Source organism: Phaenicophaeus curvirostris, chromosome 28 (genome assembly GCF_032191515.1).
Source record: "Phaenicophaeus curvirostris isolate KB17595 chromosome 28, BPBGC_Pcur_1.0, whole genome shotgun sequence".
Classification (NCBI taxonomy): domain Eukaryota; kingdom Metazoa; phylum Chordata; class Aves; order Cuculiformes; family Cuculidae; genus Phaenicophaeus; species Phaenicophaeus curvirostris.
The window spans coordinates 1609082-1677625 of NC_091419.1; the positions used below are offsets into that span (position 1 = coordinate 1609082).

Below are 68544 nucleotides of genomic sequence, written 5' to 3' on the forward strand. Positions count from 1 at the left end.
CGCTCTCCCTGCTGGGAGTTGGCCCTGGTGCAGCTCGACTTTTAACATGCTCTCCCAGGCTCAAACACAAACACAGCCCCGGAGCACGAAGGGCCCACGGGGATCCAGGATTCCGCCCCCAAAGCAGCCCGGAGCAGGGCCCCTCAGCCCACCTGCGTCATCGACGGGCACAGCCTGCTCTGCTCGTAGTGCTTTGGTTTCATACAGGGCCTGCTCTTGTTCTGCCCCCGGGCTCGCTTCCGCTCCACGGGCTCCTTCTCCGTTGCTCCAGCAGCCTGTTGCCTTTCCTCATCCTGGCTGAGCTCTTCCAACCTCACCCGTTTGGCGGGGGGCTCGCTCTGGCACTTCTCCTCCTTCTTCTCCTCCGCATCCTCCTCCTTCTTCTCCTCTGTATCCTCCTCTGTCCCGGTGCCCACCTGGCTGCCGGGCTGCCCCCCTGCCCGCAGGAACGCATGGAATTGCTCCTTGGAGGTGAGGAACCTACGGAGCCAGAGCAACGGGTGAGTCCAGCAAGGGCAGCGAGGAGGGGGGGGCAGGGAGAAGCGGGTGCAGGAGAATGGGGGGCCAGGCACGGACCGGGGTGGGGCTACAGGGAGGATGGGCGTGGATCAGGGCTCACAGAGGTGATGAGCACGGACCGGGGCGGGGGCTGCGGAGGGGCTGGCATGGACCAGGAGGTACAGGGGGGCCCGGCATGGATCGTTTAAGGACTACAGAGGGGACTTGGATGGACGTGGGGGCTATGGTGGGAGCGGGCATGGACTGGGGGGGCACTATGGAGGGGCCAGGGACGGATCAGCCGGGCTATAGGCGGCCCAGGCGTGGATCGGGGACCGTGGGGGCGCTGGGCACGGACCGGGTGCCTATCGGAGTGCTGGGCACGGACCGGGGGTGCTACTGAGGCCCTAGGAACGGACCGGGGGGGCCACGGGGGTGCTGGGCACGGACCGGGGGACAGCAGAGGCGGATCGGAGGGGGCTACGAGGCTACCTGGCACGGACCGGGGGGGGCTACGGAGGGAGCGAGCACGGATGGGGGGAGCTCTAAGAGGAGCGGGTGCTGACCGGGGGGCCGACGGGGAGGCCAGGTACGGGCCTGGGGAGGACACGGAGGGGAGGACACGGACCGAGGGGGGACTGTGGAGCTGCCGGGCTCGGATCGGGGGCGACGGGGCGAGCCCCGGGCCTGCACTCACGGGGCGCGAACCGCAGCCACCCCGGCCCCGGCCATGCTGCGGCGCGCGGTGATGACGTACGACGGGACCACGTGACGCAGCGCAGGACCACGTGGTAGGGGAGGCCGTGCCGTCACGTGACACGGGGACGGGCACCGCGGCGGGCTGGGTGGGACCACGTGACGCTGCGCGAGACGGCGGGCGGTATAAAAGGCCGAGTGGGGGGCGGGTCCCTTAGCGCGGCGGGCGGGCGGGTTGGGGTGTGTTGGTGTGTTCGGTTGTCTTTGAACAGAGACCTGGTTTAGGTCAGGAAAGAACCTGAAGGAAGTCTCCAGACGTGGTTGGGTAACTCAAAAAAGCCCACAGCACAACATTCTTGGAGGATTTACAGGGTTCTTTGTTTAAAACTAGTAAATATACCCACTGCTGCTGCAAGGTGTTACACCTTTTGTAGAAGGGCATCCAGTTCAGTGCTGAATTGTAAAATAAAAATATTGTCTTTGCCCCAAAGACTTTGTCCTTCTCAGTGTTTTCCCAGTGAAAGATGTTTCTCGCCTGCCATTGTCTTGTGTTAAGAATGATCTGTGCTGAGCAGATGTGTCGTCTTGAATCATCTCTGATGGAATTATTCCTCCAAGCATCTAGTGCTGCTACAAAGGCTGCTTGCTTTCTGAAACTCCAAATGAGTCTTAGAGAGTTTATGTGTTGGTCTTTTTGGTATCGACCCAGGCCTTGCTCTTGGGCAGGAACAGGAAAGCCCCTCTGGGTTTTGGGTTTTGCCCTTTGTGCGGGGTTCGCTGGCTTTGGGGAGCGGGTCTGGCTCCTCTGCCTCTTCCTTGCTGCCTGCTGGAGAAGGGGCAGCTCCCTGCAGGGCACTTTGCGGCGTTTTGGTGTGTTTGAGGGCTTTGGAGCAGTAACTTTGGGCCTGGTTGCTGGGTGCTCGGCCCAAACTGAAGGGATGAGCCATCTCCTGCTGTAATTCTGCCTCGGAGCTGTTCTGTGAGCAGAATTCTGCATGTGCTCCGGCCACAGGATTTTCCATAATACCCTTGGGAGACGTTTTGAAGCTCATCCCAGGTGAGGCATGGGTTGGCTTTGTCTTCCCCGCAGTGAGTGCCCCTGAGAACTGGCCGATGCTCCTCATTACAGGCCATCGTGCCTCCCTCCTGCCATGGGCTGGGGACAGGATGGATGGAGGAGCCCAGAGACAAGGCTGCCTTGTCTGGGAGGATTCACTCTTGGCTGTGGCCACCGAGAGGGTGAGAAATAGCTGTGAAGCTCAAACGTGGAGACCTCTTCTTCATGGTCTTTGCTGTCCCCACTCGGCGCTGAATCCAAGGGCTTTACTAGGCCTCTTTATGAGGAAAAACAAATTGCCTTTATTCACATAAGCACTGAAAAGCAGACTGGAGCGGTTTTAGACCCGCTTTGTAGCACAGATACCAAGAGGTGGTAGAAAGCAACTTGTGGGTTTTGCCCTTAGGGGTTACTAGAAGCTGAGAGAGCAAGAGTGCTTGTGCCATCAGGGAATTGCTGCAGTATGAGTTTGCTCATGGGCATGCAAGAGGTGTGTGTGCGCATGGGGCGGAGGTAAGACTGCACACGGGGCTTTATTTTCATTTTTCTGCTGCTGTACTGCGCTTCTCTCCAGATGCTCCATCAGAAGCATCTTTGGGAGGAGCTGGGAGCCCCGTTGGGTGCTTTTGCCATTGCCAAGGGTGGGCAGGTTGCATGATGAAGCCAGACTGCTGTGAGAAGAGCTTTTGGGTGAATGAGTCTTAATTAGTTTTAGAGAGAAATAATGAGGAATGCAAAATACTATTCTAAGCTTCATCTTGGCTGAGGGAAGGAAGGAAATGAGGCCCTGGAGGCTAATGAAATGATTTCACTGATGTTGTTGTGGGGCAATAAGGCTGAAGTCAGAGTGCTTTTGACTCGTACTCAGCTGAGGTCACAGGCTTCGGCATCTAATCCCTTCTTGGGGCACTGGCTCGGAGGCTTTACGAGGCTGAGCCTCGGGCGAGCTTCCCACCAGCCCCTGGGAAAGGGTGTGAGAGCGGAGCACGAAGGCCCCGGGGGTTGCCAGCTCTCTGCCCTTGGCAGAGATGGCGCCCGCTGAGCTCTGCCCGTCCTCGCTAACTGCCACGGCTTCCCCTTGAGTTTGGAACACTCGTTACAGCCTCAAAGGGTTTAGAGGGGAGGTGGTATGGGGAGTGACTGCAGTTACTTGGTCTCCTCAGCCTGGACACGAGGAGACTGAGGGGAGATTATCACACTCTGCAGGTGCTTCAGCTGGACAGGGCTGCTTCCCCAGGGAAAGGGGAGCCCTCTCCTGCCCCCACCTGCTCTGCTGGGGATGGGGCTTGGCTCTGGGAGGGCTCTGTTCCCTTTGGGGCTTGTGGGCTTGGATTTGGGGCTCCATGGGGTTTGCTTTTGCCCTTCTTGGGCGCTGTTTTCATGTGCCCCCTGTGCCCCCTCCCTCTCCCACACAGACAGGGAGCAGTTGTGGAGAAACAAGTTTTAATGGGAAAAACAAAGAGAAACAGTCCTATCAAAGCTACTTGAACCTCCCCTCCCTCAAAACTCAACCTGCTGTCCTCCCCAGCCCTACTCCCCTTCTCCATCTCACCCCTGCCCTTTCTGTAATCCCACGCTTCCACCCCTTCCCCCTCTCCCAGTGCCCTGCGCTTGCTGGGTGGTGATGGCGAGGGGCTCTTCTCTCTCTTTGCCCCCCGCCGCCTAAGTGCAGGACGCTGGGGTGGCAGAAAGACCACCTCGGCCTCCTGCCATGGGTCTTGGGGCCCCAAACTCCTGACAAATTCCTCCAGGCCCAGGATGGCATCTGCAGTCTCTGGGACGCTGTAGTCTGGGGAGAGCAGCTCCTCAGGCAGTGCCAGGGAGGAGAAGGGGCACGGGGGGAAGGCGACAGCAGTGCCCCCAGGTTGTTCTTCGGTGGGGCTGCTGCTGGCCACGGTCTTGATCTCCTCCACCTCCTCCACAAAACAGTCGAAATACGTCAGGGCCTCTTCGAGGGGCACCTCCTCAGGCAGCTGAGGGGGGCTGGAGGTGACATCGCTGCCTGGGGAGATGCCATTCTCCAAAGAGGCCTCTGCGCTGGAGCTGGCTGCACTGCTGGGGTTGATGGCCTGGAGCTGCTCTTTGATGTTCTTCTGGCCACAGCTGGAGACTACAGATGCTGCTGGTGGGGCCTGGGCCACCACCGTCTTCGTCATCATCGATGTCATCATCATCGATGTCATCGTCATCTTCAGACATGCCATCATAATCATCGTCGTCTTTGTCATCGTCGTCTTCGTCATCGTCGTCTTCGTCATCTTCCTCGTCATCTTCCGAGATGTTGTCACTGGAGGTGGGATGGTGATGGGCTGCTGGCTGCTCTGGAGATGGGCGTCCAAAGAGCAGCCAGCTGGAGCGACCTGCGGCCCTGTGGGGGTGAGAGGGAGTCATGCTAGGCTGGGGGAACCTCCAGAGGTACCCACCGTGCTCATCCCCATCACCCACGTCCTCCAGCTCTGCACCAGGCACGTGGGGAGTTTGTGGTGGGGCCTTCCCTGCAGGGTGAGCTCCGTTGCTGGAGGCAGTGGGGTTGCAAATCGGGGAGTGGATTGGCTTCCAGGAGGTGACACGGGAGAGATGACCCCGAGGAACTGGGATTCTCTGGCCCTGGGATTTCCTGGGCACGCGTCACGTGGGCGAGGGCAGGGATGCGGGTCATGGGCTGCCACCTCTGCTGTGGAAGCCAAGGAGCTGTGGAGCCCTCATTGCAGCTGCCTGAGCTGGACAGTTTTCATGATCTGTCCCACTAGGACCTCCTTTCTGGGGCAGCCTTGGATGCAAGTGCTCTCTTCCCCTGCAGAAGCAAGTGCAGGACCAGTATGGAGAGAGACCCAGGCAGCTCCTGGTGGACACCAGCCTCCTCTTCCCTGTGCACCTGCCCTTCGCTGCCTCCCCCCTGCACCTGGATGAGCTGCGCATCCCCGATACCCTCGATCTGCCCTTCCTTGTCGGCCTCTGAGCCAAAGTCCAGGCCTGGGCCACAGCCAGTGCCCGACGGAGGGATGTCTGAACCTTCTGAGGTGGGAGAAGGCCATGAAGGTGGGGATGCAGCGCTCGGTGTGTGCTGTACTGCTGAGAGGTTCGCTTGTGGAATGAACCCGAGATGCCTCGGCTGTGGCACAGCCGGGCCCGTGGCAGCCCTGAGCTGGGGCTTTAGCCACTTTTTAATGATTTTGCAGTTAATAAAAGCCTTTGCAGATAACTTGAGAGTTGAGGGCTCTCTGGGGTGGGTGTGCTGTTTGCAAGGTGGGTGAGGGAGCTCAAGGACCATCACTGGGATGTTCCTTGGGGCTTTTGCTAGTCCGGGGCTGCTTCCCCGGGGACAGGGGAACCCCCTCCTGCCCCTGCTTGCTCTGCTGGGGATGGGGCTCGGCCCTGGGGAGGCTGCGTTCCCTTCAGCTTGTGGGGTGGGATTTGGGGCTCCGTGGGGTTTGGTTTTGCACTTCTTGGGCACTGTTTCCATGTGTCCCCTCCCTCTCCCACACAGACAGGGAGCAGTTGTTGAGAAACAACTTTTAATAGCGAAAACAATGACAAAAAAAAAAATCAAAACCAAAAGTCCCCGCAAAGTGCCTTGAAACTCCCCCCAAGCTAATTAAACCACCCTCTTCCTTCCAAGCTCTCTCCCCAGTCTCCCCAACCCTGCTCCCCTTCTCCATCCCACCCTTCCACCCCTTCCCCCTCTCCCAGTGCCCTGCGCTTGCTGGGTGGTGATGGCGAGGGGCTCTTCTCTCTCTTTGCCCCCCGCCGCTCAAGCGCGGGACACTGGGACGGCACAAAGTCCATCTCAACGTCCTGCCATGGGTCTTGGGGCCCCAAACTCCTGGCGAACTCCTCCAGGCCCAGGATGGCATCTGCAGTCTCTGGGATGCTGTAGTCTGGGGAGAGCAGCTCCTCAGGCAGTGCCAGGGAGGAGAAGAGGCACGGGGGGAAGGCGACAGCAGTGCCCCCAGGTTGTTCTTCGGTGGGGCTGCTGCTGGCCACGTCCCCCACCTCCTCCACAAAACAATCAAAGTATTTCAGGGCCTCTTCAGGGGCACCTCCTCAGGCAGTTGAGAGGGGCTGGAGGTGACATCGCTGCCTGGGGAGATGCCTTTCTCCAAAGAGGCCTCTGCGCTGGAGCTGGCTGCACTGCTAGTGTTGATGGCCTGGGGCTGCTCTCCGATGTTCTTCTGGGTATGGCTGGAGACTACAGATGCCGCTGGTGGGGCCTGGGCCACCACCATCTTCATCTTGTTCTTCTTCTGTGGCTTCGCCTTGGTGTATGTCAGGAGTTTGGGGTCTTGGCAGGAGCATGTCCCTGGGGCTGGGATGGTCAGGGTGGTCTTACTGCCCCAGGGAACCAAGAGGACCGTGCACCGTGGAGCCATCCCGGGCCCTCCAAGAGATGTTATCACTGGAGTTGGGATGGTGATGGGCTGCTGGCTGCTCTGGAGATGGGCGTCCAAAGAGCAGCCAGCTGGAGCGACCTGCGGCCCTGTGGGGGTGAGAGGGAGTCATGCTAGGCTGGGGGAACCTCCAGAGGTACCCACCGTGCTCGTCCCCATCACCCACGACCTCCAGCTCTGCACCAGGCACGTGGAGAGTTTGTGGTGGGGCCTTCCCTGCAGGGTGAGCTCCGTTGCTGGACGGAGGGGGGTTGCAAATCGGGGAGGGGACTGGCTTCCAGGAGGTGACACGGGAGAGATGACCCCGAGGAACTGGGATTCTCTGGCCCTGGGATTTCCTGGGCACACGTCACGCGGGCGAGGGCAGGGACACTTGGCCCAGCTCGCTGCCCCCTGTGCCATCGCTGCTTGGGGACAGGGCTGGTGGGGACGCTGCAGGTGTGGAAGGTGCTGGGGGCCAGAGCAGACAGGGGAGCTCTACCTGCTGGTGGGGCCTGCAGGTCCTGGGCTGCCACCTCTGCTGGGGGAGCCAAGGAGCTGTGGTGCTGGCGTTACAGCTGCCTGAGCTGGACAGCTTTCAGGGTCTGTCCCACAAGGACCTGCTTTCTGGGGCAGCCTTGGATGGGAGTCCCGGGGTTGTTTAGCCTGCAGAAGAGGAGGCTGAGGGGAGACCTTATTGCTCTCTACAACTACCTGAGAGGAGGTTGTGGGGAGGAGGGAGCTGGGCTCTTCTCCCAAGTGACAGGGGACAGAACAACGGGGAATGTCCTCAAGCTCTGCCAGGGGGGGTTCAGGCTGGACTTCAGCAGAAAATATTTCACAGGAAGGGTCTTTAGGCACTTGAACAAGCAGCCCAGGGAGGTGGTTGAGTCACCTTCCCTGGAGGTGTTTAAAAGATGGGTGGATGAGGCGCTGAGGGACATGGTTTAGTGATTGATAGGAATGGTTGGACTTGATGATTCAGTCGGTCCTTTCCAGCCTAGTGTTTTTGATACAATGATCACTGTCAGTGCCCATATCCCCATGAAAGATGATGCCCTCCCAGCCTGGGACATCTATCTGAGCATCACTGTCCCCTTGGAAGTGGACACCCTGCCAGCCTGGGACACCTCCATCAGCACAGTGGCCACATGGAAGAGGATGCCCTGCAAGCTGTTGACATCTCCGTCAGCCCCAGGACAACAGCCTCCCAGCCTTTCCCATCCATTTGCCAGGGACAGAGGCAGCCCCTCCCAACACGGCTGTGCCCATGGAGGTGACACAATCCCAGCCGGGGACATCTCAGTCACCACGGATGTCCCGATGCAAGAAGACCCCCTTGCAGCCCTGGACAACTCTGTGGACACTGATGTGCCCACAGAATAGGACACGCTCCCAGACATTAACGTCCCTCTGGGCACTGATGTCCCCGTGGATGAGGGCAGCCTCCCAGACTGGGGCTGGGGCCGGGACCCAGTGGATTTGTGGTGGCGGTATTTGTTTGGGGTTGGGCTTGAGTGTTGAGGAGGGAGTACTTTCAGCAAGTGTTTTGTTCTTAAGTTTTCATTAAATACATTTTCCAGATCCTTTCTGTGTCTGCATGGGGTGGGCAGGGAGTGCAGGGGCACCAGGACACACCTCACCAGAGGGACAAAAGCCTCGCCCAGCCCCACATCGCATCCCCCAAACCCCGAAGGGCACAGAGCCGCCCCCAGGGCTCAGCCACCAGGGGCTCAGCCTGTCCCCTGGGCTCAGCAGCATCACAGCACCAGCTCAAACATGGAGCAGTCGTCAGGTGTGAGCGGAGCCAGCCAGCGCCTGCTCTAAGGGAGAAGAAAGTCCCTGTTCCCTGGAAAAGTCCAGGGGGAAGAACGGGGCAGGTGGACAAGGTCTCTTGGCTGGAAGTGGAAGCAAACAGGTGAACAGCAGCCAGCCCCTGCCATTTCCAGGGGAATAAAACTTTTGTGTCCAAGGCAACAGAGGTGAAGAAACAGCATTAAAACCCCCTGGAGGCAAGAACCATGGAGAAACTGCTACCGCCTTTTCAAGGGGTGGCCCTGTGCTCCTGCCACTGCCCAAGGAGTCCCACAGCCCAAGACCTGTCTCCAAGGGGAGCATCAGTAGCTTCGGTGGTGTGTGCTGATGAATGGACTTGATGATCTTGCAGGTCTTTTCCACTCTTAATGATTCTATGACTCCATAGCTCTACCATCTTCCTGTTATTCCAGCGTAACGACCCAGATCTGGGAGCTCATCTCCCGTTCAGTCGCCTCTGTGGTGAGCAGGAGGGAGCCCACGCCAGTCCCATCGTGTCACCTCATGGCGAAGATCCCTGTTACAAGAACAGGAAAACACCCGGTCACGGACAGTCCTTTGGGTAACCCAAGGTCTGAGCCCAGTGGGAGCAAAGCAGAGGAAAACAACCCCCAGCAGGAGATGAGCATCTCGGGGTGCTCAGTGTCCTCGGCTGCAGAGGAAGGACAGAGAGCAGCACAGCACGACCAACAGAAGGCAGCAGCTTCTCAGACTGGGCTGAGCAACTGGCGCTGCACCCAGCAAGAGCCCTGACACCCACCTGGGAGGGAGGAAGGGAAGGGGAGAGATCTGCTGCTCCAGGGCAGACCGAAACCCCAACCCCGGGGCTGACCAGCAGCAGAACCGCTGGGAAAAGCTGTTCCCAGAGGGGAAAGCTCTGGAGGCCAGAGCTGTGGGGCAAGAGGGATTTCTCCCTTTTGCACACAGTGTGCATGGGGTGCGAGAAACTCACCCTGGAGGGAAATGAGCCTGTGTGTCTCTTGTCAGGCATCACCTGCTCCCTGGATCCATTCTCAAGGCTCAAGATGTCAGATCTGCTTTTGCTTTGGGGAGGCCCCACACGGCAACAGAACCCACAGCTCCCAGGACGCTCAGGAGCGCTGGAGAGGAGAGCAAACAAGCAGAGATCCACTCAGTGCGCCGGCTCTGGACACCAGGACCGGGCGCTGCCACTCACCAGCATCAGCAAACAGCGAGAGATCAGCAGCTTCCCTCATGGACAAGGGACACAGGCAGGAGAGAGTTAGTGCCAGGTTGCACAGAATGGCCTTTCCAAGGGCACAGGGCGTCCAAGGCAGAGGAAAGAATGAGCTGTGGGCTAAGGCCTCCCCCAGCCCGGCAAAATCGGCCTCTGACCCAGCTCTGTAATGAACTCCAGCAGGACCCTCAATTTATAGCCCCAGCCAGGACTGACCCCACGAGCAGCGCTCCCAGTCTCGCCTGCAATGATCACGATCCACGTGCGGCCTTGACTCCTCGAAGGCGCAGAGCCCGCGGGCACAGACGTGGCTGAGGCCTCTGGGAGGAAAGAGCAACAATTCCATCAGGCTCCCAGCTCACCTCGTGGACGGCGTTCAAAGCAGTCTCCAACCCCAACCTGGCCCAGTTCCCACTTCACCTCAAGAGCACCAAGAGGCCTCTCTCGCTGGATCAAGATACTCAAAGCCCCGTCCGACCTGGCCTTGGACCCCTCCAGGGATGGGGCTTCTGCCACCGCTCTGGGCAACCTGGGCCAGAGTCTCCCCACCCTCAGCAGAAAGGAATTCTTCCTCAGAGCTCATCTGAATCTCCCCTCTTTCAGCTGAAAAACGTCGCCCCTTTTCCTGTCACTACAGGCCCCGCTGTCTGTCACTGGGGAAGAGATTAAACCATACTGGTCCCAGTGGTTCCATACTGGGACACCACTCCATAGGGGTTTCCATGGTGCCCTGAGGGGGACTCGGAACTCTGGTGGGAACCATTGGTCACCGACCAGAGCTGTCGTTGGGTGCAGAACCCTGGGAGCCCCAACATTGGTCCTGGGCGAAGCTCAAACTGAAACGGCCAGTGCAGCAACTGCCAAAACAGTCGGGGCTCGGCGAAGCAGCAGAGCACAGCCGATCCCCGTCCTGCCAGCCCTGGGCACCCACGTTGTGGTCCCAGGGCAGAACGAGACTGTCCATCGTGCCTGGACCTGTTCCTGTGCCCTTCTACATTCTCCGTGTGAGGCAAGGACTGACCCCGACCCCACACCCAGGGACACCCTGGGGCAAATGCACAGCCCTTCCTCCCCTGCCCCTCTCCCTCCTCCTCCTCAGCCCCCTTGCGTGCCCTCCTGCCCCAGATCGGGGTGGCAGCGCCAGCGCTCGCTCATGGCTCTTTCAGGATCAGCCAAGGCCCTCAACACATGGGCAGAAGAGGCACCTTTCCCGGCCCCCTGGGCACCCCCGGCACGGGGGGCACCGCAGGACCCCTGGGCACCCCCAGCAGGTACGGCATCCCCGGCTGCCCTGGCCCCTCGGCACTCCCGCCCCAGGGATGCTCCCTGCCGCAGGCTCCCCACTGCCCCGCAGCACAGCAGGGGCACGGCCGGGCTGGGGCGCAGCTCGCCGGGGGCCCCACCAGACTCCCCGCAGCCCCCAGCCCAGCACCGCTCTCTCTCTCCCCTCCAGATCAGAAGCCGGCTGCCGCCTGCGCCCTGCAATCCTCCGCCTTCCCCAGGAGAAGAGGACCAGAGCCCTGACCAGCCCAGACACCATCGCCATGGGCCACCGCCTCGCTGCTCCCCCAGGCGCTGCCCTCTGGGCCACCCCCTAGCTGCTCCCCCAGGCCGCGGCAAACCCAGGGGCCCCCCATGGGCAACCGCTGCTCCGGGGGCCCTGGTACCGCCAGGCCAAGGCCTTGGGGGCACCCAGGGGCAGTGGCGGTGCCCAGGACACGTCTGTGCCCATGGAGGTGGATCCTCCCTCCATCTTGGACATCTCCGTCACCACCGATGTCCAGATGGAGGGAGATGACACCCCACTCTTGGACATCTCCGTGGGCACAGACGTCCACATGGAAGATGTCACCGTCCTGGACATCAGCGTCGCCACTGCTGTGGCCATGGAGTAGGACACCAACCCAGAAAATTCCATCTCTCTGGGCTCTGGTGTCCCCATGGACGAGGGCAGCGTCTGGGGCCACAACATCCCCTGCCACCGGGATGTCAGGAGCAGCGCAGGGCTCTGGCAGGCGGAGCTGGGGAGGGAGGGGGATTGGAGCTGGGGCAGGCATCTGCTTCTCTGGGGGGTGGGAGAGGGTATTTGTATATAATGTTGTTGTTTTTTGGGTGTTGTTCTTTAACATGTTCCTGTAGTTTAGAGTATTGCTGTTTTTTCAAGTGTTGTTGTTTATAAAGTTGTTGTTGTTTGGGGGGGTTCTTGTTGTTTGGGGAGTTGTGGTTGTTTGGGGAGGGTGGGTGGTGGGTGGGTGTTGAGGAGGGAGTACTTGAAGTACTTTCAGAAGCTGTTTTGTTCTTGTTATTTCATTAAAAGCCGTTGTTTCTCCAGACCCTGTTCTAGACCCGTTCTGTGTCTGCATGGGGTGGGCAGGGGAGGGGAGGCGGGGGGGCTGTGTGTGTTGGGGAGGGGTTTGGTTGGACACAGCTCGATGGCTGCGATGCTGAGGTCGAGCGCTTATGGGTGAGGATGAGGGTGAAGGCCAACGAGACACGCGTCCTCCTGGGAGTCAGCGGCGGCAGCCTCCCACCTCGAGTCCTGTGTTCAGTTCTGAGCCCTTTGCCACAAGAAGGATGTTGAGGCTCTGGAGTGAGTCCAGAGAAGAGCAACGAAGCTGGTGAGGGGGCTGGAGAACAAGAGGAGCGGCTGAGAGAGCTGGGGGTGTTTAGCCTGGAGACGAGGAGGCTGAGGGGAGACCTCATTGCTCTCTATAACTCCCTGAAAGGAGGTTGTGGAGAGGAGGGAGCTGGGCTCTTCTCCCAAGGGACAGGGGACAGGATGAGAGGGAATGGCCTCAAGCTCCACCAGGGGAGGTTTAGGCTGGACATTAGGAAAAAATTTTTCATGGAAAGGGTCATTGGGCACTGGAACAGGGAGGTGGTTGAGTCCCCATCCCTGGAGGGGTTTAAAGGACGGGTGGATGAGGTGCTGAGGGACATGGTTTAGTGATTGATAGGAACGGTTGGACTCGATGATCCTGTGGGTCTTTTCAACCTGGTGATTCTATGATTCTACACGGGGTCAGTGGGAGCTCTATAGGGGTCTTATAGGGACTATAGGTACCATATATGGGGACTGTAGAGGCTCTGTGTGTCCTCTAGGGCTATAGGGGTCTGTAGGAACCCTATAGTGGCCCTGTATGTCTTATGCGGGGTCTGTAGGGGATCCTATAGAGGGTCTGTAGAGGCTGTATGTGTCATAAAGGGGGTTTAGGAGAGCTCTATGGGTCCTATAGGAACCCGATAGGAGGTCGGGTGGGGTCCTATGGAGTTTCTATGGGTCCTGTGGTGGGTATCTTCAGGGGTCTTATAGGGGGCCTGTAGGGCTCCTATAGGGACTACATGGACCCCATGGGGGTTCTGTAGGGACTCTGTGGGTTGTATAGGGGTCCTAGGTGCCCTGTGGGACATCTGAATGGGTCCTATAGGGACTATGTGGTCCCTGAAGGGGCTCTGTGAGTTACGTAAGGGTCCTGGGAGCCCTGTGGGGTGTCTGAATGGATCCTATAGGGGCTATATGAGTAAATTTGTTCTCATGTTTTCATAAAAAGACATTTTCCAGACGTATTCCGTGTCTTCATGGGGTGGGCAGGGAGTGCAGGGGCACCAGGACACAGCTCACCAGAGGGGCAAAAGCCTCGCCCAGCCCCACATCGCATCCCCCAAGCCCCGAAGGGCACAGAGCCGCCCCCAGGGCTCAGCCACCCCCAGCCGGGCAGGCAATCCTGGGGGGACGGGGACTCCCCTGGCCTCTGCCCCACGTCCAGCAGCCCTTTGGTGGGGGAGCCAGGACACACACGGCCCTGCAGGACTCACAGACACGGCCCCACGCCCAAACCACCGCTGACCGCGACACCCTGGTCACCGTCCTCCCACCTCCTTGGAAAGCAGAGCTGGGGATTTTGAGGCCCATCCAGCTCCAAAGCCCCTGCTGAGGGCAGGGCACCTTCCTCCAGAGCGGGTTGCTCAGAGCCCTGTCCTGTGGCCTATTAAGGAGATGGAAATGACAGAAATGAGGGACCAGATGCAGCAGCAGCTTACGGAGTACCAGGAGTTGCTGGATGTTAAATTAGCACTGGACATGGAGATCAGTGCTTACCGAAAACTCCTAGAGGGAGAAGAGGAAAGATGCGTACAGATTCCACGTTCTTTTTGTGGGACTAACAGGTGTTATTTTCATTTCGTATGCTTGTTTTTTTACCATTTGATGTCAGATTTTCTTTCACTGAAGTCATACTGGCTTCACACCACAGTGTATTGTACAGGAGATTTGCAAGTGTTCTCATCTGAACACCACGTTTATGTTATTTTGGTTTTCGTAATGGTCTCGGTGTGTTCAGTGGCAGATACACTGGAGGGGAGGGTTAAGTGATCTGTGGTGCTCTCTTAGCACCGCATTCCATGTTCCATCTCCCAGGATAGCCCCCCACTTCTGTCCCGTGCAGTCCTGACACACAGTGAGACTGCTTTTGGCCGTGGGGGTATGACAGTGGTTACAGAGAGTCCTGTAGTGTTACTGCTTTGTGTGTAGTTCCCTTTTGAGTTCATTAAAATGCTTGCTTGCTTGTGTTAGGTTGAAGCTCTCTCCAAGTCCCTCCTCCCGTGTCACAGTCTCTCGGGCTACCTCCAGCAGCAGCAGTAGCAGCACTTCCCTTGTTCGCTCTTCCCGGGGCAAGAGAAAACGTCTTGAAACAGAGGAGCTTTCAGGCAGTGGAACAAGCGGAATTGGCACTGCAAGTGTTAGCGGCAGCAGCAGTAGCAGCAGCTTCCAGATGTCCCAGCAAGCTCCGGCTACAGGAAGTATCAGCATAGAAGAGACAGACCTGGAGGGCAAATACGTTCAACTGAAGAACAACTCGGAGAAGGTGAATGTCAGTAGAATTGCTGGAGAACCAGCAGGAGGAGCTGAATTGGAAGGTTACAAGGGCTCTGTGTAGCATGAGTGGGTGGAGTCGCTTGGAGAGCAGGAGCAATGTGCTGCAGTAATGAACAGGACCATTTGAAAGTAGAGCAGTGCAGTGTGCCAGCAGGGGTGTAACATTTGCTGCAGAGGAAGAGAACATAGCTTGTGTCCCAGACATCTACGTGTGTGCTGGTACCTTGCTTGTGTCAACGGCCTTGCCAGCAGAACTGTTCTGCAGGAGACCTGTATCTCTTCAAAGTTTGCTGAATCCTTATGGTATTTACACTTCAGACCGTTAGTGGGTGTAGAATACTTTCAAGTTAGAATGCAGGTGTCTAACAACCATGTCGCTTAATTTATATTTGGATTGTTTTAGCAACAAAGAGACCTAGAGAAGGCCCTGATGCCTGTTTGCTCTGCTGTGCTCACCCTAAATAACTTTTTGACTGTGTCCATCAGGATCAGTCCTTGGGTAACTGGAGACTGAAGAGACAACTTGGAGATGGAGAAGAAATTGCTTACAAATTTACTCCGAAATATGTCCTCAGAGCTGGGCAGACTGTAACGGTAAGTCACACTCGCATCACGCCAACAACGTGTTGGCAAATTCTGTCGATGCTGGGTTGTTGTATATCTGATATTCGTACAGCCTGATTCTATCTATAATTTCTTGGTTCATGGATCTTGCTTTACAGGAGGGGGGTTTCAGTTATAAAAATGCAGAACAGAAATTAAATTTCTACTTTAGCACTTCAGTCTTTGAAACCATTTCATGCACAGAGAAAAAAGAGGGGACAGGTCAAGGGCTGTTTGTTTTCAACTACCATTGCCCAGGTTTGAAACTCTGATCCTGATCAACCTCTGAATGAAACAGGAACATTTCAGAGCGTTTAGTCATAGAACCGTAGGATAACCTGAGTCGAAAGGGACCCACAAGGGTCATCGAGTCCAACTCCTCTTCAGTGTAGGAGGCTTTGGTTCAGTTTGAGACTTGAACATTCTCAGCCATAGTGGAACAGCTGTTTTCCTAGAATTTCCTGTGTTATTTTCAGTCTGCAGCAGATGTTCTTTCAGAAGAAAAGATGCTTTTCTTTTGATTAGCTCCAGCTATTTCTACTGAAGTATCAATTGGTGAGGCGCATCAAAGATTAAATCCGATATCCTACAAGCTGTATTTTATGTCCTGGCTCCCTACAGCCTAGTCGTTGAGACAGCACTACCAGAAATTTGTATATTCAGAAAAGAATTGATGACTGAAATATTGGAGAATTTTCTCTTTCTCTCACTCATGGAATGGTTTAGGTCGGAAGGGACCTCAAAGCCCATCCAGTTCCACCCCCTGCCATGGGCAGGGACACCTCCCACTGGATCAGGCTGCTCCAAGGCCCATCCAACCTGGCCTTGAACACCTCCAGGGATGGGGCAGCCGCGACTTACATGGGCCAGGACCTCCCCACCTCACTGTGAAGAACTTTTTCTGGATATCTAGTCTAAATCTGCCCCTCTCCAATGTAAAGCCGTTCCCCTTCATCCTATCACTCCAGGCCCTTGTAAAAAGCCCCTCCCCAGCTTTCCTGGAGCCCCTTTCCGCACTGGAAACTGCTCTAAGGTCTCCTTGGAGTGTTTTCTTCACCAGGCTGAACAACCCCAACCTTCTCCGCTTGTCCTCATGGCAGAGGTGCTGCAACCCTCGGATCATCTGGACTCATCGCAACAGTTCCATATCCTTATGTTGGGGATATAATATCTTACTAAATATACTCTTTGCATTACTTGCACAAGTAATGGTTTAGGTCAAGGTGGGGTAAAAATGCCCTTTGAATTCAGAAACGAAACTGGTATGTAGAGAGAAGCAGGAGAATTAGGGGTTTCTGTATATTTAAAAATAAAACATGCCTAAATAGCTAATTACAGAATGTCTTTCTCCCTAGATTTGGGGTGCAGATGCAGGTGTATCTCACAGCCCCCCCTCTGTTCTTGTGTGGAAGAATCAAGGCAGCTGGGGCACTGGAGCAAATATCCGCACATACCTCGTAAACTCCGAAGGAGAGGTAGGCTGTTTGCACCGAACAGAGCTGAGGGCTGGGTTACCTCCCAAACTCTGTATTTTGGGGGTGGGACACACAGCGATGGCAAAATCTTCAGTTTAAGATCCCCCTTCTCAAGTAAGACAGTTCATAACACTGCATGTATCGCTGAGATTTTGGGGAAACTGGAATACTGTGACCATCATGCTTACATCCATTGACATTTTTTTCCCCTATTTTAGAAAAACACTCTGCTAGTAGAGAATTTGTTTAATATTTTGTATTTTAGAAGTACGTGTTTTCAGAAGAGACAAAGAAAATAAGTATTGCTGGTAATTCAAAGCTGCACTATATCAGACCTGCAGTATTCTGGGGTGCGGTGTAGAGGTTACTGTAGGCAGACAGCCATCCTTTTGGTGCTGGAAATCTATCAGAGGTTTTCATTGGGCCCGTGTTCCTGTGTTCTCTGTGTTGTCCTACATCTGCCCACAGCTGATTTTTAACCCCATCCCTGCAGAGGCCTCCTGCAAGGCAGAATCGTGGCTGTTATCCATAAATGTGCTGCTGTCCCAGCGAACTGATAGAAATAGGAAAGAGAAACAGAACACAGTTGTGTCAGTTTTCCTGCTGCCTTCCTTGCTGGCAGTTCTGTGGAGCACTTTGTGCCGGAACTAGCACAGGACGAGGTAGGAGGCAGAGTTGTTTGTAGCAATAGAAAGCCAACTGGCTCTCTGTTCCGATAGAAGTGGTTAAAATCCTATCCAAATCAGCTTGAGATCCGTGTCTCTTCCCACTGGGGCTGCCCTTAGCATCTCTGCTTGGAAAGGTGTGTTTTGGGCAACTTCTTCAACAAGTAGAAGTTTGCCCCCCTGATTTCAAGGGTGCGAGCGTACAGAAGAATTTGTTACTACTAAGAAGTGTTTAAAATAATTCAGTAATAAAGAAAGCTTCCTGGCCTTTTAGAATTCCTTTCAGTGCCTGGTTTGGAAGATCATCCTGATAATTGATATATGGAATTGATACTGAATATTGAGTAGAAATTAGGAATATTCTTAATGCTATGTAATCGTACTGCAAAACTTCACTTTCTGCCACTGTGGTGCCTCAGAATGGCTCCTGGCTGGGTCTGCTGTGAGCTTATATAAAATTGATTAATAGCCACCTGTAGCATGGCTGCTTCCTCTCACATCCCTAGGTAATGATCAAAAATTCCTGGCACTTATTGGAAATTACATTTCCATGCCTTTTAGTGGATAGAAATAAGAATGTTGTTGTGGTTTGCAGGATATTACCAGTATTTGCTTGCATAGGTAGTGTTAAATCACAGGCAAGTTGCTTTAAACCCTCCAAAATTTAGTAGGGTTGTAATATTTAGTAGAGCAAAACCTAAAGACAGAGATATAAACTACTGGCCATCTCCTTATCTGTCTGTCATTTTGTGTAGGAAGTCGCAGTGAGAAGCGTCACTAAATCAGTAGTGATGCGAGAGAACGAAGACGAAGAAGATGAAGCAGAGTTTGGAGAAGATGACCTTTTCAACCAACAGGTAATAAGATGCAGCCCCACGTTTAATTTGTGCCTCGTTGGTTGGATTAATGAGGCACGAGATTCATGGGCAAACCAGCATTTGCGAGCTCTGAGCTTCCTAGTCCATTTTTCCAGTGGTTGCTTGCAGAGCGCGATCTCAGAATGGCTTGCAGCCCTGCAGTGTTGCTACCATGCTCAGATAGAGTTTCATGGGAACGATTCTTGTGGGAATGACTGCTTGAATCAGGAATGAATTGAAGATGAATCAGGAATCGGCTCAAGCAGTGGCTGCGGTCAGGTCAGGGTGCCAGGCATCTGTGGAAGTCCATGGCAGATCGCAGCATTGCAACGGCACAAGTTGGTTTTAGGGTTGGTAAATTAGTTTTAGCAGTTTTAGCATTTCTCCCATGCCAGTGTTTGTTTCTCTATAAACAATAGTTTGTGTTGTTCTTGCTGTAAGCAGAAGGTGACCATAGGAAAATACAACCCCTAAAAACCGGGAGCTGGCGGGGGTGGGATGCTGCGGTTGCTGCAAGCTTCAGCTTATTGGTTTATTTTCTGGTAGTATCTACCTGCTGCATCTGAAATCAACCTGTTTTCTGTAATAATGCCACCTGCATGTTCTCATAACCCTTAGTTAAGTACTGTGGAGTAACTGTCCAGCAGTCAGCTGAGTGAAAAGGATAAAGACACTTGATACAAGGGTATCAGAAAATATTGTACATTTATTCCAAGCTCAAGCGGTCTGTCCTCCTGAGCAGCGCCCATCAGGAGCTCTTCTTACACAGAACTCACGCTGTGCAGGGTTGAAGTGGAGTTCTGAAGGCTTTCTTAGTCTTTCGGAAACTGAGTAGCGCAGTTGTAGTATGTATAGTGTAGAGAGAGAGTTGTTGGTTTACAGTGGCTAAACATGAGCCAGCAGCGGCCCAGGTGGCCAAGAAGGCCAGTGGCACCTTGGCCTGTTTCAGAAACAGTCTGGCCAGCAGGTCCAGGGAAGCGATTGTGCCCCTGTGTTCGGCACTGGTGAGGCCGCACCTCGAATCCTGGGTTCAGTTTTGGGCCCCTCAGTACAAGAAGAACACTGAGGGGCTGGAGTGTGTCTAGAGAAGGGGCTGGAGCACAGGGGTTATGAGAGGTGGCTGAGGGAGCTGGGGGTGTTTATCCTGGAGAAAAGGCAGCTGCCTCATCACTCTCTGCAGCTGCTTGAAAGGAGTTTGTGGTGAGGGGGGTGCTGGGCTCTTCTCCCAAGTGACAGCAATAGGGAAGGTTCAGATTGGGCATCAGGGAAAGTTACTTCACAGAAAGGGTTCTTGGGCACTGGTAGAGGCTCCCAGGGCAGTGGTGGAGCCCCCATCCCTGGAGGGATTTTAAAGACAGGCAGATGAGGTGCTCAGGGATTTAGAGACGGCTGGACTCAATCTCAAAGCTCTTCTCCAACCAAGAGATTCTATGATTCTATAAAGCACCTGAAACAGAAACCTTATTTTACCCAAAGAAGAGGCTGTGCAGCCCAGATCTCTCTCAGATGGAAACATGATTTGCGATAATGCAGGGAACTTCCTGCTCTAAAGCAATGACACCACGAATTTGATTTATCCTCTGTATCAGTGTAAAAAGTAGTGTAAAAGAGAGTATCCACTCACTCCAGCGCGGAACACCACAGCCAGAGCAGCAGTGCCTTTGTCCTGGCTGCAGCTGGGACCTCTGCTGGACTCTCTTGCTAGTCGTGGTTTTCCCTGAATATCCCTAAATGACAAAAAAAATCACTTTGAACCACTGCGATGGGCACCAGGCTTACAGTGTAAGAACCAAGCTCAGCTGTGTGTGTCTTATTTCAGGGCGATCCCAGAACGACCTCTAGAGGATGCTCAGTGATGTGAAGAAAGAAAAAAAGAAACCATTATTTGCTATTTTTCTTCATTTATCTCCTTTTATTTTTGCTATTTTTTTCCCTCCACTGAAAACTATTTTTATATGCATCATCTGATTTCTTTGAAGTTTACTCCTTGGTACATTTTTTATAAAAAAATTAAAAAAAACCTTTACTGAACAAAACTGCCAGGATTTTTAACAGATCGCTTTACTTTTCCCTCTCTTTTGAAACACTATATTGGAATACAACAGTTTTCCCCATACAGAGTTTAAAGTCTTATGTACAACCCTGCAGCAGAAAGAAAATATTTAGCTAAAATGGGATGAGACTCCTGAGTGTTTGGTAAATCAGTAATTGTGTTAAAAAAACCCAGGATAACGCAAAAAAAGAAAAAAAAAAGTGAAGAAAGTATGTTCACCTGCAGGAGATGCACAGGGGTGTTTCCTTCATGCCGTACTTTAAGAAATAGTGGTGTCTGGTGTCCTCAGCTTAGGGAGAGCAGAGCCTGCTTTGTTACAAATGCTGCGCAGCAGAGGTGACAGAGGGAAGCGGCGTCGCAGATGTTCTTGGCCCAGGACTGCGACGTCTTGTCCTGCTCCAGGGTTTGTCGGCCTAGTGGTAAAAACTGAGTCTCTCAGCACCTCGGCTGCACATCCTGACTGTAAAAAGTGGAGGAGGGTGGGCTCTCCACGCCCTCTTAAGGTACGGCACTGTCACACCCAGCCTTTAATTGCCTGATTTTCAAGGGATTTTGACATTTTTACAAGTGAGACCTTGTTAAATCATGGGCGTAAGTGGTGATAAACAGCGTTTATGATGTTAAGCATCATGACTTAATGCTTTTGACGCTCAGCATTGAACAGAATGATTATGATTTTAGATGTTAAGAATATTTTTACTTCCGGCGATGATAAATATTGGGGATTTTAAATGTTATCCTGTGTAAATGTTGACATTTTAATCAGTACTAGATGCAGCTTGTTCACACTTCTGTTCAAAGGGACGCTGTCAGATATCCTAAGGAGCTGCATTTGCAAAATAGGACAGAAATAGTTTAATGGCTTTTAAAAGAGTTAAAAGGAATGGCTGTGGGGCAGGACGGGCTTTGCTTTGTGGCATTCAGCTGCTCGAGGTAAAATCTAACAGTGAGGGGGGGATAAAGCTTTGTATAAAAAATGCTCTGTAGGAGCAGCAGGTGATTTGCATTTGTCTGATGCCTTTTGTGTCTGACAGCGTCCCTTTGGTCCCTTCTTTCTTCTCCTTAATGCCCACCCCCTCTAAAGGCCCTTTAACTGCAACCTGAGCAGGGGTTGGTTAGGAGAGGCTTGTGGAAGCCCTCTGTGCGCCCCAGAATGTGTTTGTGTGCACCAGACAGACTTTGACGCTGCGTGAAAACACGCGTGCTGTGTGTCCTGTGTCTCTCATGGCCACTTCTCTCCCTCACCCTTAAACTATTCTCTCTCTGCCTTCCTCCCTCTAAAACCATTCTGTCTCTTCTGTCTGTTTCTTCTTTTGAAAGTCTTAACAAAGGTGTATCCGTAGGCGATACTGGATTTCATTGCCACTGTTGGGTCCAAATCCCGTGCGAGCAGGAAACAAAGCCTTGTTGTAAACCAGTGAGTGGAAGGTGAGATAATGATTGCATTTTTTCAAAAGATTGTTTTAGCTGAATTCCAAGACAAATTATATCGGAGAGTTTCTTTTCTCACTTAAAATGGCCTGGGAAACAGAATTTTTATTTGCCCTTCAATATGCTTAGCTTTAAACCAGTTTAAAATAACTTCAAAGTGGTTTTTTTTATACAAACCCATATTTACATGCAATTATTATTTGTAAACGTAATGCCTTTCTTGAAATGCTAAGGTCTAGAGAGTGAAAAGGATGCTTGATATGGAAAGACTCCGTTCAGGATAGCACAAGCAGTGAATTGACTTGGACTTCAGGAAAATAACGTGTTTTATTGAACGTCCAATTTTTCTAGTTAGCTTTTAATGAAGCGACAATTCAGTGTTGGCAAGGTGGATGTTATTGTGTATTCCAGCTACCCAGATCATCATTACACTAAAATTTACAAGCAATAAGCTCTTTTAAACAAATTTAAGCCAAAATGCTTTCCATTTGGGCACACTAGTACCTTCTCAGTTGAACTCTTGACATAACAGTGATGCCTTGTGACTTGAATGGTGATTTTTTTCGTTGTTGTTGTTTTAACAATTGATACTTCGGTAGCTCTGGCTCGGGGTCACCGCTCGGTTTCACCAATCCCTTGCTCAGCTGCTGCCGCGTCTTGAAGGTTTAAGTTTTTAAAATAAGGAATTGTGAAAAAGGTTTCAAATTGAATGACAGAGACAAAAATGATGAAAACCTTCACGTGGAACTTAAGAAAACTACATAATGATCTAGACTTTACCATTTCAAAGTGGTTTTTTTTTCTTTTTAGAATATGCATGCCAAATGTCTTGTCTTTTTCAATGATTTGTAATATACATTTTATGACTGGAAACTTTTTGTACAACACACTCAAATAAATGTTTTGCATTTTATTAGTTTCCTTCTTTCGTTTGAGCAACGCAGAGGCCACAAGGTGATGTTTCATAGCAGGGAACTTCTGTAGAGGGTGGACAATGAGCCATCCACGCTCCTAAAGGAGATCAGACAAGTCGTGTAGCACCTCAGGAGCAAAGGAACGTTTTCCTTTAACCTGTACGCAGAGGCAGAGCTCACAGACACTTCAGGGGCTCAAGAGCAAGTCTTAGGAGGAACAGCTGAGGGAGCTGGGGTTGTTGAGCCTGGAGGAGGCTGAGGGGAGACCTCATTTCTCTCTACAACTACCTGAGAGGAGGTTGTGGTGAGGTGGATGTTTGTCTCTTCTCCCAGCTGACAGGTGATAGGACAACAGGGCATGGCCTCGAGTTGTGTCAAGGGAAGTTTAGATTGGACATCAGGAAAAACGTCTTCACTGAAAGGGTTCTCAGGCACAGGCAGAGGCTCCCAGGGAGGTGGAGTCCCCATCCCTGCTTTACTTCAAGGCGGGTAGATGAGGTGCTCAGGGATGGTTTAGTAGTGGACGGGTATGGTTGAAGTTGATGAACTCGGAGGTCTTTTCCAACCTTATGATTCTATGACGGCGCTGTCCTCTCCAACCAACAGCGCCGCTCCCAACAATTGCAGAGGGGAGAGCCGAGCAGCTGGAGCGGGCAGACATCCCCGTCCTCCCTGCTGTCCTCTGCAGCCCCTAACATCCAATCTAAACCTCCCTGGTGCAACTGCATTCGCTCTCTGGGCTCGGCCATCCAGGCAGTTTTCACCCAGTGGAAAGCATGCCTGTCCCAGCCATGGGCCACCAGCTTCTCTAGGAAGCTCTTTGGTGTCCAAAGCTTTACTGACGTACAGGCAGGAAACATCCACAGCCTTTCCTTCGCCCACCAGGTGGATCACCTGGTCATAGATGGAGATCAAGTTGGTCAAGCAGGACCAGCCCTTCATGAACCCGTGCCGGCTCGGTGTCAGCCCTGGTTGTCCTGCAACTCACCTGGAGAGCGTCCTCAAGGTGAACCGTTCCACAAGAACCTAAGATGCTGTGGGTGTTTGCAGAAGCAAATAGGAGACAACAAAGCTATGGAGCTTTATTTCCCAGAGCCGCTGTGATGTACAGAAAGGCCACTTATCTCTGTGAGCTGAGGAACTGTGCCTGGCAGCAGAGCTACAGCCAGAACTGCACCTTGCGCATCGCTGTCAGCTGGCAGCAAGGACGGGCTGGGAGCCTGGGGCTGAGATTTATAATGAGAAGGGAGAGCTAATCACCACATACCAGTACAGAAAGGGTATCTGCCTAGAGGACGCAGACCGTTGTTATGTGGAGTCACATGGAAAAGACAAGGGGTGATGGGGATTCATAGAATTCATAGAATCACTAGGTTGGAAAGGACCCACTGGATCATCAACTCCAACCATTCATATCAGTCACTAAACCATGCTCCTCAGTGCCTCATTCACCCGTCCCTTAAAAACCTCCAGGGAAAGTGACTCAACCCCCTCCCTTGTTTCGCAGAATCAAACTCTGTAACTCCATTAAGGGTTATAAAGTATGCATGGGTTTATTCACCAAGGGGTGCGAGGGTGTAATCCTCCTAACTCGCACACCATATGGTCTAACTTCTTCCTCTATATCATATGACCACACATCACTATAAGGTTTCCCAGGGCCTTCTCTGCTCCAGGGACCTTGCCCTCGTCCTTCCTCAACCACACGATGTTCCCTTGCCTGAAGGTCCCTCTGGATCGCGTCCCCTCCCCAGGTGAATCCGATGCACCACTCAGCTCGCTGGCACCCACAAACTGGCTGAGGGCGCACTCGATCCACCGTACCCACCCGTGATGAGGCCATTAAACAGCTCTGCTCCCACAACAGAGCCCTGAGGGACACCACTCGCGTCACAACACTTCTAAGGAGACACCATGAACTGGGAGCCGCTTCCCTAACGCCGAGTTCATTCCTGGGGTGGAAAGAGATCCTCGCCGGCAGGGAGTTGCCCCGCAGCTGCCTGCCCTGCGCTGACCCAGCGTGGCCGCAGCAAGGCCGGGGCACACGGGAAGCTTCTCAACTCCCAGCCCTGGGGCTGAGCTGCCGCTATAAGCCTCCTGTCCCCGGGCTGAGCAGCATCACAGCACCAGCACAACCGTGGAGCAGTCGTCAGGTGTGAGCGGAGCCAGCGAGCGCCTGCTCTGAGGGAGGAGAAAGTCCCTGTTCCCTGGCAAAGTCCAGGGGGAAGAACGGGGCAGGTGGACAAGGTCCCTTGCCTGGAATTGGGAGCAAACAGGTGAACAGCAGCCAGCCCCTGCCATTTCCAGGGGAATAAAACCTTTGTGTCTAAGGCCACCCTGGTGAGAAATCAGCATTAACAGCCCCTGGAGGCAAAAATAATGGAGAAAGTTGAAGAATCGCGGTTCCTCCAGGCCCCGGCAGGCACGGCAGCACTTGCTTTCCCTGCTGTCTGCCCAGCCCAGCCACTCGCACTCCTCCTGCCCACGACGGGATAAGTCAAAGAGGGTGCAGCAAGACGCTGCAGAACTCCAACAACAGCAAAACCAAGCAATGATCAGGCGGTTCCAGGTCTGTTTTCTCCTCTCTCCCTCGCCAAGACCTCAGCCCTGGGGGCTCTTGCCCAGCCGCCTCTTCCCCTTGAAGGCACCAGAGCAGCAGCCAAGGCAGCAGCTTCCACCCTGGAGGCACTGAGGGACCAAGCAGGCAAGGAGAACGTGGCCAACACTCAACTCCAGGCCCTGCTCACTCGTCTCCTGCCCCACTGCCAGCTCTTCTGGGAAGGGGACGGCGCTGCTGGGAAAGAGCTCCCCGTGCCCCCCGCACAGACAGGCTTTGGCCCAGGACAGGAGCTGCTGCAAGCTGAAAGAAAACCAGAGACACGGCGGCTGAGCCCCGTGCCGGCCAGGCTGCAGTGCAGGCTGTGAGCTCTTCCGAAGGGATCGGCAGGGAAGGGGAGCCGGGGGGGCTGTGTGTGTTGGGGAGGGGTTTGGTTGGACACAGCTCGATGGCTGCGATGCGGAGGTCGAGCGCTTATGGGTGAGGATGAGGGTGAAGGCCACCCTTCCATCCTCCCTAAATCTACTCCCCTTCTCCATCCCACCCCTTCCCTCTCTCTAATCCCATTCTTCCACCTCTTCCCACTCTTCCACCTCTTCCCACTCTCCCACTTCTTTCCCCTCTCCCAGTGCCCTGCGCTTGCTGGGTGGTGATGGTGAGAGGCTCTTCCCTCTCTTTTGCCCCCGCCGCTCAAACACCGAGCACTGGGATGGATCAAGGTCCATTTCTGCCTCCTTGATGGCTGTGTGCAAGGTAGGTTGAGGGAGCTCAAGGACCATCACTGGGCTGTTCCTTGGGGCTTTTGCTAGTCCGGGGCTGCTTCCCTGGGGACAGGGGAGCCCCCTCCTGCCCCTGCCTGCTCTGCTGGGGATGGGGCTCGACCCTGGGGTGGCTCCATTCGCTTGGATCTTGTGGGGTGGGATTTGGGGCTCCGTGGGGTTTGGTTTTGCACCTCTTGGGCACTGTTTTCATGTGTCCCCTCCCTCTCCCACACAGACAGGGAGCAGTTGTTGAGAAACAAGTTTTAATAGCGAAAACAATGACAAAAAAAACCAAGAACAAAAGTCCCTTCAAAGTGACATGAACCTCCCCCCCAAGCTAATTAAACCACCCCCTTCCCTCCAAGCTCTCTCCCCATCCTCCCCAACCCTGCTCCCCTTCTCCATCCCACCCTTCCACCCCTTCCCCCTCTCCCAGTGCCCTGCGCTTGCTGGGTGGTGATGGCGAGGGGCTCTTCTCTCTCTTTGCCCCCCGCCGCTCAAGCGCGGGACACTGGGACGGCCCAAAGTCCATCTCAACGTCCTGCCATGGGTCTTGGGGCCCCAAACTCCTGGCAAACTCCTCCAGGCCCAGGATGGCATCTGCAGTCTCTGGGACGCTGTAGTCCGGCGAGAGCAGCTCCTCAGGCAGTGCCAGGGAGGAGAAGGGGCACGGGGGGAAGGCGACAGCAGTGCCCCCAGGTTGTTCTTCGGTGGGGCTGCTGCTGGCCACGTCCCCCACCTCCTCCACAAAACAATCAAAGTATTTCAGGGCCTCTTTGAGGGGCACCTCCTCAGGCAGTTGAGAGGGGCTGGAGGTGACATCGCTGCCTGGGGAGATGCCATTCTCCAAAGAGGCCTCTGTGCTGGAGCGCGCTGCACTGCTGGTGTTAATGGCCTGGGGCTGCTCTCCGATGTTATTCTGGCCACGGCTGGAGACTACAGATGCCGCTGGTGGGGCCTGGGCCACCACCATCTTCATCTTGTTGTTCTTCTGTGGCTTCTCCTTGGTGGATGTCAGGAGTTTGGGGTCTTGGCAGGAGCATGTCCCTGGGGCTGGGATGGTCAGGGTGGTCTTACTGCCCCAGGGAACCAAGAGGACCGTGCACCATGGAGCCATCCTGGGCCCTCCAAGAGATGTTGTCACTGGAGGTGGGAAGGTGATGGGCTGCTGGCTGCTCTGGAGATGGATGTCCAAAGAGCAGCCAGCTGGAGCGACCTGCGGCCCTGTGGGGGTGAGAGGGAGTCATGCTAGGCTGGGGGAACCTCCAGAGGTACCCACCGTGCTAGTCCCCATCACCCACGACCTCCAGCTCTGCACCAGGCACGTGGGGAGTTTGTGGTGGGGCCTTCCCTGCAGGGTGAGCTCCGTTGCTGGAGGGAGTGGGGTTGCAAATCAGGGAGGAGACTGGCTTCCAGGAGGTGACACGGGAGAGATGACCCCGAGGAACTGGGATTCTCTGGCCCTGGGATTTCCTGGGCCCGCGTCACGCGGGCGAGGGCAGGGACGCTCGGCCCAGCTCGCTGCCCTCTGTGCCATCGTTGCTTGGGGACAGGGCTGGTGGGGACGCTGCAGGTGTGGAAGGTGCTGGGGGCCAGAGCAGACAGGGGAGCTCTACCTGCTGGTGGGGCCTGCAGGTCCTGGGCTGCCACCTCTTCCGAGGGAGCCAAGGCCATGGGCAGGGGCTGCTGCTGCCCAGGCTGCTGTGGCAGGAGGGCTGAGCCTGGAAGAGAGACAGGAGCCGGGGTCGGCGTCACCTCTGCTCTTGTCCCCCAAGAGCAAAATCGGGCTGCAGAGCTCGGGGTGAGTCCCTACCTCCCGCGCAGAAAGCTTTGGACGCGATAACTGGCTCAACGCGCCGGCGTTTGGCCGAGGCCTGAGCACCAGGCAGTGGGAGCTGCTGTCTCCTCTGGGCCATGGTGCCTTCTAACTGTCGGTCACCAAGGACTCTCTGGGGTGTCCCAGGACACAAGGTGGGGGGCTCTGCATCCTCTTTGTGACACACGGCAACCGCCTTTGTGCCCTTTGCCTGCGCTTCTGCCCCTGCACTGGCTGGAGTGATGGAGGGATTGGTGGAAGGAGCTCGAGGGGGCAAGGGAAGCTGATGCTGGCACGTTTTCCCCCTGCCCTTGCTGAAATATCCCCATCACAACTTTTCGTCTCCTGAAGGGGAAGAGAGCAGCTCTCTCTCCTCCTGGCAGGGCCATGCTGTCCCTGGTTGTGGCAGGGACCAGCGCTGGGGGCAAGAAGGCAACTGAGCTTCTAAAAACATCAAATTTTATTTCATCCTGGCAAACAGCTGAGCACCTTGATGCTTCAGCAAAGAGCCTCCTCTCAGCCCTATCTGTAGGAATTTGCCTTGTGTTTCGGCAGGAAGGTGAAGCTGGTCGGTACAGGTCCCAGAAGCAGCTCACTGGTGGAAAGAAAGAAAAGAAGAAAGATAAACCAAAAGGCAAGGAGCGGTTTGTGCTCAGCACAACAGAGGCACTGGACCCAGTGGCTGCGTAGCCCTGTGGCTCGGCTGCGATGCTGACTGCACTCAGATGAGTTCAAGAAGCCTTTACCCTCCTGAAGATAGAAGGTTCCTGCACAAAACCATCTCAGGTGCTGAGCTTTAACCCTGACCCACAGCCCCCAAGAGCCTCCAGCTGTGGGCAGTGCCCTTCTTGCTGGGGAGTCACTGAGAATCGAAGGCAAAATGGGGCCCTAAGGTTGGTGAGCTGAACCCCAGCCTCCCTGCTGCCAAGGTCGTGCCTAAAGCCAACACCAGCCTTAGGGAAGTTCCTCCCCAGCTCTCCCTGTGCGTGTGCAAAGCCACAACCCTGTTCAGGCCAAAAAGGACTCAGGTCAGAGCCTAAAATGCTCTCAGCCAGTTCTAGCGCCATCACATTTATCCCAGCTTCAGGCTTCAACTGTTTCTTAGCACGTTGGAACTCACACCGTATTTTCAGTGCAGGATCATCTTCTTTGCAGGCAAGGGGGATGCTGGTTCCATACAGCATCACTACACCTTTCCCTAAGCCATGTCAGAAAGAGAGAGAGGATCCCAGCAGGGCACAGAACTGCAAAGCAAGAGCCTCAATCTACAGCACAAAGAGCACTCTCAGAGATCTCTACTTCTGGCAGCATCTCCTTTCAACAGGCTTTAATCAATAAACCCAAACTGCTTTATGATCTTGTGCCTATCAATGTCTGTCTTGTGACACAGGGAAAACCACGGGTTACAAAGTTTTGTGCAGCCTAAAGTCAGCCTTGAAAAAGGGCATTTCAAAATGCTGATCCAAACTTGATGGCCTTGGATCACGGTTTTAAGCAGTTGATGACAGTGCTAAGAAAAGGGCTGAGGATCAGCACGCCCAGAGCAGGCTCTAGCCACGCTCCCTCTTTGCTGCTCTCTCTTTTGAGGGGAAGACAGCAGCTGCCTGCTCCAGCTCGCATTTCAGCTGCCTTGAAGCTTGTGAAATCATTTCAAGCTGCTGCTTGAGGACTTGTAGGTGTGCGGAAGAACAGTTTCCTACACGTTGTTGCATCAACTCAGAAACTGGATCATGAAAACTGGGCTCAGTATCTGCATGGGGGTGGCAGGATGGGACTGGCGGGGCAGAGCACGGAGGGAGCCGGTGCTGAAAGCCCAAGATGTCCCAGCGTTGTGCTTTCCTCTCTCCTGGGATGAACAGCGTGTCAGGAAAGAGGGCAGCCAATTGTGGATTGGCAGCAGGTACCGGATCCCTTGCTGAAGCAGATCCTGGGATTGAGAGAGCTCTTGAGGGCAGCTTCAAGCTCAATTAAAACTTCAAAGGGAAGCACTGGTGAACCCTGGCTGGGTCCTTACAAGCCCTTAAACGGAAAGAGTCGTCATTCACTCTTTGGAGGATGCCTGCAAGGCACAGTGACTCTGTGGGGCTCTGCAATGTCTCTTCCTAGCAACTTAAATGAAATACAGTGTTTCATTACCTTATTTTAATCCAATCATCCACGTTCTGGCTCGCCATCAGCGTCTCCATGTAGTCTCTCCCCAGATAGTAAGGCGGCCGCTCGTTAATTTTCTGAGGTAGGTGTTCTAATAAGCCAACTGGAATATACCTGCAATGACATGGGATAGCATGCGTGCTTTTGTCAAACGGGACAGGTTTGCGAGGTTAAAGCTGCTCTCAGCTGGGGAGAACTACCTGCACAGAAATGAGAGCCATTCCAGCAGGAACTTCCTGGTCTTCTCCACCCCCTGAGTATCCGACCCCCAGTGCTCAAGGCCGTAGTTGGAGAAGTCTTTGAGGATATCAAATCTCTCGCTGGAGGAGATATCCCAGTGTCTCTGGTCCTTAATTTCAGTGAAAAGCCACGGTTTGATGAGTGCCCCTCTGCAGCCAAGGAAAACGCGCATTGTTATGCCCACAACTGATGCTTCTCACTACACCAACCCATTCCAGACACTTCCTAGTGCTCCATTTGCCAGCCCAGGCTGGTTTAATTGTTTGTTCTGCTCTCCACAGGAAGCTGCTTTAAGCTCCTACAGCTGCAAACTGATTTTAGGAAGTTAAAGAGGAAAGTTTTCCTGCTTTGGGCTTGTTTAAGTATTTTATTCCTTTTTTAACCTTGCTCCAAGAAAGCAAAGGGGAAACACAGGCACTTGCCTTGCAATCATAACTCCCGAAACGCCCGTCTGCATGGCTCGCTGAGCATCTTCGTAAGACAGAATATCCCCGTTCCCTGTCCAGAGGAAGGGAGAAGCCAGAGGTCAAAGCGATACCTGAGGGCAAGTCAAAAGGAGATAATTCGGGTGTGGGATTAATTCACAGTGGCCACAGGGCCCAAGAGCCAGACTGCCCCAAGAGGCTCTGGGGCTCATGAGCGCAGACTCCCACGGAGGCTGCTGATTAATGTTCTTCTCACAAGGAAAGGCAGAGCCTTCTCCTCCCTCCTTCCCCACTCCCAACTCCCACCCTGAAGGTTTTGCTGGGACTCCCTGTGCTGGTGCCCAAGGGAGAAAACCCCTGCTGGAAACAAAGTGCTTTGTATCCTGCGGGTCCCTTCGCCTCCCGCTCCGCTCAGTGCTCATCACGCCTGGCCCCGAGCACACAGGCAGAGCTGGGCTGCACAAGAGCTGCTGGGAACTTGCTCCATCGTGGCACCAGCAGCAGGAGGGATACTCCAACCTTTCCCCCACGCCAAGTATCCTCGGAAGCCCGGATCTTTGCTTTACTAAAGACATCTCAAATCAATCGTGTGGCACTTTCAGTTCACAGGACAAAAGAACACAAACACCTACCAAAAAGAGGCATGGGGGTTGCTATTTTAGCACATTCTGCTATGTAGTCCCAGTCCGCGCTCCTCGTGTACCGCTGTTCCCTGGATCGGCCGTGGAGCTGGGGAAGAAGGTGGCTGTGAGACCTCAGCAAATGCCCCTGGAGCACTGGAAGAATGTGCAAAGGCAAAGACTCCAGTTGGGGTAAAGGAGCCCTCTGGACGTACAATCCAGGCAGTTGTTAACAGCCCAGGCTGGGGAACTGGTTAGCAGAGCCAAGAAAGGGCTGGATGCTTCCCCAGGAATATTTCAGCTATTTGCAAGCCAGAGCAAGAGGTGACTGCTCACACAGAAAGGGAATGTTTACTCTTTGCTCATTCCCAGGCAAATGAGATAGAATCATACAATCATAGAATAACCAGGTTGGAAGAGACCCACTGGATCATCGAGTCCAACCATTCCTATCAAACACTAAACCACGTCCCTCAGCACCTCGTCCACCCGTGCCTTAAACCCCTCCAGGGAAGGGGACTCAACCACCTCCCTGGGCAGCCTCTGCCAGGGACCAATGACCCTTGCCATGAAACACTTTTTCCTAATGTCCAGCCTAAATCTCCCCTGGTGGAGCTTGAGGCCATTCCCTCTTGTCCTGTCCCCTGTCACTTGGGAGAAAAGCCCAGCACCCTCCTCTCTACAACCTCCGTTCAGGTAGTTATAGAGAGCAATAAGGTCTCCCCTCAGCCTCCTCTTCTCCAAGCTAAACACCCCCAGCTCTCTCAGACGCTCCTCATAAGGCCTGTTCTCCAGCCCCTTCACCAACTTCGTTGCTCTTCTCTGGACTCGCTCCAGAGCCTCAACATCCTTCTTGTGGTGAGGGGCCCAGAACTGAACACAGGATTCGAGGAGCAGTCTCACCAGTGCCGAGTACAGAGGGAGAAGAACCTCCCTGGACCTGCTGGCCACACTGTTTCTGATCCAAGCCAAGATGCCATTGGCCTTCTTGGCCACCTGGGCCACTGCTGGCTCATGTTCACTCACTGTCAACCAACACCCCCAGGTCCCTCTCCTCCAGGCAGCTTTCCAGCCAGACTTCTCCTAGTCTGTATCTGCACAGGGTTGTTGTGCCCCAAGTGCAGGACCCGGCATTTGGCCTTGTCAAACCTCATCCCATTGGTCTCAGCCCAGCGGTCCAGCCTGTTCAGATCCCTTTGGAGCCTCCCGACCCTCCAGCAGATCCACACTTCCACCCAGCTTAGTGTCGTCTGCAAACTTGCTAAGGGTGCACTCGATGCCTTCATCCAGGTCACTGATAAAGACACTGAACAGGGCTGGACCCAGCACCAAGCCCTGGGGAACCCCACTTGTCACGGGCCTCCAGCTGGAGTTAACTCCATTTCCCACCACTCTCTGGGCCCGGCCAGCCAACCAGTTTTCCACCCAGCAGAGTGTGCGCCTGTCCAGGCCAGAGGTGACAGTTTCTCAAGCAGAATGCTGTGAGAAACTGTGTCAAAGGCTTTACTGAAGTCCAGGAAGATACATCCACAGCCTTTCCCTCATCCAGCAGCCGAGCCACTTTGTCATAGAAGGCTATCAGGTTAGTCTGGCAAGACCTGCCTTTTGTGAACCCATGTTGACTGGGCCTGATCACCCGGTTCTCTTGCATGTGCTTCATGATAGCACTCAAGATCACCTGCTCCATGACTTTCCCTGGCCCTGAGGTCAGACTGACAGGCCTGGAGTTCCCTGGGTCCTCCCTGCGACCCTTCTTGTAGATGGGCACAACATCAGCCTCCAGTCCAGTGGGACTTCCCCAGTCTTCCAGGACTGTTGGAAGATGATGGAAAGGGGTTTGGCCAGCACACCCATCAGCTCCTTCAATACCCTTGGGTGAATCCCATCCGGCCCCATAGACTTGTGGGTGTCTAGCTGGGCTAGCAAGGCCCTGACCACCTCCTCTTGGATCATGGGAGCCTCATTTGGCTCCTCTAGCTCCTGGGTTTGTACACAGACTGAACGACTTTCTTTACAAATAAAGACTGAGGCAAAGAAGGCATTAAGTACCTCAGCCTTTTCCTCACCCCCTGTCGCTGTTGTTCCTTCTGCGTCCAATAGGGACTGTATGGTCTCCCTAGTCCTCCTTTTATTATTTATATATTTATAGAAGGATTTTTTGTTATCTTTCACAGACTTTGACAATCTGATTTCTAGCTGAGCCTTAGCCTTTCTGATTTTTTCTCTACACAATCTCACTTCCCTCCTGTAGTCCACCCAAGAGGCCTGCCCCTCTTCCAGAGCCCATAAACATTTCTCTTCTTCTTGATATCACTCAAGATCTCTCTGTTCAACCAAGCTGGCTTTCTCCCCTACCGGCTTTTTTTCCGGAACACGGGGATGGCTTTCTCCTGAGCTGCTAGGATTTCCTTTTTGAAGAGCTCCCAGCCCTCATGGGCTCCCTTGCCCTTAAGTACTGTCTCCCATGAGACTTTGCCAACCAGCCTTCTGAAGAGTTCAAAGTCTGCCCTCTGGAAATTTAATGCTAATGTCCTGCTAACCACCCTCTTCACTTCACCTAGAACAGAAAACCCCATCATCTCATGATCGCTTTGTCCTAGGCGTCCACCTACTGCCACATCCCCCACAAGGCCTTCTCTGTTCACACACAGCAGGCCCAGGAGGGCACCCTCCCTTGTTGGTTCATTCACCAGCTGTGCAAGGAAGTTGTCTTCCACGCACTCCAGGAACCTCCTAGACTGCTTCCTTTCTGCTCTATTGTACTTCCAGCAGATATCAGGAAGATTGAAGTCTCCCACAAGAACAAGAGGCATTGATCTAGAGATTAACCCCAGCTGTTTATAGAAGAGCTCATCAGCTGCTTCTCCTTGGCTGGGTGGTCTGTAACAGACTCCCATCACAACATCTACCTTCTGGTGGGCTCCTCTCATTTTAACCCACAGGCACTCAATCTCCTCATCGCCACAATGCAGCTCAACGGTGTCCAAGTCCTCCCTCACAAAGAGGGCTACCCCGCCTCCTCTCCTGCCCTTCCTGTCCCGCCTGAAGAGTTTGTACCCCACCATAGTTGTACTACAGTTATATGAGTCGTCTCACCATGTTTCCGTGAGGGCAACGACATCATAGGCTCCTTGCCCTACGACAGCTTCCAGCTCTTCCTTCTTATTCCCCAGGCTGCGTGCATTGGTGTAAATGCCCTTCAGCTGAGCTGCTGAGCCTTCAGCCCTCTTAGAGGGAACAGAGCTCGTTCCCAACTGCCTGGTAACTGGAGTAGCTAGCTCCAGAGTGCCCCTATCTCCCTTAGCACCCCCAGGTGTGTTCTCCCCCACTTTCTGGGTGGTGAGGTACTGGTGGTCCTCACCAGCACACCCTCTCTGATTCTCCATTGCCCCACGTCCAAGCTCGTTCCTGTCTAACCTGGGCTCAACCCCCTCCCCCTTCACATCTAGTTTAAAGCTCGATTTATGAGCTTAGCTAGGCTTCTAGCAAGGGCTTTATTCCCCCTAGGAGACACACGTGTCCCATCCTTAGCAGCAAAGCCTGGGGGTGCGTGAGCCACCCCATGATCAAAGAAGCCAAAGCCCCTCTCCTCACACCAGGCTCGGAGCCAGGCATTAATCAAATTCTTCTTCCTGACTTCCTGCTCCTCTCTATTTAGCCTTGGGATGGAGCAGAGTACTATTTGTGCCCCAGAGCCCTCCATCATTTTCCCAATGGCCCTGAAGTCTTTCTTGATGGTTCTGGTCTTTCTGTTTACTAGACCATCATTACCAGTTTGGACTATCAGAGGATAGTAGTCTGTCTCGTGGACCAGGGAAGGAAGTTTTCTAGCTCCCTCCTTCACTGATACCCCCGGTAAGCACCAGACCTCTCTGTGGAGAGATGGTTCCATTGCTTCCCCAGCTCTGCTAGAACGAGGCTGATGCCTCTGCTCCACAGCGCTGCAGGAACCACCTCTCTTTGTAACGGATCTGAGGCTCAGGAGCACCTCAGAAAATGCTCTGAGCATTGGAATTTGCCTCTGTTCTTAGCAGAAAACACTGAAAGGTCAAAGGGGTTTGAAAGAGCTGCTCAGTTGTGGGGAAGGGGAAAGTCACCGTGCCCCAGGCTGATAGGCCAGCAGAGTTCCCCAAGCACCAGCCCACAATCTCACACCACAGCAAGTATCCCTGTACCGTGACCATGGATGCTCCCCACTCCCGGAGCTTGGGGATGAGTTTATGAGCCACGTTAATCTTTTCTTGCACCCCTGTCCGTATCTTCACAGTCAGTGGGACATCCAGCACCTGCAGAGAGGGGAGAGGGAGGCCCGGCTGAGGCAGGAGTTGGCTCCATCCGCTCACCTCCCGCTGCCGGCCGGTGCTCTGACTCACCGAGTTCATCCCTCGGACGATCTGTTCAAACTTGTTGGACCGAGTCATCAGAGCGCAGCCTCCTCCCTGGGGGACAAGAAGTGGAACAGTCAACACTTTCTGCCTCCTTGCATAGCGAGGAGCCTTCTCGGAGCTGCTCCCCAGCAGCCTCTGCTCGGGGGATGCGGGGAACACTTGGAGCATCTCAAGGCTTGGAGAAAGGGGACTCCTCAACATAAAAAAAAAAAAACAAACATGGCCCTTTTCTATCCCAACTTCTGCCTGCAGACAGCGAGAGACAGCAAACCCTTCCCTGCTCTTTGAACAGCTCTTTTGCCTTCCTGCTGGAGTCCAGCCTACGTAAATGAACTGGGAGCTCTGGATCAGACCGGCAGGAGAGATCAGGGAACAGGAGATGAGGCAAGAAACCAGCATCTCTTGAAGGAAGCAAAACGCAGTGCAGAACATCTTCTTACCTTCTTGTAGACCAGGTCAATGGGACACCCAACATTGATGTCTACAAAGTCCACTTCAATGCTCTGGTTCAGGAGCTCTGCACATTTGGTCATCGTGTCTGGAAAAGCTCCCTCCAGCTGCCAAAGAGAAATGGAGGGTACGAGTTCAAGAAGCTGCTTTTCTCCTCAGAAGCGAGTTCGTATTTCTTTGGTTATCGAGACGATAGCACTCACCTGCACCCCAAAAATATCTTCTGTGTGATGCCGTTTGAGGAGAGCCCACTCGGAGGACTGGCCCTGAAGCAGGTGTGTACACACAGCCATCTCTCCACAGGTGACATCTGCCCCAAAACGCTTGCAGATCCTTCGGAAAGGGAGGTTACCACACTGAGAGAGAGAGAGCAGGCAGACAGGTCTGTCAGGAGATTTGCTCCATTCTAAGTGTCCCAATGGCAAATTTTGACAGGAGAGAATTCTCTACCTACTGTGGTCAGTGGAGCCAAGTAGAGCTTGCCTTGGATCTTCAACTAGAAAACAATAAGGATGGAGGAACACGTTAGCAGAGCTGAACCAGAAGAGATTAAAGAGGGAGAGAGATTCCAGTTAGCAATTTTATCACTTGCCTTGGGTAAAACTCGGTGGGAAACCCAGGCAACCAGTGGTTTTGTTTGAGAACCTCAACTGTTCCCTGAGAACAGATCGTTTGGATTAAAGAACCAAAACTTCAAACTGCTCAATATTTTTTTTTTATCAGCCTGGAGAAAACTCAAAGCAGTCACTGATACAGAGGGATGGAAGCAACAAGGACAGGAAGGAGGCAACACTCTCTGCCAGGAAAGGGCCGTGCAGTACAGACAAACCAAGCAGCCCCAGCCTTGCTGCTCCTTACAGATCACTTCATAGAATCATAGAATCACCAGGTTGGAAAAGACCCACCAGATCATCATGTCCAACCATTCCTGTCACTAAACCATGCCCCTCAGCACCTCATCCACCTGTCCCTGAAACCCCTCCAGGGAAGGTGACTCAGCCCCCTCCCTGGGCAGCCTCTGCCAGTGCCCAATGACCCTTTCCGTGAAAATTTTTTTCCTAATGTCCAGCCTGAACCTCCCCTGGCGGAGTTTGAGGCCATTCCCTCTCGTCCTCTCCCCTGTCACTTGGGAGATGAGCCCAGCTCCCTCCTCTCCACAACCTCCTCTCAGGGAGTTGGAGAGAGCAATGAGGTCTCCCCTCAGCCTCCTCTTCTCCAGGCTAAACACCCCCAGCTCTCTCAGCCGCTCTTCTTCTTCTCCAGCCCCCTCACCAGCTTCGTTGCTCTTCCCTGGACTCACTCCAGAGCCTCACTGACAGCTCAGCCCCAACCCCCCTGCACACGCACAGGGCTGCAGATTCTCTTGGTTCTCACCCCTCCGAGGCCAACACCACAGCCCCAAGACCTCACCCTCCTGCCTCCTGCCCCTCACTACAGAGCGCGGGCCCCAAGCAGCCCTGTCCTCTGCCTGCCTCCCGCCCAGCGGAGAGGTCTCTCTCTTCCCAAGCACCATCCCAACCACTGGCCAGGTACACGAGAGACAGCAGCCCTCGACCCAGCTCTCACCTGCTTCTTCTCACACGGCCGCAGCTTTATCACATCTTCATCTGTCACCGGGCCCACGGTTTTGATGGAGGAAGCCTCCTCACCACCCGCAGGACTGGGCCTCTGCAAGGCCTCTGCTTTGGCACCTTCTCCCTGCTCCAGTGGGGCAGGACATTCCAGGCTGTCTCCCAGGCCCTCTGGGGGTGCTGTGCAGCTGGACACTCCTTGCTCCTCTGCAGAGCACTCTCTGGTTTTGCCTCCCTTCCCACCGTTGCCGTGGGCCTTGGCCAGCCCACGCAGGTACTCGTCAGCCTTCTGGAAGCTGAACTTCCTCTTGCGCAGCCGGTGCTGGAGATCCTTGGAGAGGTTGTTCCTCACCAGTGACTTCCCTTCCCATTGCTTGGCCAGCTCGGCGTTGACGATGTTCTGGTAGCCGTCACCGAGGTGGGCTTGGGCAAAGCGGCACGTGACGCCGTAAACGCACTTGCCGAAGGTTTCAAAGAGCACACAGCTGCGCCCCAGGTCGGCTGGCTTCGTGGCCATGTACTCGCCGATGTCGTGCAGGAAGCGGCACCGCGAGCCGAAGCAGCACTTCTCTGCACACCCCTTGAAAGAAGGAAGAGGGAGTCTTGAATCCTGTGTTCAGTTCTGGGGCCCTCACCACAAGAACGATGTTGAGGCTCTGGAGCGAGTCCAGAGAAGAGCAACGAAGCTGGTGAGGGGGCTGGAGAACAAGAGGAGTGGCTGAGAGAGCTGGGGGTGTTTATCCTGGAGAAGAGGAGGCTGAGGGGAGACCTCATTGCTCTCTCCAACTCCCTGAAAGGAGGTTGTGGAGAGGAGGGAGCTGGGCTCTTCTCCCAAGGGACAGGGAACAGGACGAGAGGGAATGGCCTCAAGCTCCACCAGGGGAGGTTCAGGCTGGACATTAGGAAAAAATTTTCCATGGAAAGGGTCATCGGGCACTGGCAGAGGCTGCCCAGGGAGGGGGTTGAGTCACTTTCCCTGGAGGTGTTTAAGGGACAGGTGGATGAGGTGCTGAGGGACATGGTTTAGTGATGGATGGGAATGGTTGGACTCAATGATCCTGTGGGTCCTTTCCAAACTAGTGATTCTGTGATTCTACGAAAACCTCTCTCCTCCACTTGCCTGCCCAGGGTGTGCCGGTCACACAGGGGGAGCCTGGGGCTGTGCTGGACCAGAGAGGCCGCAGGACTGTTCAGAGCACTCATCGCTCCCCGAGTGACACTGGGCATTTGATGAAAAGCTCCCAGGAAGCTGGAATGTGCTGCAGCTGGGCAGCGACGTACCCACTCAAGGGGACATTTTAGTGCTACCACTTCAGCAAAGACGACACTTAACTTGTCCTACCCCACTTGTCCCGCTCTATCCTCTCCCAGCCAGCCAGCAGAGGTGGTTTTCCAGCACAGGCCCCTGCTACGCTCTCCCTGCTGGGAGTTGGCCCTGGTGCAGCTCGACTTTTAACATGCTCTCCCAGGCTCAAACACAAACACAGCCCCGGAGCAGGAAGGGCCCACGGGGATCCAGGATTCCGCCCCCAAAGCAGCCTGGAGCAGGGCCCCTCAGCCCACCTGCGTCATCGACGGGCACAGCCTGCTCTCCTCGTAGTGCTTTGGTTTCATACAGGGCCTGCTCTTGTTCTGCCCCCGGGCTCGCTTCCGCTCCACGGGCTCCTTCTCCGTTGCTCCAGCAGCCTGTTGCCTTTCCTCATCCTGGCTGAGCTCTTCCAACCTCACCCGTTTGGCGGGGGGCTCGCTCTGGCACTTCTCCTCCTTCTTCTCCTCCGCATCCTCCTCCTTCTTCTCCTCTGTATCCTCCTCTGTCCCGGTGCCCACCTGGCTGCCGGGCTGCCCCCCTGCCCGCAGGAACGCATGGAATTGCTCCTTGGAGGTGAGGAACCTACGGAGCCAGAGCAACGGGTGAGTCCAGCAAGGGCAGCGAGGAGGCGGGGGCAGGGAGAAGCGGGTGCAGGAGAATGGGGGGCCAGGCACGGACCGGGGTGGGGCTACAGGGAGGATGGGCGTGGATCAGGGCTCACAGAGGTGATGAGCACGGACCGGGGCGGGGGCTGCGGAGGGGCTGGCATGGACCAGGAGGTACAGGGGGGCCCGGCATGGATCGTGGAAGGACTACAGAGGGGACTTGGATGGACGTGGGGGCTATGGTGGGAGCGGGCATGGACTGGGGGGGCACTATGGAGGGGCCAGGGACGGATCAGCCGGGCTATAGGCGGCCCAGGCGTGGATCGGGGACCGTGGGGGCGCTGGGCACGGACCGGGTGCCTATCGGAGTGCTGGGCACGGACCGGGGGTGCTACTGAGGCCCTAGGAACGGACCGGGGGGGCCACGGGGGTGCTGGGCACGGACCGGGGGACCGCAGAGGCGGATCGGAGCGGGCTACGAGGCTACCTGGCACGGACCGGGGGGGGCTACGGAGGGAGCGAGCACGGATGGGGGAGCTCTAAAAGGAGCGGGTGCTGACCGGGGGGCCTACGGGGAGGCCAGGTACGGGCCTGGGGAGGCTACGGAGGGGAGGACACGGACCGAGGGGGGACTGTGGAGCTGCCGGGCCCGGATCGGGGGCGACGGGGCGAGCCCCGGGCCTGCACTCACGGGGCGCGAACCGCAGCCACCCCGGCCCCGGCCATGCTGCGGCGCGCGGTGATGACGTACGACGGGACCACGTGACGCGGCGCAGGACCACGTGGTAGGGGAGGCAGTCCCGTCACGTGACACGGGGACGGGCACCGCGGCGGGCTGGGTGGGACCACGTGACGCTGCGCGAGACGGCGGGCGGTATAAAAGGCCGAGTGGCGGGGCGGGTCCCTCAGCGCGGCGGGCGGGCGGGCTGGGGTGTGTTGTTGTGTTCGGTTGTCTTGGAACAGAGACCTGGTTTAGGTCAGGAAAGAGCCTGAAGGCAGTCTCCAGACGTGGTTGGGTAACTCAAAAAAGCCCACAGCACAACATTCTTGGAGGATTTACAGGCTTCTTTGTTTAAAACTAGTAAATATACCCACTGCTGCTGCAAGGTGTTACGCCTTTTGTAGGAGGGCATCCAGTTCAGTGCTGAATTGTAAAATAAAAATATTGTCTTTGCCTCAAAGACTTTGTCCTTCTCAGTGTTTTCCCAGTGAAAGATGTTTCTCACCTGCCAATGTCTTGTGTTAAGAATGATCTGTGCTGAGCAAATGTGTCGTCTTGAATCATCTCTGATGGAATTATTCCTCCAAGCATCTAGTGCTGCTACAAAGGCTGCTTGCTTTCTGAAACTCCAAATGAGTCTTAGAGAGTTTATGTGTTGGTCTTTTTGGTATCGACCCAGGCCTTGCTCTTGGGCAGGAACAGGAAAGCCCCTCTGGGTTTTGGGTTTTGCCCTTTGTGCGGGGTTCGCTGGCTTTGGGGAGCGGGTCTGGCTCCTCTGCCTCTTCCTTGCTGCCTGCTGGAGAAGGGGCAGCTCCCTGCAGGGCACTTTGCGGCGTTTTGGTGTGTTTGAGGGCTTTGGAGCAGTAACTTTGGGCCTGGTTGCTGGGTGCTTGGCCCAAACTGAAAGGATGAGCCATCTCCTGCTGTAATTCTGCCTCGGAGCTGTTCTGTGAGCAGAATTCTGCCTGTGCTCCGGCCACAGGATTTTCCATAATACCCTTGGGGAACGTTTTGAAGCTCATCCCAGGTGAGGCATGGGTTGGCTTTGTCTCCCCCTCAGTGAGTGCCCCTGAGAACTGGCCGATGCTCCTCATTACAGGCCATCGTGCCTCCCTCCTGCCATGGGCTGGGGACAGGATGGATGGAGGAGCCCAGAGACAAGGCTGCCTTGTCTGGGAGGATTCACTCTTGGCTGTGGCCACCGAGAGGGTGAGAAATAGCTGTGAAGCTCAAACGTGGAGACCTCTTCTTCATCGTCTTTGCTGTCCCCACTCGGCGCTGAATCCAAGGGCTTTACTAGTCCTCTTTATGAGGAAAACAAATTGCCTTTATTCACATAAGCACTGAAAAGCAGACTGGAGCGGTTTTAGACCCGCTTTGTAGCACAGATACCAAGAGGTGGCAGAAAGCAACTTGTGGGTTTTGCCCTTAGGGGTTACTAGAAGCTGAGAGAGCAAGAGTGCTTGTGCCATCAGGGAATTGCTGCAGTATGAGTTTGCTCATGGGCGTGCAAGAGATGTGTGTGCGCATGGGGGGGAGGTAAGACTGCACACGGGGCTTTATTTTCATTTTTCTGCTGCTGTACTGCACTTCTCTCCAGATGCTCCATCAGAAGCATCTTTGGGAGGAGCTGGGAGCCCCGTTGGGTGCTTTTGCCATTGCCAAGGGTGGGCAGGTTGCATGATGAAGCCAGACTGCTGTGAGAAGAGCTTTTGGGTGAATGAGTCTTAATTAGTTTTAGAGAGAAATAATGAGGAATGCAAAATACTATTCTAAGCTTCATCTTGGCTGAGGGAAGGAAGGAAATGAGGCCCTGGAGGCTAATGAAATGATTTCACTGATGTTGTTGTGGGGCAATAAGGCTGAAGTCAGAGTGCTTTTGACTCGTACTCAGCTGAGGTCACAGGCTTCGGCATCTAATCCCTTCTTGGGGCACTGGCTCGGAGGCTTTACGAGGCTGAGCCTCGGGCGAGCTTCCCACCAGCCCCTGGGAAAGGGTGTGAGAGCGGAGCACAAAGGCCCCGGGGGTTGCCAGCTCTCTGCCCTTGGCAGAGATGGCACCCGCTGAGCTCTGCCCGTCCTCGCTAACTGCCACGGCTTCCCCTTGAGTTTGGAACACTCGTTACAGCCTCAAAGGGTTTAGAGGGGAGGTGGTATGGGGAGTGACTGCAGTTACTTGGTCTCCTCAGCCTGGACACGAGGAGACTGAGGGGAGATTATCACACTCTGCAGGTGCTTCAGCTGGACAGGGCTGCTTCCCCAGGGAAAGGGGAGCCCTCTCCTGCCCCCGCCTGCTCTGCTGGGGCTGGGGCTTGGCTCTGGGAGGGCTCTGTTCCCTTTGGGGCTTGTGGGCTTGGATTTGGGGCTCCATGGGGTTTGGTTTTGCCCTTCTTGGGCGCTGTTTTCATGTGCCCCCTGTGCCCCCTCTCTCTCCCACACAGACAGGGAGCAGTTGTGGAGAAACAAGTTTTAATGGGAAAAACAAAGAGAAACAGTCCTATCAAGGCTACTTGAACCTCCTCCTCCCTCAAAACTCAACCTGCTGTCCTCCCCAACCCTACTCCCCTTCTCCATCTCACCCCTGCCCTTTCTCTAATCCCACCCTTCCACCCCTTCCCCCTCTCCCAGTGCCCTGCGCTTGCTGGGTGGTGATGGCGAGGGGCTCTTCTCTCTCTTTGCCCCCTGCCGCTCAAGCGCAGGACGCTGGGGTGGCACAAAGATCATCTCGGCCTCCTGCCATGGGTCTTGGGGCCCCAAACCCCTGACAAATTCCTCCAGGCCCAGGATGGCATCTGCAGTCTCTGGGACGCTGTAGTCCGGGGAGAGCAGCTCCTCAGGCAGTGCCAGGGAGGAGAAGGGGCACGGGGGGAAGGCGACAGCAGTGCCCCCAGGTTGTTCTTTGGTGGGGCTGCTGCTGGCCACGGTCTTGATCTCCCCCACCTCCTCCACAAAACAGTCAAAATACTTGAGGGCCTCTTCGAGGGGCACCTCCTCAGGCAGTTGAGAGGGGCTGGAGGTGACATCGCTGCCTGGTGAGATTCCATTCTCCAAAGAGGCCTCTGTGCTGGAGCTGGCTGCGCTGCTGGGGTTGATGGCCTGGGGCTGCTCTCTGATGTTCTTGTGGCCAGGTATGGAGGCTGTTGATGATAGTGGTGGGGCCTGGGCCACCACCGCCATCTTCTTGTTCTTTTTCTTTGGTATCTTCTTCTAGCTGGAGCGCAGGAGTTTTGGGGCTTGGCGTGGAGATATCCCTGGGGCTGGAATGGCCGGGGAGCACAAGGACCATCACTGGAATGTTCTTTGGGGTTTCTGCTAGAATGGGGCTGCTTCCCTTTGGAGTGTGGGCTCTGAGAGCTTTTAGGGCTGGGATTTGGAACTCAGTGGGGTTTGATTTTGCCCTTCTTGGGCACTGTTTTCCAGTGCCCACTTTGCTCCCTCCCTCTCCCACACCAACACGGAGTAGTTGGGGAGAAACAACTTCAAATGGGAAAAACAATGAGGAAAAAGACCTATTAAAGCTACTTGAACTTCACCCCCAACTCCCTCAAAACTCACCCTCCCATCCTCCCCAACCCTACTCCCCTTCCCCATCCCACCCCTTCCCTCTCTCTAATCCCATTCTTCCACCTCTTCTCACTTTTCCACCTCTTCCCACTCTTCCACTTCTTCCCCCTCTCCCAGTGCCCTGCGCTTGCTGGGTGGTGATGACGAGGGGCTCTTCCCTCTCTTTTGCCCCCGCCGCTCAAACACCCAGCACTGGGATGGATCAAGGTCCATCTCTGCCTCCTCCCATGGGTCGTGGGGTCCAAACTCCTGACATATTCCGTGAGGCTCCAGACAGCAGCTGCGGTTTCGGGGTCGCTGTCATCTGGATTGAGCGGCTCCTCAGGTTGTGCGAGTGAGGAGGAGGTGCACGGGGGGAAGGCTACACCAGTGCCTCCACGTTCTTCATCCATAGGGCTGCTGGTGGGCACGTCCTTGATGTTCACTGCCTCATCCATGAAACAGTTGAAAACCGTTAGGGTGTCTTTAAGAGGCACCTGCTCAGGCAGTTTGAGAACATCTGACAGGTCCCCAAAGTCATGTTTTTTGAGAGCGGAAAGGGGCTGGAGGGGACATCACTGCCTGGGGAGATGTAATTCCCCAAGGAGGCCTCTGCGGTGTCTTTGCTGGCAGTGTTGACCTCCTTGGACTGCCCCTTGATGCTCTGGCAGGCAGGTGTGGAGGTTATGGATGGCACTGGTGGGGCCTGGGCCACCACCACCTTCTCCTTCTTCATGATCTTTTCATACTTCTTCATTATCTTCTTGTTCTTCTTGATCTTCTTGGTGGAAAGGAGGTTTTGGGCTTGGCGCTGAGATATCCCTGGGGCTGGGATGTCCAGGGAGGTCCTACTGCCCCAGGGAACCAACAGGACCATGCGCTGTGAAGCCATCCCGGGCCCTCCAAGAGATGTTGTCACTGGAGGCGGGATGGTGATGGGCTGCTGGCTGCTCTGGAGATGGGTGTCCAAAGAGCAGCCAGCTGGAGCGACCTGCGGCCCTGTGGGGGTGAGAGGGAGTCATGCTAGGCTGGGGGAACCTCCAGAGGTACCCACCGTGCTCGTCCCCATCACCCACGCACTCCAGCTCTGCACCAGGCACGTGGGGAGTTTGTGGTGGGGCCTTCCCTGCAGGGTGAGCTCCGTTGCTGGAGGCAGTGGGGTTGCAAATCGGGGAGGATACTGGCTTCCAGGAGGTGACACGGGAGAGATGACCCCGAGGAACTGGGATTCTCTGGCCCTGGGATTTCCTGGGCACACGTCACGCTGGCGAGGGCAGGGACGCTCGGCCCAGCTCGCTGCCCCCTGTGCCATCGCTGCTTGGGGACAGGGCTGGTGGGGACGCTGCAGGTGTGGAAGGTGCTGGGGGCCAGAGCAGACAGGGGAGCTCTACCTGCTGGTGGGGCCTGCAGGTCCTGGGCTGCCACCTCTGCTGGGGGAGTCAAGGAGCTGTGGCGCTGGCATTACAGCTGCCTGAGCTCGACAGCTTTCAGGGGTGAGGACAGGGCTTGGATGGCCAGAGCTTTCACTTCACCTCTTTCAGCAGTGCTAAGGCAGCTTTGAAAAAAACCAATATCCAAGAACTCACTGGGAAAGGCTAAGGAAGGGAAAAAAGGAAAGGTTGCTTAGTGAGATCTATATACCAGGAGAGCTAAGTCAGAAAAAGTTCAGCTACTCTGGCGTCCAAGTTAAACAAGACACACGTAGTAATGAATGTGCCCCTTCCCGGGGCTCCTGCACAACAGTCGGATGTGTCAAGCCTCTGGTTCTGGCTACTACACCCAGGCGTTAGCTGACAAATGAGGTTCTGTAGCAGCCCCAAGAGGTCACCTCCACAGCTGCAGCAGGGTGAGAGTGGGGATAGAAGTCCGGGCTGGTTGTTTTTGTTTGATCGCCTTTCCCAGCAGCACAGGAACTTTGTGACCACCTTTGCTGTTTAATGGTATAAATGGTAAATGTGGCAGAAGGCAGAGACTGGCTGCTGATGTATGGGCAGCACGTGAACCATCGGGTCCCATCCATCTTCTGGGCAAAGCAAAATCCATTCTTCTTTTCTATTCGCTACTCTTTAAACGGGTCTTGCTTTTAAAGCTGTGTGCAACAGCGCTTCCAGCCTTCTGCAAAGGAGACTTTTCCCATTGCTCATAAATCTACTATCAGGAAGCCATTTCCAGGATTAAAGCCTAAATGTTTCCCCTCTCTAGTTTCATGCCCCAGCTCCCAATTCCCTCCCTGCCGTAATCACCGGGTCTCAGTCTCCTCCCAGCAGCTGGGGTCCATGCAGACACACGCTGGGGTCTCTGTACCCCACACCAAGACCACAAAAGCCATTGTGTGAAGTCTGCCCCAAGAAAGCCTGTGGTGGGACACTTTGGGAATGGGCTGTGCTCCTCAAACACTTGTAAAAGGCTGAGCCAGGCTTTGGGCAGGCAATGGTGTAATAGTGTGTAGAAAAGTATCTCGTGCTGTAGGTCCCTCTTGGCCAGTTTAAGAGCTGCTCGGTGCACTGACTTAGTGTTTGGCCCATGGATGGAGTAATTAAAGTTCATTATCATTATCTGGGCAAGGCTTGTGTGGGTTTGGGACAAACCATCAGTGCACTGGAGGTGGATTGGGGTTCGGGGTCTGTTGTGGATATCGTACCACCTATGGCATAAGCGATCGTACCTAAAGCTGTGGGAATAAACCATACTGGTGAGTCCTTGGATCAGTAAAATCTACGTGGTGTGTGAGCAGGGATTTCTGACAGAGGAAGGAGGAAGAAAGACGCAGGATGCCTGGGCTGACGTGGGAACGAAGGAGCAGTGTGGGATCTCGAGTCTCTTGGCTGTGGCACTCAGCCCTTCATTAGTAATGCTTGGAGGAGACCCCAAGTCTTTTCGTCAGACCCTAAAATAAGGCAAAGCCAAGGCATCAGTCATGGGAGAGGCTGATTTCTTGGCAGAGGTTGCTGTGCACGATGGAGGAGCAGGACGTGGCTGTCCCTAGGGCCTCTGGGCACGAGAGCTGGGGAGGGCTTCGTTTCTCCCATTCTGGGGGCCCTTTCACACCAGGTTTTGCTGTCCTTCCCAGCCTCCACTGCCCTCAGCCCTGCTGTTTTGGGGCTGTTCTGGGGCAGCTCCTAGGGATGGCAAGGGGAGAGGCTCCTGAGAGCAACCTTTCTCTCCTGACCAACCCTGTGCGCTGTCATTTCGTGCAGGCTGGCTGTTCCCCCCCCAGCCCCATCCTCTGTTTTGACTTCAGAGGATTTGAGGATCTGGACAGGAAAGGTGCTTGCCTTTAACTGGCTTCTTCTAATGCCCTGTGCCACTGGGTAAAGTCTTCTGTGTGCTTTTAATTTTTATTTTTACATGAAAAAGCAACAGTGAGATTTCCTCCTGACATTTAATGCTGTTAGTAAGCGACAAACCGAATAAACATTCCAATTTCGCTGGGACAAAGGCTCCAAGATCCTGCTGCGATGAAACGCCTCACCATTTCCGACGTGAAATGTTTCAGTTAGAAGAAATAAAAAAACAAGTATTTAAAATTACATCCTTCAATGTTTTTCTAATTACTTTCTCCATGTTGGCTGAAGCCAAATTTGGCCCCATTTCCCAAATAGTTTTGGAAGCTTCCAAAACTTCTATTTTGGTGACTTTTCCCATCATTGGTGAATAATAGGTTGACCTCTGCCCTGCTCGCCCGCGCAGCCCATGTTCCTGTCCATCTCGAGGTGCTTTCCTTCCAGGCTGGCTGCTAGGACCTGCTTTGGCACCCCAGCCTGCTGACTCCCCGCCTGGTTTCCTTTCTTCTTCCCTGTAAACTGAGGCTTCCTCTATCCTTTCCCACACTGGATGTGTTGGAATGCACACGCATGTGTGTGTTAGGTGTGTTGTGTGCTCTGCCTTAAGACTGTTGCTCATCTGTGTCTCTCTCTTCCGTGCATGGTGATGGCACAGGATCATTTTCAGAAGGCCAATCCCATGCTATCCTAGTGGTTGCATTCTGTGACCTAGCTGGGCTGATCCTCCACGACAAGTTCCTCCCAGTCACTGGGAAAAACGTGCTTGTGGATTCCAGGTGAGCAACATTTTTCGCTCCAAAAATCTGGCTGCTATGAGCACGTCGCCTCTGCAGCTCAGCAGCAGTCCTGGAAGTGAGCTGGGGAGCTTGCAAACCGAGGAACGTTGAAGAAGCTGGGATCATGGCTGTTGCCTCTGTTTGTCCTCATGCCTGCTCTGCTTGCATGAGTCAGAGGAACAACATCTGTTGATTTTTAGGGTCACAGATGGCTTTGTTTAGCTTGTTAATCATGATAGTGTGGCCTGTGACTGACACATGGCTGCTTTCAGCTTGGAAGGCTGAAGCACATTCTTCTGGGAGTTTTGGACGTTAGCTTGTGTCCACCATGGTTCACTCCAGGCAGCGGCCTGGGGAACTTGCCCTGCTCAGGGATGGATGTTGCCTCATATTGAGTGGAGAAGTGGTGGAGCCCTGTTCCTCTCCTCACTCTTGTGCACTGCTCAGCCTCAGGAGGACGACTCTGCAGCACCGTCTAAAAGCACAGGACTTTTCAGAGCTTCTTTGTGTTGAATTTTGAAGCCAGCAGTTTCTTTCATCCTTTTGTTCATATTTCTTCCTGAGGCACCTGAATGAAGAGACTGTTTTTTCCTGATCCCTCTATGTTTGAGACAGTCAGTGAGCCTCTAACTTCAGGACAGGCAGATAGTGCTAAAGATAAGCAGGGTGGGTCACTTGTGCCATTTCTTTCACTCAGTCCTCTTTGGCATCCTACTGAAAATACAGATTTACAAGAAAAAGCCCCACAATTTCATTTATTTTTGGAAAAATAAAACCTTGGTGCTAGCTTTATCCCAAGCCTTCCTAGCATCTCATTTTTTTGCAGACTAGGGTAGATGTATTTTTAATCCCTTCTCCTGAACAGAAGGTAGAGAAGGCCAAAGCAATGTCATCTGAACTTGGCACAGCCTGTGCTGCAGCAGCTGATGAGGTTCTGCAAAATGATAACCATGCCCAGTTTGCCGCTGTCTCTCGCTGTGATGATGTGCTGGGCTTTCCTCCTGCCTTTGTTCTGGAGGACTCACCATATGCCTTAAGATGAGTATTGGTGGTGGTTGCCCTTGCCTGCCATGAGTGAGGGATCCTCCTGCGTGGGTCGAGGACCCAGCTGATCCCTTTATCCAGAGGGATTTGTAGCGGGATGGTTTCATTTCTGTGCCCTGCATAGCTGTGCTGCTCCCGGCTGCTCAGAGGTGCCTGGTGGGGACGCAGTGACTGCAGCGTTCCTGCTCCGGGCACTTATGTGCAGCTCAGCTGCAGAGCATGCGCTTGGCCAGTATCACTGTGACTTAAAGGCTCGCTCAGCCCTTCCGCTGAAAAGCAGCAGCCTTCCCTATATCATGGATCTGATCCCATGCAAATGAGTGAGAGAAGAGGTAAGGGAACAGGCTGTATTGTCCCCAGAAAACTTTATTGCTTTCGAGATGGAAAGATGCCACTTCACTCTTTCTTCCCACAGCAGAAGGGGAGAGCGAGTGAACCAGCTTTGGTTTAGCAGTCCTAATAAATATCGTATGTGAGCTTTAGGGTGCTTGTACAGCACAAACCATCCCTCCTGACTCAAACAGCTGCTGGCAGCCCCGCTCATGCAGTTGGAGGGTGAAGGAATAGCAGCACTGAGAACAGCCATTAGCTTTTTCCAAGTAGACTTTGGCAATCCCTGGGATGTGAAAAGTCCAGAAGAATGCAAATGGCCTTTGGCTGGGGTCTTGGAGCCTGAACGTGAGCTGCACTTACCAGAACTCGCTGTACTGGTAGGGCTGTGAGGAGACTGCAGTGTTTGCCATGAGCCTTGACGCTCCCCTTCCTGAACTGGAAAGCTTCCTGCCCATTTGTTTCTCCTCCCCTGCCCCCGGATCCCATCTCAGCAGGGTCTTGTACACTTGCTTTCTAGGCTGGCTTAATACTGGCAGGAGATTGCATCTCTGTGGGTTGGTGTGCGTGCTGCTTCCCCCCTGCTAACGCCAGTTGGATCCCTTGGCCAATTTCAGCAGCATTTGGGAGAGAGGAGATGTCTCAAAAGCTCTTGAGTTGCTGTGAGTGTCATAGATGTGGGTGGTTTGGGTTGGTGCTCGACTTTGTGCTCCCTCTAAGAGAGGTTTTGGACTGTGCTCGGGTATGTTTGGAAGGGCTTACACACGTGTGAGGCCTGGCATTGCTGGAGCACAGGGCCTATAACAGGTAGAGGAAGGAGCTCTGGTTATTGATGTGTGAGGAACACATTGCTAGGAGCTAGAGGACATCAGCCCAGAAGGGCTTCTCACCTTCCCAGTACAACCCCTGCTCAGCCAAGCAGAAGAGGACATGTGCCATGTTAAAAGGTGCAAATGACTCCGAGGAAACACTCAGAATATGACCTTGCTTTAAATAAACAAGTAAGCTGGTGAAGGGTTTAGAGCACAAGCCTTATGAACAGCAGCTGAAGGAGCTGGGGCTGGTTAGTCTGGAGAAAAAGAGACTGAGGGGAGACCTCATTGCTCTCTACAGCTGCCTGAAAGGAGGTCATGGTGAGGTGGGAATTGGTCTCTTCTCCCTGGTAGCCAGTAAAAGGACAAGGGGAAATGGCCTCAAGATGCTCCAGGGGAGATTTAGGCTGGATATTGGGAGGAATTTCTTTACTGAAAGGGTTGTCAAGTATTGGAAGAGGCTGCCGGGGAGGGGGTTGAGTCACCATCCTTGGAGGGGTTTGGAAGATGAGTAGATGTCATATTTAGGGACATGGTCTGGTGGTGGACTTAGCAGGGCTGGATCAATGGTTGGACTTGATGATCTTAAAGGTCTTTTCCAGCCAAAACCATTCTGTGATTCTGATTCTAAATCCCCCAAGCCCCCCTAAAGCAAGTAAGGGACAGGTAGCCAGAGGCTTCTGGTGCTAGTTTTGACCTACAAGGCAGGATTGCTAACACAAGCGCTCAAAAAAGCAAGTCTGCCCAGCTTTTAAACTATTATTCCGCAGAGTCATTCAGTAACAAGAACAGATGAAGACTTTCCTGAAACTTTAATTTAAGGAACGGGATGCTCTTTCCTGGTTAAAGTTAGAATTATGGTCCTCGAAGTGCTCAATCAGTTTCTTCCCACGAAGGCTCTGCGTTTCCCCCTCCTTTCTCAGCCCCAGGAGGTGTTCCTCACTTGGCTCCGGAGAGTCTGTCTCCCTGCAGCTGCTTTTTCTGCTGCATCTCTGCAAATCATCAATATTCATGTGCTTCATCGGCATGTGCTTCATCCTCTAAAGGGCTCTGGAAATCCAGAGCGAGATCCAGGACTGGAAAAGTCTTTCCTGTGTGGGGTCGAGGAGCAGCTGGCTGTGTGTTTGCCACAAGAGGGGGTTACGAGCCTGCGAGAGACCCGGAGGAGTGGGTGCTGAGGGTGCTATGGCTCAGGGCTGGGAGCACTGGAAGGTCCTGGCTGGAATAGGCATCACCCTCCACCTGCACCGAGCAGCTTTGTTGTGTGCTTCATCCTGCTGGGGCCACCCCAGCGTGAGGTCTTGCCGTGGGAATGTGTTGCCAAAGGTGCCTTTATCTCACTCTGCAGGCTTTGCTACAGCTTCATCCTATTTTCTCTGTGAAGGATGGGATGACAGTGGATTAAGATGCGATAAGGCCTCTTCAGTGCTGATGGATGGTTAAGTGCGTTGGCGTTTAGCTCGAGTTGTGGCACCTGCCGCAAGGCAAGCGCTGAGCCAGAAGCTCGTTTGGCAGGGAGGAGCTCAGTTCTTACTTGCCTGCAGGGTCTTGCTCCCAGATGACCCAGTGTGGCTGAAGCAGAAGGTGACTTTGACTGGATAAGGAATGCTGCCCAGGGAGGGGGTTGAGTCACCTTCCCTGGAGGTGTTTAAAAGACAGGTGGATGAGGTGCTGAGGGACGTGGTTTAGCGATTGATGGGAATGGTTGGACTCAACGATCCAGTGGGTCTTTTCCAACCTGGTGATTCTATGATTCTACTAAGTGTTTGGAGGCTACCTGGTGACATGGATTGGTTCCGAAGAAAACTGAATCTGTCTCAGACAGTGATTGACAGTCCCACCCGTGCCCAGCCTTGGTCACCATGCAGCATCACTGGCAGTCGGACTGAGCAGGGAGCACAGGCCTGAGACGCTCCATCAGATGTGAAGAACTTGTAGGGGCTGTTTAAGCCTGGACAGCAGAATAGGGATTGGGTATCCTTGATTTTATTCAAAGATCTGTTTTCTCCCTCCTCTGTGCTGCAGCCTCTCTGTTCTTTCAGCTCCTGTGTTTAATTTGCTTGTGCTCTGGAGCCCAAGTTACTTCCAGCAGTGTCTTACCCTGTGGCCCTGCAGGTCCTGCTGCAGCAAGGTCCTGCTCCCAGTTTGGATTGTGAGACACTGACTTGATATTTGCCTTCGCTTCTCCATGGCTTTTTGGTCAGGCTTTGAAGCCTTGGGAATGGAAGAGGTTTTGGGTCTGTGGAGTCAGGCCAGGTACACTCTGTGCAGTTGCAGCCTTTGCAGTTGAATTCTTCTGTGAAAGATCCTTTATCGTCCATCTGCTGCACAGAGGTAAGTAATAGTCTCCAGTCCCCATCCATCAAGCATAATTAAGTGCATTTCCTAACAAGCCCTTGCATTGCTCAAGCTGAGAAGAAGAGAGAGCTCCTTGTCAATGGGCATCTCTTCCAGGAAAAAGAAGATCCAACAGCCTCTTCTGCAGTGCTGGAGCTGGCTCCAGGTTGCAAAATCCCAGTTGCTGGGCCAGAAAACATCAGGAAGCCCAATTATTCCTCAAAAAGAAAAGCTCCAGGTGATGAAAACTGTAGGGATCAGGATGGAATCAGGTACTCCCTAGTGCTTTGTGGTCTTCTGCACCAGCGTGCTCCATGTTGTAGTCCTGACCAGTGGCCTGGATACCTGCTTCTCCAAAACTGTGGGGTATCCTGAGCAAATCATAGAATCATAGAACTGTTTGGTTGGAAAAGTGCTTTGAGATCATAGTGTCCAAGGGTACCTGTCCACTACTAAACCAGATCCCTGAGCACCTCATCTACCTGTCTTTTAAACCCTTCCAGGGAAGGTGACATCTTATAATGGTTTCTCTTGAAGTGGTTTATTTTTCCTGAGGAAGGATTTGGTTTCTAGAGGATATCAATTAAAACAGAATCTGAAGCTGTTCCAGAGAGGGTGCTGGGTGGATGAGTGTCTTGATTTGTTTATTTTATTAGTTTTTGCTGGTTTTTACGTTGTTGACACATTTATTAGGCTGCATGCCAAGGAAAATGTGGAGAGGAGGGGTTAGGCTAAAGCAACTGTGTCATTTGAAATATCCATTAATCTCCATTTATACAAGGAAATCCTTTTTCCAAAGGCCACAATTAAAACGCGTTCCAGTTGACCTGGTAAGTTTTCTTAGTCTCTGATTTAATACCTTGAAAAAGTGTCCTGAATTTGTCTTCTTCTGTGGTTTGGGGCCTGGTAAGTTGGTTTGGGTTTTTTGCATTGGAGATCTTAAAAAAAACTCACAGGGTGACCATTGTGTCCCCTCAGGAGGACAGGACATGCGGTAGCTCAGTGCTGTGAGGATCTCTGCACCTTCTCAACGTGGATTTGGAGTCCTGTGCAGGCCTTTCAGCTCTTGTTCATTGCCATCCTCTCCTGGCCAAGGCCCGTACCCTGTGTGCATACAGAGTTACCAGTGAGCAGGTCTGTACAGGCTCTGTGGAATGTCATAGAACCATAGAATGGTTTGGGTTGGAAGAGACCTTAAAGCCATCCAGTTCCACCCCCTGCCATGTGCAGGGCTCCAAGCCCCATCCAACCTGGCCTTGAACACCTCCAGGGATGGGGCAGCCACCACCACTCTGGGCAGCCTGGGCCAGGGCCTCCCCACCCTCATCGTAAACAATATCTTCCTAATGTCTCATCTGAATCTTCCCATTTCCAATTTGAAGCTGTTCCCCCTCATCCTATTGTAGAATCACAGAATCACAGAATCACCAGGTTGGAAAAGACCCACCGGATCATCGAGTCCAACCATTCGCATCAATCACTAAACCACGTCCCTCAGCACCTCATCCACCCATCCTTTAAACACCTCCACGGAAGGTGACTCAACCCCTTCCCTGGGCAGCCTCTGCCACTGCCCAGTGACACTTTCCATGAAATATTTTTCCTGATGTCAAGCCTGAACCTCCCCTGGTGGATCTTGAGGCCATTCCCTCTTGTCCTGTCCCCTGTCACTTGGGAGAAGAGCTCAGCTCCCTCCTCTCCACAACCTCCTTTCACTCCATGCCTTTGTAAAAAGTCCCTCCCTAGAGGGACTTTATACCCTTTTGGGAATAAAGTTTTTGCTGAGCTTCATGGAAGCCCAAGTGAATTGTGTTTTTGCCAGCTCTGCTTGCTGAAATGGCTGGGCGCAGGGTGTGGTGAGTGCGTGGGCTGGGGAGGACGTCCAGCCATCAGGGTGGGGCTGGGACAGCCAGCCAGTTGCACTGGTTTAGGCTTCCATGGAATCGATGCTGTATCTGCTCAGGTATGAGCAACCTGCTTTGACCGACCTCTATGCCCGAACAAGTGGCACAGGAGCCAGAGAGTCCTGGTGTCCTCCAAGAGCTGCTTTTTTCTTAGGATGAGTTACTAGTAAGCTTGACTTTCTTCTTTGGCTCTGCTGTCCTGGGGCTCTGGCTGGCAAGCATAATTAACAAGGACCAGGGTTTGTAATTCCTGGCACAGAAGCAGCATTAATGGATTTGTTCAGTTCCCTTTTATCAGCCTTTCCAGCCTGTCTCTTATCTCATTACTTTGGGGAGGGCTGAGATGGGATTAAAAGAATGTGAAGGCCTGATAAATGGAGATGGAAACCTAAGAGCTGGGGTGGATCAATACAGGTCTATCATGAAGACTTGTGGAGAGCTTGCAGGGCTGACTAATTGAACGGACCCAAAGCCTGGGGGAACGAGGCTGCCATGGGATGGTGTTGGAGTTCAAGGACCCTGGAGGAATGTGTCACAGCAGCCATGAAACCTGTTGGGCTGGGTGAAAGTGGAGCATATCTGAAGGCATCTGGCCCCTTGCTTGCCGCAAATCCATCCTGTGCTGCTGTTTTCCTGACTCTGCAGTTTGCTGTGGAGCTGATTAGCATCTTGGCTGGACAAAACTTTCCCAGGCTTCGCAGCACGGTGAAGAGTTCCTGGTGCCTCCTGCATCTAAAGAAGGCACTTTATGTTATTTTTGTTCTTCTCCCCACAGAGGTGAACTGTGATACGTGGCATGCATTAGTCTCTGTCTGCACAGGGCTCTGGAGCTGAAAGAAAGAGGCGTGTGTTTGGTGTGAGGATAAGGATGCAGAGTCTGGAAACTTCTCCAAACCATCCAACACACCTGAGGTTGCCAAGGGAGTGGGGAACAGATCTTGTGGGAGCAAGTTTATCTGCACTCAGAGCAGCAATGTGAGAGTGACCTTTCTCCTGAATGCTGATGCCTTCTCATGCATCCTTCTCCTTTTTCATCCTTGTAGGCTGAAAGGGAGTATGTGCTTATGGTGGGGGTTGTAGGCTTGTTGGTGTCTTCTTGTTCAGGTGGAGGCAAGGAGAAAGTCTCCCTGTTCAGCACAGAGCCAGCATGTGTTGTGGTCTTGGAAAGTTTGCTTCAGCACCCTGGTTCTAGCATGGCCACAGACACAAAACCTGGCTTGTCCTCTACCAGCTGGAGAGGGCTGTAGGATCCTTCCCTGCAGGACTACTTTCTATCTTGCTTTGACTGGGTTCACGAGGATCCTAGACTGTAGGAAGGCGGGGAAGGGGCTGTTCTGTCCTTCTTCATTGCCCACTGGGATCAGGCTGATGAGGATTTAGTGGGCATTGAGTAATTTCATGTGACAGTACCGCATTCCAGCTGACCTTTGACACCAACCTAGCAGGAGTCGAGACCCAGCGTCTGAAACTGGCTCCTGGAACATAACCCTCGTCCCTGTCTTCCTTCAGAGCAGTTCTTTCACTTTCTTTTCTTGGAAGCTCTGAAAAACATCCCAAGACTATCCTGGGGGCCCCTCTTTTTGATGCCAGCTCTGCCTTTCCTCACTCATTTCTTCACCCAGTTTCACAGGCTTCTGGTCCCTAAGAATCTGGGAAGAGCTTTCTCTTCACCTGGCACTGGTGGCAGATCTCTGTTTAGTCCCCTCCTCCTCCTCGCTGTCTTTCCCTTCCCCTGATTCCCTCCTTTAATTTGCCTTTGCTTATTTTGAATACAAAGCTCCTCCATCACAGTGTTTACAGTTCATAAAGCCTTGGGCCCATTGCTTATTCTCCTTCTTATATCCCTACTTAACTGCCTTGGCTCTCTGTGCCCTTTCTCTGCTTCCAGAGCATCCAGGATGAATCACAGTGCCTGTCCCCAGCTGTCTGCTGCATAGTTCCCATATCCCAGGAACCCGTTTCCCAGACACTGCGGCAGTTCAGTCACAAAGCCTTCCTCTTTCTCATCCCTTCAAAATCGCTTTCTCTGCAGTCAGCAGCAGACGTCTTTGCCTCTCTCATGAGCCTCCTGAGCTAGAAGGAGCCTGGAACAAGCTCTCTCTCATGCACACGATGCCCAGGACATACCCGGGGTCTGGGCTGGAGGAGCGATGCGAGCATCCCCTCAGCTCAGCCAGTGCTCAGAGCTTCCCCACCTGCTTTGGAAGCTGCTGAGTTGGTGCGGGCTGGCACGTGCTGGCAGTGGGCTTATCTCCCTGCCACCAAGTAAATGTCATCAGCTTGCTTCATATCCACTTTTCCATATCAGCTTTTGTCATAGTTTCCCTTCGTCTTCCCAAAATAAGCTGGTTTGCTCAAAAGCACAAATGCCCTGGTTCCCATCTTTCCAAGGGTGCGGTGAGGAACAAGTGTTGGCTGCACCCCATCTGTGTTGCCCTCCAAGAGCTTCTGGACTGAGATTTCTTTTCTGTTAGGGAACTGAACCTTCAAGCCACGTTTTGTGTCCAAACAAGCAAAGTAAAGCTGATATTCTTGTGCCAGTGGGGACTGAAGCAATTAGAGAGCAAGTGTAGACTGAACAGAAGACAAATGGGACGAGGACATGGGATGCCTTGATCTGAGACTGAGTCAGGGCAAATCACGGAGCTTGGTGTTGGGGAGACAGAGCCACATCCTCAAGTCAGGGCTTGCAGAGAGGAGAGGTAGGAGAGCAGTGTGGTTAGCCTATCGGAGCTGCACCGGGGCAGGGTTGGAGCTGTGAGGAGCCAGGGATGCAGCATGTGCCAAAGCCTACACTGCACAACCGGAGCAAGGGCAGCCAAAGGGCAGGGAGCACTGGGCGTGCAAGCTGCAGGGTGGGAAGCTGAGGGGTGGCTCGCTGCAGCGAAGTCCTCCTCGGTCAGGGTGCTGTGATGGGACCCAGGCAGGTCCTGGTGGGTGAGAACAGCTCTGCTCCTGCTCTGGGGTGAGAGAGCATCTCTCCTACCAAGGTGGAGCATGGGCAGAGGAAGCTCAGGCCTGTTTGCGCCTCTCCAGAGTTTAATCTTCCCGACTGCCACGCTTTTCCTGCTTGGGGCTTGGGTCCTCCTACCCTTCCCCAGGCAACAACATCTGAACTTTAATAATTCTGCAAATGGAGACCAGGACACCTTGTCCATCACATTCTTTCCCGTTGGGGCATGGTCACTCCGGTAGGAACCTGAAGTCTGCAAAACCAGTGATGCACAGCCACTCGCTGTCTCTGGATGCTTTTTCTTGGTGGGAATGTTCTCACGCACATTAGAACCCACTGCTGCTGCCTTCACTCACCTCCCATGGAAGGGGACAACTTGCTCCTCTGTCCTATCCTCCAGAGATCCAAGGTCCTGCTCGTCCCATGCCTGCACATGAGGAGCGAGGACAGCGGCCAGCAGGAAAGTAAGCCAGGACAGCTCAAAATAGACTGCTTGTTGGAGTTTTCCACGAGCCCTTTGAGATTCCTTATCTCCCCACTGCCGTTCTGGCACAGAGCAAGTTGCAGATGGAGCAGCCTCCTTAAGTTATGTTACCTCGGTCATCCCAAGGCTTCCTGCTACCCGGAGAAGGACATGAGGCCGTTGTCCTGTGGGATAACGACTGCTGCAGGGTGCACAACAACCTCTCATTTAGCAGGACTAATTGAGTGAAAGGGAAACCTGCCTAATATCAAGGGGATATCAAGAAACCTGGCTTTGAGAGCAACTGTAGCAGAGATTGGGCTTTGTGAGCTCTTAAAAAGAAGCCAGCATCAGGAGAGGGATCTTGTACCTCTCCTGCTGTAATATCTACCCAGCTTTCAGCAATGCAAAAGGCAGCAGGGGCAGCCTAAGGGCTGTGATCTTCCTCTGTAAGAATAAGTATATTCCAGCTAGGAAGCAGGCAGAGCTGCTCCTTAGCTTGGTGGGAGGTTGGCCCTGCTTGCCAGGCTCCTTATACATGAAGTCCATGGTGCTTTGCTCGGGTGTCACCAAGCTGTAGGCTTATTCATAGCCCCAGGGAAGTTTTGGCAGTGTGACCTCCTGGTCCTTTCCACAAGTGCTTTCCTGACCTTCTAGGATTTTCTTGTGGCCTTAATGAGACATCTGGGGGTAATTAGTTTTCTGTTTTATGAATGTGCCTGGCTTTTCTCATTGAATGTGGCACGGTGGAGCTTGCGCTGGTTCTCCAGCCACATCTGGGAAAGAAGGCAGGAGGTTCTGAGTCAAGCTTTGCATCCATCCTTCTCCTTCCTGGTGCCCCTTGCTGTCTCTTGTGTGCCTGCAGAGCATCCAGCTCCAGGCGCAGCTCCCCTTGAGCTCTGGTGCCCAGCGATGGAGAATCAGTCCTGCCGTGACCCGTTGCTCTCATGCGAGTCCTGAGATTAAGGTTGAGCCTGCTTCCCACCCGCAGCATCCTGAAGTTTCCTAGAGTGAGAGATTACAGAGAGGATTAAATATAAATCTTTGCTGCTGCAGTAAATCATGTTTTTCACTACTGCCAACTGTGCAGAGAGGAGAGACCATGTAGACTTGTGTTCCCTGTGGACCATTTCAGCTTTGCTGACCCCAATTATTTCAACGTGATAAATCACTGCCTGTCCCTGATCTGTCATAAACTACTGTTTGGAGGGGTTCAAAAAGCATGTGGATGTGGCACTTTGGGACATGGCTTAGTAGACAAGGTGGTGCTGGGCTGATGGTTGGACTGGAGGAGCTTAGAGGTCTTTTCCAACCCTAATGACTCTATAATTATATTCTACTCTATTGTATTGAAAACCAAGCAGATTAAAGAGGAAATAATGAGCATCCTTTTTTCATTGCGTTTTAGTTCTAGGGCTTTCAAGGTGATGTCTGAGGTTTTTCGGTGACCCTGAGGGTGTATAACTTTCACCTGGAGGTGTGAGATCACTCAAGGAACTGGGACTTTGAGAGCGGCACTCAAACTCACGAGAGCTACAGCATTCCTGGAAGGGTTTCCATCACCAGTGGGGACAAGCTAAAGGGGACCTTCCATCACAGGGCTTGATGGATTGCTTTAGATAGAGTTGTCATCACTTTTTATTTCATAGGGTGGGAAACTGAGGCATGGGAGATTGATGCTAAAAGTGAGGATTTCTGGGGCTTCCTGTGATATTTGGCCCATAAAGTCTCCCTACCCTGAGCAGTAGCAGCAGAGAATGCTGGTGGCTCCTGATGCTGGATTTATAGCAAAGGTGAGCCCATACTTGGTGCTACGAAGAACCAAATAGAGAAGCTTGGCAGCTACGTAGTTGTGATTCCTGAGAATGCAGTTCACTTTAGACAAATTCTGGTGATTCATCCTTTTATCAGACCATCACACGTTCAGATCTGCAGAAAACACTCTAGGACATCTGTTAGAAACCCTGCATGGAAGAGGAGGCTGTTGAGCTGTTCCACTGGGAACGACAGGGCTTTTTTCTCTTTTATTTTCCCCTTGTAGTTCACTTAATCAGCTAATGGGCTCTGCTGACAGATATTTATCAGCCTGAACATGCTTTCCCTGGACTTTGAAAAATATAAGTCTTTACCCCTGGCTCCAATAAAAAAATCAACCCAATATCCCTGAATGAGCCAGGTCCGCATATCAATCCTTCTCTTGGCATCTCAGCCCTGGGAGTCGTTAAGAGGAGAATGGCAAAAGCAGAAAGCAAAGCCGCCCAAGGTTAGAAACAGGGCGGACTGTTATTATTATGAATATTTTTTTCAGCCAGAAATTTCATGTGTTTAATGAGCTGAAGGGCATAGCCTGCTCGCAGCCATCCCCAGGGCTGGAAGCAAAGCTGCCCCAGCACCTCTCACTGCAGCACGTGAAAGAGCCCCCGATCTGGCGTGGGAAAGGATTTCTGGAGCAAGGACCCGGCAGTGCAATTTGGCACCGGTGCTGCCATGTCCCCATGAGCCGTTGCCAGGATCTGGCTCCAGCATCGCTCCCTCTGCCCATCAGCGGTCATTTCACTGAAGAAAAGGGGTCTCAGTGCCCTGTTAGTGGCTGACTGCTCTTACTCTACCTGTTCCTCACCTCTTTACACCCCTTTTCCATCCTGTTTTGATTTACTCCTTCCTTACACGAGGAGACCTGTGTCCATTTCTGGAATCCACAACAAAAGAAGGACATGGAACTGTTGCAGCGGGTCCAGAGGAGGCCACAGAGGTGATGCAAGGGCTGAAGAATCTACTGTACGAGGCCAGGCTGAGAGAGTTGGGGTTGTTCAGCCTGGAGAAGAGAAGGCTCCAGGGAGACCTTAGAGCAGCTTCCAGCACTGAAAGGGGCTCCAGGAAAGCTGGGGAGGGGCTTTTTCCAAGGGCCTGGAGTGATAGGACAAGGGGGAATGGTTTTGAATTGGAAGGGGGAAGATTTAGATAAGACATTAGGAAGAATTTCTTCAGGATGAGGGTGGGGAGGCCCTGGCCCAGGTTGCCCAGAGCAGGGGTGGCTGCCCCATCCCTGGAGGGGTTCAAGGCCAGGTTGGATGGGGCTTGGAGCCCCTGATGCAGTGGGAGGTGTCCCTGCCCATGGCTGGGGTGGAACTGGATGGGCTTTGAGGTCCCTTCCAACCCAAACCATTCTATGATTCCATTCTACACCAGGTTAAGATGTTGAAATCTGCTTTCAGCCCTGTCTGCAGCAAGGGAAATTCAACGGATACGCCTCTGTTTGGATTAACCAAGTCTGGCCTTACAAAAATATCTCTTAAGCCCAGCTCAGCAAAGTAAAACACCCAAGATACGTTAGATCGTGATGTTGGATTTATTATCAAGGAAACAACTCATAACTTGTGAGATGCGGCTCTCCATCATAAATGCAGTTAGACATTCTTTCCAGCGATAATGAGAATGAAGATTGATGACCTTCCCTGTCCTCTCCAGCGGTGCCAGCAAACGCTAGGGTCTTTCACTTCTTGAAGCACTTCATGGTTCTGAAAGTTGCAGAAGTGAAATTTTACAGTCAGTGTGTCTGGATTTTTCTACATTTAAGGAGTCCAAACAGGTTTGTAAAAGCTCTCTTGCTCTCGGTATATAAGAACATTTGTATACACATGTGTTTGTTTTATATATATAGAATCATGGAATGGTTTGGGTTGGAAGGGAACTTAAAGGCCATCCAATTCCTCCCCCTGCCATGGGCAGGGACACCTCCAACTGGATCAGGGGCTCCAAGCTCCATCCAACCTGGCCTTGAACCCCTCCAGGGATGGGGCAGCCACCACTGCTCTGGGCAGCCTGAGCCAGGGCCTCCACACCTTCTTTGTGAAGAGTTTCTTCCTAATAACCAATCTAAAGCTTCCCCATTCCAACTTAAAGCCATTCCCCTTGTCCTGTCACTCTCTGCCCTTGTGAAAAGTCCCTCCCCAGCATTCCTGGAGCCCCTTTCAGTCCTGGAAGCTGCTCTAAGGCCTCCTCGGAGACTTCTTCTCTCCAGGCTGAACTCTCTCAGCCTGTTCTCATGGCAGAGGTGCTCCAGCTCATGCATCATCTTTGTGGTCTCCTCTGGACCCATTCCAACAGATCCATGTCCTTCTTATGTTGGGGACTCCGGGACTGGACCCAAGGCTCCAGGTGGGTCTCACCAGAGCAGAGCAAAGAGACAGAATCCCCTCTCTCCCTGCTGGTCCCACTGCTCTGGGTGCAGCCCAGGACACAGTTGGTTTCTGGGCATACGTGTACACATGCGTGTGTATAGGCTAAAAGGAAATCAGTTCCTATTCTGTTACTCAGAGATGGGATCTGCACATTCTCTTTTGAGTATTTCATGCCAGATATGAGCTATGACTTATATTTTTGGATAAAAATTTTAATTACATTGGTGTTTGTGAGCTGCTGGGGGGGGCTTTGGCCACTATCTCACTCAGGAAATAAAATGACCTCATTTGTGAGAGTTGCAGGGTGAAGGAAACCAGCTTCCATCCCTGTTGGGTAGTGAGGAATCTGTGGAAGAAAGGGAGGTTCAGTTGGTTTAACCAGGAAGAGGTAGCTCTGAAGCTCCTGGATGCCACTTTTCTGGGATCGGAGGGATGCCCTGGACCAGGTACCAATGAGCGTAGGGCTTTGCAGACACCTCCAGCAAGCTGAGAGACTTTGACCTCGGTCTTGTGATTCAGTTTATGGGAGTAAAACATCTTGCACACAGCTCCAGTGCAGCAGGAGAACATTTCGCATGGCTAATGTGATCCAAACCACATCAGAGCCAACAGAGCTGTGTTTTCAGCCAGCTTGGAGACATTTGTCCGGGTGCCGGGCTGAGCCCGGCCATCTCGGAGTCTCGTGAGCTGTGCGGAGCTCGCCAACCTTCTGCCTCTCTGCAAAGCTGTCTGCTTCCCTTCATGCATTCTTGTTGCCCTTTGCCTAGAAGGGAACGTGCTTCATTTGTTTCTGCCCAGGCACAAGGTTTCAGGATGCGAGAAGACTTGAGGAAAGATTTATCCCTGCTGATTGGAAATGGGAGAACATTTTCCAGTCCCAGATTTCCCCCATCACCATCACAGCCTGGCTGAGGGGTCCATGACCATCACAGAGCTGTTGAACATCGGCTCTTGTGCTGTGCATAAATGGGAAAAACATTGACCTGGGGTGACATCCTCATGGAATGGAACCTTTACAGTCTGGGAACAGGTGGGAATGACTGGAACCAAGAAGGATCTGCATGGCTGATGATGTTAGTCCTTCAGTAACACCCAAGTTATCGCTTTGCTGAGATGGGGCAGGCAGTTTTAGCTGGACAGAGTCCTCTCTCACAGATCGTAGAACCATAGAATAACCAGGTTGGAAGAGACCCACAGGATGATGCCACAGATGCCATTGGCCTTCTTGGCCACCTGGGCCACTGCTGGCTCATGTTCAGTTGCTGTCAACCAACGCCCCCAGGTCCTTCTCCTCCAGGCACTTTCCAGCCAGACTTCTCCTAGTCTGTAGCACTGCCCAGGGTTGTTGTGCCCCAAGTGCAGGACCCGGCATTTGGCCTTGTCAAACCTCATCCCATTGGTCTCAGCCCAGCGGTCCAGCCTGTTCAGATCCCTTTGGAGCCTCCCGACCCTCCGTCAGATCGACACTTCCACCCAGCTTAGTGTCGTCTGCAAACTTGCTAAGGGTGCACTCGATGCCTTCATCCAGGTCATTGATAAAGACACTGAACAGGGCTGGACCCAGCACTGAGCCCTAGGGACACCACTTGTCACTGGCCTCCAGCTGGATTTCACACCATTTCCCACCACTCTCAGGGCCCGGCCAGCCAACCAGTTTTCCACCCAGGAGAGTGTGCGCCTGTCCAGGCCAGAGGTGACAGTTTCTCAAGCAGAATGCTGTGAGAAACTGTGTCAAAGGCTTTACTGAAGCCCAGGAAGATCCATCCACAGCCTTTCCCTCATCCAGTAGCCGAGTCACTTTACCATAGAAGGCGATCAGGTTAGTTTGGCAAGACCTGCCTTTTGTGATGTTTCTGTCCTAGCAATCAAATGGAGTCCTCAGCATGGGGTGAATCAGGGAAACACCCCCAAAACTACAGTCTGGCAGTTTACACCTGCTGAGGATCTCACTCTTGTCCTGGGAGATGATAGAAATGATGCAGACCCGACCTTGCTCGGCAGCGATTGAGCCTGGCTGTGAATAAGAAACAGTCCCAGCAGTGCTTCCTTTTACCCAGCATTGCTCTCTCACGCATTCCTGTGCCTTGTGCACTGGCTTGGGAGTGTTATGGACCGGGAAACCTTTAGCGACGCGTTATTCAAAACACACTGGCTTTGCCTGTGAAGTTTCAGTTGTGGTTTATAGGTCTGGGCTGAGATTATTGCATTTAAATTCAAGGCAGATTTCATTCACTCATGGGGGATGAATGCTGGATCCTTACTTCACTGCTAGGAAACAAGCCCTGGACAAATGGATCTGCTCCGAGGCTCTGACCTCGGGTCACCTGCCTGCTTTTGGACTGCTCAGGTGACAGCTCTGCCCCTCATCTGGACAGCCATGTGCTCCAGAAACCTGCTGAGATGTTGACATGTTGCATTCACAGTAGGCTTTGGATATGGGACCTGGTTGGAAGACTAATGAGGGAGTGCAGAGCTAAAAGGAGGTTTCTCCTGTGTGCAAGTAGCCTTTGATTTGGGCAGGATGACAAAGGTCCAACCCTTCAACAGAAGGAAGCACCACTAAGTCTGCTCCCTGTCCCCATGGTCTACATGACAAACATGAGACTCTCAAAGCTTGGACTCGGACTCTGCCATGCAATCTAATCCTGACCTTGGTTCATTGTTTAAACTGCTGCAGCCTCATAGAATCATAGAATCACCAGGTTGGAAGAGACCCACCGGATCATCGAGTCCAACCATTCCTATCAAACACTAAACCATGTCCCTCAGCGCCTCATCCACCCGTCCTTTGAACCCCTCCAGAGAAGGTGACTCAACCACCTCCCTGGGCAGCCTCTGCCAGTGCCCAATGACCCTTTCTGTGAAAATGTTTTTCCTAATATCCAGATCTGGACCTCAGATCTGGTTGCAGCTGAAGCAGAAACCTCTGCACAGGCATTGACACCAGGTGGTCTCAGTTGGGTTGATGTCCCACAGCTGAGGAAAAGCAGTATAGAATCTGTCATGTAGATGTGGCCTCAGGGTCTCCAAAGGAGAGTAAGGGAACCTTGGTGTTTGAGCTGCCTAAAATCAGACTGGGCTAACTTTTGGGGAGCCTGTGGAGCAAAACCCTGCTACCACGATCCTGGGGTTTGCTGTTTGACAGCGATGGGGAGAGATCTTCCCTCAGTTGCTCTGCAGTCACTCCAGGATAAGGTTCAGGAGAGCTGATGTTTGCTCCTGACTTTGACAAACACACCAGCAGGTTTGTGCCCTCTGGATCCTTATCTTTACAAGGACGAGGGGGAATGGCTTTAAATTGGAGTGGGGGAGGTTTAGGCTAGACATTGGGAAGAAATTCTTCATCATGAAAGTGGGGAGGTGCTGGCCCAGGTTGCCCAGAGCAGTGGTGGCTGCCCCATCCCTGGAGGTATCCAAGGTCAAGTTGGAGGGAGCTTGGAGCCCCTGATCCAGTGGGAGGTGTCCCTGCTTATGGCAGGGGGTGGAACTGGATGGGCTTTGAGGTCCCTTCCAACCCAACCTATTCTATGGCTCTGTGATCTTTACTGACAAGAGGAGAGACCCATCTTTGAGCTCGGGGAGTGCAGCACCTTGCACACTGCGTTCAGATAGGACTGTCACGCTGTGAATTGAAAGAAGGATGTGGGAGAGTCCCTGGGCAGGACTGGACCCAGGCGAGGAGGTCTCCAGGTGCTGGGCTGGCTGCAAACCCTTTGTTCCAGGGCTGCAAAGCAGGAGTGGGGAAGTGGCCGTGGAGCTGGAGGTGACAGAGCAGAGACCCTGCAGCCCCTGCTCCCTCTGAGGAGCAGCAGCAGGTCTGGAAACCCTGGCAGATGCTGTTCGTGACACCGATTAGCAAGACTCAGCTGTGGCAATAGGACAGGCCCCTCGCCTGCAAGCCTTGGTGGTGAGTTCTGCTTTGGTTTCTATTAACAAATTTCTGTGGTTATGCGCTCATGCTGCGCAGTGAGGGGCGGGGAGTTAAAAGCCAAGATAAATAGTCTTGGGGTCTGGCTAGGGCTCTAGGAAAACAGAGACTGCAGCGAGTAATTTGGTTAATGTGCTCAGATACAACCATTAGCCCGTCAGTGCTTCCTGTGAGGGAGGCTCAGCCAGAGAAAGCTGGACCACAGCAGGTTAGGCACAAGCAGAGTGGCTTTGCAAAGCCACCGCGCTGCAGTGCACGGGCTGGCCTGCCAGCGAGACAGCCACACGTCCTCGTGTTCTTGTCCTGGAGCCAGATGTGGCGCGGATGGGAATGCAAAATCCCTGGCTTGTCTTTGCTCCCAGGGACACGAGCGATTCGCCGTGGCCTGGTGTATCACAGAGGACAGAGGCTGGGCTTGTCCTTCTTCCACCTTCCTGTTTGCCTGGGAAGGAAACCAGTGAGTGAGACGGGAAAGGTCTGTCCCTGGCAGGGCTGCAACTGGGTCCCCTTCACTGCGGTGACTTAGACTCATAGAATCATAGAATCACCAGGTTAGAAAAGACCCACTGGATCATTGAGTCCAACCATTCCCATCAATCACTAAACCACGTCCCTGAGCACCTCATCCACCCATCCCTTAAACCCCTGCAGGGAAGGTGACTCAACTACCTCCCTGGGCAGCCTGTTCCAGTGCCCAATGACCCTTTCCATGAAAAATTTTTTCCTAATGTTCAGCCTAAACCTCCCCTGGCAGAGCTTGAGGCCATTCCCTCTCGTATGTAGGGCGTGTAGGGCTCTGCTCTGCACACAAGTCTGGCCTTGGAGGTTCCAGGAGAGAGACTGGTTGTTTCTGTGTCCCTGTGCCCAGGAATTCTGTAAGTCTGTGTCCTTTAGTGCAGATCTGAAAGAGCAACATCTCTGTCAATCCGTGGAGTGAGAGCTTGTGATGAGCAAGAAAGCCGGATAATCTGCTGTCACCTTGAGAAGCAGTGCTGAGGTGTTCAGCTCCCCTGATTGTCTTCTTTTGACAGAGAAGAAGGAGTAATCCCAGAAACAACAGGCTCCCCTGAGAATCTAGAGTCCATCCATTGCAGCACCTCTTCATTATTTATTTATGCCTCTTCTAGCAAGTATCTTCTGTCATCCTGGTCTGTCCTGTTGACACTACAAGAATGAGAGGGAGGGAAACCTTGCAGCCCCTCCTGCCTGCTGGCTCCCTCTCTCCCCTTTACTGGCTTCAGGAAGCAGGACCAGGTGGGTGTCAGTAAGAGTGGGTCCTTGGGAGTCTTCTGCAGTGGCAAGTGATTTTGAGGATGCCGAGCCCAGTCCTTTTGATTCTGATTCCATAAGAACCAGCCAACTTCCACAGTGAAACAGCTGATGGGAAGAACATCTTGCCCTGCAGGCAGCTAACCGGTTCAGCACCGAACCTCCTGGTCCATGGCAAATTGTCATCTCCTGTGCATCGGTAGCTATGCCACATCACTGCCTCTCCTAAGGTTTATCTCATGCTAACGGGTGGCTTGTAGAGCAATGTGCCAGCTGCAGCTGTGTGTGATGCAGCCTCGTCTCATCTCTTTGTGTAAAGATCTTGGCTTGTATCAGAAACGGCGTGGCCAGCAGGTCCAGGGAGGTTATTCTCCATCTGTACTTGGTACTGGTGAGACCGCTCCTCGAATCCTGTGTTCAGTTCTGGGCCCCTCACCACAAGAAGGATGTTGAGGCTCTGGAGCGAGTCCAGAGAAGAGCAACGAAGCTGGTGAGGGGGCTGGAGAATAGGTCTTATGAGGAGCGGCTGAGAGAGCTGGGGGTGTTTAGCCTGGAGAAGAGGAGGCTGAGGGGAGACCTTATTGCTCTCTCCAACTCCCTGAAAGGAGGTTGTGGAGAGGAGGGAGCTGGGCTCTTCTCCCAAGTGACAGGGGACAGGACAAGAGGGAATGGCCTCAAGCTCCACCAGGGGAGGTTCAGGCTGGACATTAGAAAATAATTTTTCATGGAAAGGGTCATTGGGCACTGGCAGAGGCTGCCCAGGGAGGGGGTTGAGTCACCTTCCCTGGAGGTGTTTAAGAGACTGGTGGACGAGGTGCTGAGGGACATGGTTTAGTGATTGAAGGGAATGGTTGGACTCGATGATCCAGTGGGTCTTTTCCAACCTGGTGATTCTATGATTCTATGATTCTAAGATTCATTGTGCAGGTGCATTTTCACAGCCTCGCAGGCTACCAGCGCATGGAGGATCACACAGCAGGGAGCTCGGCTGTGTGTGCTGGAGGCCGGCTGGGCTACAGCGAGCAAGGAGTCCAGCTTCAAAACATGCAGAAGGAAGTGTCCAGCTGGGAAAAGACAAACTCACTGTGAATTTTTTAGGTCCAGTTCCCTGGCTAGTGTGAGCAAACAAGCATCTGCTCACTTTAATCCCTGTCCATACTAAGCGAGGATGTTGCTGTGCATTGTCCAAACAGGGTTTTGCAAAGGAAGTAAAACCCAAGATAAATCTGTCACTAATGGTGAATCCTTGGAGAAAGCCAAACACCACTCCAGGCGCTGCAGTAAGGTTCAGGGGATGTCTCCCAGCTGCAGGCTCAGGAGGACCCTCCGCTCCAATTTTACCACATCCTGCCTGCACACGGCATCTCTGAGCTGGCCAAGTACCAACCGCTGCGGATGTGCAAGCAGCCAGGTCCTACCCATGCTGTGGGCTTCCCCCAGCTGCACCTGGGGCTTTGTTTCTGCCCTTCTTGGCTGCACAGGCTGGATGCTCTGAGAGCACTTGCAGTCCTTGAGCCCTGTCCTAGCATCCAGACCGCCACGCTCGAGGGCGGCTGCCAAAAGGGATGGAGAAGAGAAGTAAAAAGGTAGTCTGGCTCCTC

General features: G+C 53.4%; 3 protein-coding genes across 7 annotated transcripts in view; 1 reads left to right on the top strand and 2 right to left on the bottom strand.

Annotated features, from left to right (window-relative positions):
- LOC138731776 (tRNA-dihydrouridine(47) synthase [NAD(P)(+)]-like) overlaps positions 1-1246 on the bottom strand; it is a 12053-nt gene extending 10807 nt beyond the window's left edge. For both annotated transcript variants that reach the window (XM_069877929.1, XM_069877930.1), the window contains exons 1-2: positions 1196-1246; positions 153-480 (exon numbers count right to left, since the gene is read on the bottom strand). In XM_069877929.1, the coding sequence (XP_069734030.1) occupies positions 153-480; positions 1196-1230 (363 nt within the window). In that variant the 5' untranslated portion in view covers positions 1231-1246. The remainder of the gene's footprint in view (positions 1-152; positions 481-1195) is intronic.
- A 10115-nt stretch (positions 1247-11361) lies between these two features.
- LOC138731670 (lamin-B2-like) lies at positions 11362-22504 on the top strand. Its single transcript, XM_069877754.1, has 6 exons — positions 11362-11522; positions 14205-14496; positions 14994-15101; positions 16466-16585; positions 18006-18107; positions 19927-22504. Exons 1-6 carry the CDS (start codon positions 11362-11364, stop codon positions 19966-19968), a joined length of 825 nt encoding a protein of 274 aa, XP_069733855.1. The 3' UTR covers positions 19969-22504.
- A 5577-nt stretch (positions 22505-28081) lies between these two features.
- On the bottom strand, positions 28082-40140 carry LOC138731783 (tRNA-dihydrouridine(47) synthase [NAD(P)(+)]-like). 4 transcript variants are annotated; one of them, XM_069877944.1, is made up of 13 exons: positions 40090-40140; positions 39048-39375; positions 37480-38064; positions 36368-36409; positions 36117-36269; positions 35904-36020; positions 35449-35514; positions 35251-35361; positions 31088-31184; positions 30453-30528; positions 29991-30179; positions 29776-29904; positions 28082-28234 (listed from the first exon to the last, which is right to left on the bottom strand). In XM_069877944.1, exons 1-13 carry the CDS (start codon positions 40122-40124, stop codon positions 28162-28164), a joined length of 2001 nt encoding a protein of 666 aa, XP_069734045.1. In that variant the 5' UTR covers positions 40125-40140; the 3' UTR covers positions 28082-28161. The 4 variants fall into 4 exon arrangements, 3 of the variants coding, with proteins under 3 accessions (XP_069734045.1, XP_069734047.1, XP_069734048.1); XR_011339198.1 differs by lacking the exon at positions 29991-30179 and having other exon boundaries at positions 30453-30568; XM_069877946.1 differs by lacking the exon at positions 29991-30179.
- Positions 40141-68544: the final 28404 nt, after the last annotated feature.

What these genes read in the sequence shown, in the direction of transcription:
- LOC138731783 (XM_069877944.1), bottom strand. Translation starts at nt 40,124, where the DNA reads ATGGCCGGGGCCGGGGTGGCTGCGGTTCGCGCCCC. An exon ending in TTGACCTGGTCTACAAGAAG is followed by an intron (nt 35,515 to 35,903) that starts GTAAGAAGATGT and finishes CTTGTCCCCCAG; the next exon opens with GGAGGAGGCTGCGCTCTGAT. An exon ending in GGGGAGCATCCATGGTCACG is followed by an intron (nt 31,185 to 35,250) that starts GTACAGGGATAC and finishes CTTCTTCCCCAG; the next exon opens with CTCCACGGCCGATCCAGGGA.
- LOC138731670 (XM_069877754.1), top strand. Translation starts at nt 11,362, where the DNA reads ATGGAGGTGGATCCTCCCTCCATCTTGGACATCTCCGTCACCACCGAT. An exon ending in GCCACTGCTGTGGCCATGGA is followed by an intron (nt 11,523 to 14,204) that starts GTAGGACACCAA and finishes TGCTTGTGTTAG; the next exon opens with GTTGAAGCTCTCTCCAAGTC. An exon ending in ATGACCTTTTCAACCAACAG is followed by an intron (nt 18,108 to 19,926) that starts GTAATAAGATGC and finishes GTCTTATTTCAG; the next exon opens with GGCGATCCCAGAACGACCTC.